The sequence below is a fragment of the Lemur catta genome, chromosome 6, assembly GCF_020740605.2.
Source record: "Lemur catta isolate mLemCat1 chromosome 6, mLemCat1.pri, whole genome shotgun sequence".
Classification (NCBI taxonomy): Eukaryota; Metazoa; Chordata; class Mammalia; order Primates; family Lemuridae; genus Lemur; species Lemur catta.
Window position 1 is genome coordinate 18,089,576 of NC_059133.1, and position 72,089 is coordinate 18,161,664.

The following is a 72,089-nucleotide window of genomic DNA, read 5'->3' on the forward strand; positions in this document are numbered from 1 at the left end:
CTCAGTCCACCAATTCAAGTGATAATCTCTTCTGGAAGCACCTTTACAGTTACATCCAGAAATAATGTTTAACAAGCTATCTGGGCATCCCATAGCCCAGTCAAGTTGACACATGATATGAATTATACTGAGTTTCTTTGAACTTTTGTGGACTTGGTTTCTCTGTTCCCTCAGTGCTGTCTCAGGACTTGGGGAGGTGTGGCCAATACATGTAACAAATTGAGGCAGATCGGGGAGGAAAGAGGAACAGGTCCAGACCTTCTGAAAGAGATGCAATGGAGAGACTCAGAGTGAGAGAGAAGGTTCAGTTTGGCAAGCCACACATGACATCCGAGGAAATACAGAAATCTTGTCAAGGTTCAGGCAAATTGGTAGCAATAAGGGGATAACATGAGGAGGTGAGTTCCAGGAGGTGGAGATTTCAATCTACTTCAACATGCTTAGCAGTGGGCAGCCCTGTTAGTGGTAACTGGGTTCCAGGGACTAGGCTAAAATTACAGATCAGGACTCCCAGTCTTCACGGGGAGGCTAGTAAGTACAAGGCAAGGTTATCATCCATTGAGTTATTTATTTATTCATTCTTTCATTCATTATTCGTCATTAGATATCTCCTGTGTGTTAAGCACTGTTCTTAACTGCAAATACAGCTCTTACCAAGAAACACACAGTTCCTGCCATCATATAAACACACAAAGAATATATTTTAAGAGAGTGATAAGGGGTTAGAGAGGATCTAGTGCAGACTACATGAGACAGCACTCAGGGCAGGCCTTTCTGAGAAAGAGACATTGCAGCAGAGATCTAAATGAAGTAATGTCTACCACCAGGTAAACAAATATAAGGGAAGAGAGTTCCACAGAGAGAAACAGAGAATGCTTAAAAATGAAGATATTCAATTGCAATTGGGAGGAGATGGATCACTTCAATTCATCTTGATTAATTTATGCACTCACCTGCCACATATAAGTCCCTCACTGTGTAAAGCACTGGGCTAGGACTTGGCAATATAATTATGAACAAGGTAGATGGGGCTCCTGCACTTATGAGGCTTATGTTCTATTTAGGGGAGAAAGAAATAATAAGCATAATAAACATCATGTGCAAAGGTCAAAGGCATGAGAGAGTTGCATGTTTGAGGAATGGAAAGAAGCCCACTGTAGTTGGTATCTTGTGGGGTGAGTCTGGGAGAGTGACACTAGAGCTCAGAGAGGTTGGTGGGAGCAGGGTCTTGCGGGATCTTATAAATCAGGACAAGGAGTTTCCATTAGTTCAAAACATAATGGCAAGACATTGAAAGCTTCAAGCAAAAGATGGGGACAGGGGACAACATGATTTAGCTGCACATTTTAAAAAATGTGACATTTGTTAAATATAAGAATGGATTGGAGGGAAGCAATATGGCAGCAGGAATATGAGTCAGGATGCTATTGGAATAATCTTGGCAAGAGATGATGGTATGTGGCCCACAGGGACAGCAGTGGAGAAAAAAGAAGACAGCATATTTAAGAGATATCTCAGATGGGAAATCCAAAGCCTTGTTGATGGATTAGAGTAAGAGATAAAAAAGAAAGAGAGGAAGATAGGTTGATGCCCAGGTGGATGCTGGCCAGATGAACTGGGGGAATGGTTGTTCCATACCTAAGATAAGAAAATGAGTCCCTGGGCGGGGTGGGGGGAACTCAATTGACTTGCATGTATCTCTTCTTTTCTTCTGAATTACACCTCCCCCCGCCTTTAGATAGTCCTTTTGCAACGGCTAAGTAGCATACTGCAGTCCCCTCACATATTTTTTAAATTAATTTTATTTTTTCAGGAGTAATACATTTACATGACTCAAAAAGCAAAATGGTGTGAGTCTCATTGAAAAAGATATGCATTGAGAAGTCTAGCTACTGCCTGTGTCCCCATCTACTCTGCTACCCACCCATCTCACCATTTTTAGATATCTGCCTGCATCAGGTTTGGATGTGCAACAAACTTGGTGGCTTAAAACAGCTGTTTACTTAGCTTGTGATTCTGTGATGGGCTGAACAGTTCTTCTGATCGAGATGATCTTGGCTGAACTTTGCTGAGTAGGCTCGTGTGTCTGGAGTAGGTTGGTCACTTGGCTGGAGGTTGGATGATTTAGATTGGTATGGTGATTATACCGCATATACTTAGCTTAACTTCAAGTACATTTCTTAGAACTCCCTTCCTTATGTAATTCTGGATTAGGGCAGACAACACCAGCTATTTGCAAGGTGCTTGGAGGGTAGAAGTGAAGCAGCAGCCATGGTGCTTTGAATGTTGGTGCAGGGCCCAGGCATTGTTGCAGTTCAACTATGCCATGGATCTGCTGTCTTGCCCTTTTCCATGGAGCAGTAGCAAGACCCGTAATTCCTCCAGCTCCCATGGATCTCCTCCTCTAGCTTTCCTGAGTCCTGGGCCACACACATGCATAGCTCCAGGGCAAAGGGATTACATGCATTTAAGACAGACATTGGTTCCAGTTTGTCCTCATTTTCTCTTGCTTTGTGCCCAACTTTTCTTTCTGACTACCTGCCTTGCTGATTTTACTGATGCAAAAGCAACAACCAACCATAGACCAGCTCTCCTTTGTGGTCTCCGGTTAATGACTTTCAATTGTGCAAGTTGTAAGTCTTATATAATAAATCCCTTATTCCATATCACTCTGCAGTTGATAGGCCACTGGCTAGGGTGGAGAGTATACGAGGTGGGGTACTGGATTTTATATCTTTCATCATCTATCAGGCTAGCCTGGGCTTCTTCACATGGTAGTCAGAAGGTTCCAAGAACAGCAAAAGAAGGCAATTCCTAAATTCTTCTTGTTTCACATTAGCCAAAACAAATCCCATGGCCAAGAGACTGTGTGACACAAAGACAGTGGATAAAGGGAGATGTGAACATATGAGGTCATTACTGCAAACAATATGTAACAGCAATGACACAGTAAAGGTTGCTGCCTAAACATTAGAATGCCACACCAAAATGGCCCAAGCTGGTGGCCAGAGATAGGAACTTAGAGGCATCTTTCCCCCTAGCATACTGGGCTCCCTGCTTTTCCTGCTCTTTCCTTTAAGTGAACCATTCAGGCAATTGCCTGGGAACTGAAAGTGATTCACATGCTATTCCCTTATATATACTGCTAGTTGCTGTGCTCTCTGTTTCTCTGCCTGACTCTTCATTCCTGCTTCACGTGACAAATAGAAGGTGAACATTACATTTGTGGGTTCATTTATCCTGTCTTTCCTGGTAATGATCTCCCGCACTATGTATTATGAGGTGGGAATTGTCATGGTGATGGGATAGGATGTGGAATTAGAAGGTGATTGTGAAAGATTGTTCAATTTGGAAAGAAGCCCAACCTATGTACAACGGGCTCTGAGATGCCAAGAGGCAACCTGAGTTAGATGAAGTCTTCTAAGATTCAAGGAAGACTGAACTCTCTCTTTGCTGTTTCCCAACCTACTCTGGGAAGACAGTACCATTAGCTAAGCAGAGTAGGTCACAGAACTTCTCTTCAGTAAAAGAGCCTGAGAACAAGGACTAAGCAGAAAACCCAACACAAAGTGCACAGTGGAGAATGAGACTCAGAAATATTTTATTTTAATCGAAGGCTTTAAGATGGAGTGAGCAAGGCTTCCTTTGACTCACAGCCACATTTCCTGGGCCTCTGTTTCATACTTACTCCATTATCCAATGTATTAATAAAGTAATACTGGTGAGATTTTCATCTTGTGTGCTCTTATAGAGCAATGCTCCTTTCTTCCAAAAATACTTATCTCATATGGTTTTGGTGATTATCACCTGTTTCTCCCTAGTAGACTGAGAGCTGCATGAAAGCAGGGCCATGTCTGAACTTTGCTTCTAATCTTACCTGGACAACTCACTGGTATCACCACAAAAAGGTCCAAACCAGAGTCCGTAGCTAGATATGAATATGTCCCCCAGTGCCTGGCTCCACAAGTATATGAGTAGTGTAGGAAAAGCCAGGTTTGAACTGCACAGAATCAGAAATTAGTCTGTTGAAACTTTTCCAATCGTCATACACATGAGACTGTGAGCAGAGGATTCAGTTCTCAAAGATGCTTACTTAAAACAAACTTGGAAATGTAGTCTGTACAATTGTGAATGCCAAGTGCCTTTATTTATTTTTCTTTTTTAAATGGGAAAGCAAACGAAATAAAATATATCATTATATTTGTGTTTGTAGGGCACAAATCTATATTGATATTATAAACAAAGTTTGATTGACAAAAAGACAATGTTTTTCTATTATCTTTGTAGAAAATGATATTATTAAACCATGGTCATATGATGAAGCAATCAAAGAATATGCAATCAAAACTGTAGTCAGAAAAAGTATTATATTAACATGCCAAACAATTAAAAATTTTATTTTGTGATATTTTCAGCCTATAAAAATTTATAATTTGTGATTTCTTTTTCTATAGTCACAATTTTTATTCTTTTTAAGTCTCCCCCAAAGCCAAGATATGCCTATGGGCATGCTACATGACCTTTCTGTGTATGTTTAGGTAGTAGACAGTTGTACAATTACTTTAAGAACATAGTCTCAGTTTAAAAAGTTTAATGACAGTCTAAACTAGTATTTTAAAAATCCCAAACTGATTTAGGGTTAATTCTTCCTTTCTCCTTAGTTTGAGTATATTTCAGGTTGGAAAACTGCAGTGAGAAAGGGGAACATTGGTTGACTTCTTCTATATATTTTCTACCTTATATTTCTCTTCTCCACTCCCTCCCTAGGTAGCCAGCAGTTCCTGACCTCTCCAAGGTCAGAAGGGAGTAGAAAAGAAAAGTCTTAAGGGAACCTCAAAGCCTGGCTCCCTGTTCTCTGGGTGTGGCCCATTCTGTCTCCATGGGGGTGTTTTGATGGGCTTTCAGGAGGTTCTGCATTGGTTCCTCCCTCCTAAGATCCCCTAATCTAGGAAGATGTAGGTACATCTATTTTTTGAGTGGCTCCTTCCTCACCTAAGGTGTTCACCTACAGATTCTTGGCATCCTTCTACCTCAAGAATCAGAAATGGCCTATCTCTGACTCTCTTTCCTGGTTAGCCCATATATGGACCTTAGAAAATCACTTTGCACCCCTTGGTCCCACATCCCCTGAGAATACAGTCCAATTCCAACGTAGGAATTTTCTCCTGACTCCAGCACCAAAGCATGGGACAGCTCTCCTTGTTTTACAGGTTTCCCACGCAGGGGTCAGACTATTTTCCCAACCACATAGTGGTTTCCTCAAAGTTTCCTCTCAATAGACTAGAAGTTAAGGAATAGAATGTCACCTGCCACCTCTCCCTTGTCACAGTCTTGACCTGGCTGAGGGTACAAAAATTTATCGACTAGTTCCTCAGGATCATTTCTTTTGTAAATATGCAATTGGCAATTTGGTACCTCTTTTTGGAATTTCTCATTGATTGCATTTTGGGGCCTGGTCACAACTTCAATTAACATCCCATTATAGCCTAAATTGCCTTTTATTCATTTCATGGTATGCGACTCCTTTGTTCTTTGGACCCTTAAATTGACTAGCTGTAAAGAGAGACACAGTCTCCATAAAATGCTAGATATCATGTGTTCAAATTAGCTCACTCTTCCTCCTATATTTGCTATTTTTAATGCCTTTGGAAGGAACAAAATTGCACTGAAATACCATATCAATGGATGAGCCTATACAAACATAAAATTAATTAGTTAATTCCTCTAACATGGAAGAGGTACTGAGCATTTCTTTTGTGTGAAGTACTCTGCTAGGGCTAAAAAAAACCAACCCACAACAAAGGTTGTGGTTGTGTGAATTATCCTATATCCATTTACCACCCCTTCTTTTTTGCCTAAACTCTTCCCAAAACCCAGAAAAGCTAAAGGCCAGACTGACAGGAGGGTGCTGCTAATAACACATCAATACCTTCCCTCAATGCAATATTAACCCTAAATAGATTGGAACTGAGAGGCTGTCCTCCGTATGTTCCCCAAAGAGTTAGCCCTCGTAGCAGTTTTGGTCATCTCTTGCAGGTACTAGATTCCATTGCGGTAGCCCTTCTGCCCAAGAATGGACTATCTTTATATATATATATATATATATATATATATATATATATATCCCACCAATGTGAATTCCCATTTTTCCTGATAACCTGAACCTTCTCCTCAATTTTCCACCTCCCTTCTCATTTTGAAATTGGTTATTTTCCTTTAAATTAGTCCCCACCAACTATATTATTTGGTAAAATTCTTCACAGCTCTTATTGCTAATGCAAGTTGATGAATAATTCTTAAGTCCTAGAAAAAGAACTTTTTCTCTGTGGGGTTGAGTTGGGCAAGGATCCTTTCAAGAGCCCTGTAAGAAGACAGAATCCTTTTCCTGAAGTGTTAACTTCCTCAATTAAGACAGGCTCTGTTGAGAGTTGGATCTCTCTCTCTCTTGCCAATGCTCTATGCTTTAGAAGGGTGGGGAGGAGTGGGGAGAGTAAATTACTTTCCTGGAACTTGGGAGAATATGAAGTGACCTTAGATGTCTCTTCCCAGACACTTCTGAGAAGAAGTTGCAGCTGCCATTTTAGTTTTCTTACAGGCAGTATCCTGTGTCTTAGTTGTTGTTGTTGTTTTAATGGCTTCAAAGAGTAAAATCAAATATATCGTCCTTTATGACCATGCCAGGTTCTACATTCTGCTAAGCACTAAAGTTTTTCTTAGGTCTTAAAACAAGTGTCAGGGGTTTTAATTCTATAAAAAAGAAAGAACTGGATGTTCCAAAGGCAGACCACACGGTCACCACTTAAAAGTACAAGTTTATAGCAAATGGCTGAATCTTTCTAGTAATGCTGAAATGATTTTGTATAAGTGTACTGTTTCCAAATATTTTTCAGGATTCATTTGGGAATGATTAAGCTAATGTTACATCTTTTCAGTGTTATGAAAAAGATGACTTTCAATCTGAGAGAGATTTCAGCAGATCGCTAAGGAAATAAAACCAACCTGGTCCTCTTTTCCCCCTGGTATGCAGAGGGAATGGGCTTTTGTTATTAGGGCACCTCAGGACACGTTAGGTGTCTGCTATAGATCCGAAAGAATAAAGAACATTCACCCTCTGAAATGTTCAGAACTGACTTTTAGTTAGAGCAGGGTATTGCTATCATGCCCACAACAACCTTGGAATTCTCAGAAGGCATCCCACCAATTTGCTCTGCAGTCCCAGCAAGGATATGCTCCACTGCATTACCCAAATATACAAATGAACTGAAAAGGACTGGTCAGGAGCATCTGGGAATAGGTCAGGAGAGGAATCTGCAAGGCATAGCTGGCCAACAGCTGAATGGGTATTGTGAGGACAGTGCGCCTATTGGGGGGAACTCTGCATGCATTTGGACAACCCCATGCTGACAGGGAGGTCTCCTGAATATTTACTGGATACATTCCCTTGAATGCTAGCCTGAAGCCGTTGATACATGATGGAGAAAGACACAGTTCAACCAAGGTGGGTTGTAAGAGGAAAAAGCAAAACAGATGCAGATAGAATATGATTTGTAAGTTTCTGGGTTGGTGCCCTTATTGGTTCAAGGAGGGAGGGGGCAGAGCTAAAGGTCCAGGATTGCTAGAAGACATTTATGGACTGGTCTCGTTGACTATGTTAATGCAATCCCAAATTAATATGGCTATATAAATCCTAAGGACATGCTACTGTATGGACTCATATAAACTGTGTGTGTGTAAAAGACAGGGAGAGCAAGAGCAAGAGTTGGGGGGGGGGAAGATTATGAGATTATGTTTAGTAGTGAAGCATGTAGGCAAATGGGTGAGATTATGTGTTTCTAGAAGCCAAAAACTCTGAAGTCAAAATGCCTGGTTTCAGGCCGGGCGTGGTGGCTCACGCCTGTAATCCTAGCACTCTGGGAGCCTGAGGCGGGTGGACTGTTAGAGCTCAGGAGTTTGAGATAAGCCTGAGCAAGAGCAAGACCCTGTCTCTACTAAAAAAAATAGAAGAAATTATATGGACAACTAAAAATATATACACAAAAAATTAGCTGGGCATGGTGGCGCATGCCTGTAGTCCCAGCTACTTGGGAGGCTGAGGCAGGAAGATTACTTGAGCCCAGGAGTTTGAGGTTGCTGTGAGCAAGGCTGATGCCACGGCACTCTAGCCTGGGCAACAGAGTGAAACTCTTTCTCCAAAAAAAAAAATGCCTGGTTTCAAATCCTGGCTCTGCCTTTTTTCAGCTATAAAACCTTGAGCAAGTCACATGATATCTCTATGCCTGTTTCCTCATAGTAGTGGTGTATTAAATTAGTTAATCTTTGTAAAGCATTCAGAATGTCCCCAGCACATAATAAGTGCTCAATTAATATTACTTATCCTTCTAATTTGTATCATCATCATCATTATTCTAAACATGAATTCTTTTAAACTCTGAAAACACATTATATTAGTCATGGTTGTTCAGAGAACCAGACCAATAGGGTCAACAGGATGCACATATATAAAACATACCATATATACTTTATGTGTGTGTGTGTTTGAGAGAGAGAGAGAGAGAGAGAGAGAGAGATTTATTATAAGGAATTGGCTCATGTGCTGATGGTTAGTTCCAGTCTGAATCCAAAGGTCTGAGAACTGGAAGAGCCGATGATGCAGTTCCCATCCCAATTCTGCCAGGCCAGAGATCCAGGAAGAACCAATGCTTCAGTTCAAGTCAAAAAGCCAGGGACAAATCCAATGTCCCAGTTTGAGGGCAATGATCCAGGAAGAATTTTCTCTTACTCGGGGAAAGATCAGTCTTCTTGTTCCATGTAGTCCTTCAAACTGATTGGATGGGGCCCACCCACATTAGGGAGGGCTATCTGCTTTACTCAGTCTACCAATTTAAATGTTAATCTCATCCAAAACCAGCCTCACAGAAACACCCAGAATAATGTTTGACCAAATGTCTGGGTGTCTCATGGCCCAGTCAAGTTGACACATAAAATTGGCCATCACAAGTTAACCTTTTGTCAACTTGGCACTCATCCACAACTCCTTAATCCATACTTAATTTCCAAATAAAGATAATATTATGGTGATAATTCAAACTTGACACAACTATCCTATGTACAAATGCACTAACCCCTTCCCCAGAAGAGGTAAAGTCCTTGTGCCTTGAGTAATGTTTACATTTCTTCCTGACATCCCATAACTGAAACACTATGATGTAAATTTAACAATACTTAGAAATCATGATATGGGGTTACTACATCTTATATTACATGACAAGGGGATAAAAGAAGAAGGAAAAGGAAGATATTTGTGACACACACACATACTCATGACAAAATAAGAAGGAAATACTCATGACTATTCCAGTCCTAATTTCTGGAGCTGGTCATGTGGTTGTAAGTGGTATTTTTTAACTACCTTCTTTCACTACCTATTCCTGCGTTCCCTTTACTTTAAGAAAGTACCTCAGCTGGAGGTGGTTTTCACCTGGTGGTCTGATGCAAACCTTCATTCCGGAAGGTTCTAGGTTATTAGTAGTCCTGCTTGGATTGGGCTGTTGTATTTTCCATTGACCTTAATTGTAGGCATGGTAATACTGAGAGATGTCCTAGGGATCTCTTGTATTCCAGACATACTCTCTCACCTCCACTGTGGAGTAGTACTCCGATTTCCCCTTGGCAGTAAGGATCAATGACCCCAGCAAACACCTCCCTTCTTTGCCTGTTGGCTCAGAGGCATGAGGAGTCCAAAGTGGCTGGGTGACAGTTCAATGGAATTCTAACTATATCTCCTGGTGGAAGAATTCCTCCCTTTGGAACTAGACCTCTAGGCCAGCAAAGCATAAGGAAGGAAAATTTTGCTAGTGCATCACTAGGGGTAACAGTGAGTATTGCTACTTCCATTTCCATCCACTGATTCCTGGCCTCATGAATCTGGGCTGTGGGAGAAACAGCACCATATATTGAACACTGATTCAGAGCATACACAACCTTCCAGAGAACCTTGTACCAGCCCTGCATGTTATTACCACCTACCTGGCACTATAATTGAGTCTTCAAAGGGCCATTCTACTATTCTATCAAGACATCTGCTTCAGGATGGGAAAGAACATAGTACAACCAGTGAATTTCATGTGCATGACTTCACTTCCATGTTTTTTTCGCCTGTGAGGTGAGTTCCTTGATCAGAAGCAATGCTATGTAGAATACCATGACTGTGGATAAGGTATTCTGTAAGTCCACAGATGGTAGTATTGGCAGAAGCATTACACGTGGGGAAGGCAAATCTGTATCCAGAGTAAGTATCTATTCTAGTATGAACAAAACGCTGCCCCTTCCATGATGGAAGTGGTCCAGGGTAATCAACTTGCCAACAGACAGCTGGCTGATCACCCCAGGGAACGGTGCCCATATTGAAGACTCAGGGTTGGTCTCTGCTGCTGGCAGATTGAGCACTCAGCAGTGACTGCAGCCAGGTTGGCCTGGAAGGGTGGAAGTCCATGTTGCTGAGCCCATGCATAACCTCCATCCCGGCCACCATGACCACTTTCTTCATGAGCTCAACGAGCAATGACAGGGGGGCTGGAGAAAGAGGCTTACTGGTATCACAGAACAGTCATTCTATCCATTTGATTATTAAAATTCTCCTCTGCTGACATCACCCTTTGGTGAGCATTTACATGAAATACAAATATCTTCACATTTTTTGCCCATTCAGAGAGGTTCATTCATATACTTCTTCCCCAAATTTCCCTGCCACCAATTTTCCAATGTTCCTTCCAAGTCCCTAAACCTCTAGCAAAATCATTTTCCCCAGAACATGAATAGGTATATAATCATGTCTGGACATTTCTCCTTCCAAGAAAAGTGACCAACCTTAAAGTTCTGCCCACTGGAAGAATTTTCCTTCAGTGCTGTTCCTCAGGGATGTCCCAGAAAGGGGGTGTAGTGCCACAGCTGTCTGCTTTTGGGTGGTGGCTGCATATTATAAACAAGCATCTGTAAACCAGCCCCAAGTCCTTTTTTTCTTTGTCAATGATTTTAGGGAACTCCCCATAAGGTCATGGGTGCAGGCTGGGAGAGAAAATTCATTTGTGACCTATCTTCTGCCATTGTGTCCACCATTCCCTACCTACATGAAACATCCCAAACTATTTACAATTCCTGTAACATACCACGCTATCTTCGCCTGTGTATCCTTTGTACACACTAGTTCTTCTGCCCAGAATTTCATCCTTTGTTCACTTGAAAACTCTTGAGCATCCTTCAAGTCTCAGCTCAGGTACCACCTCTTTAATGAAGTCTTTATGACTCTCTCCTGCTGACTAAGCTCTTCCTTCTCCTTTTCTTCCATTTTTCTCATAATTATTTGTATATCTACAACCTCTGAGGGCAGGGATCTGGCTGTACAAGGCTCTCATTTATGGATTCAAAAAAAATGTCTTGAGCCAGACACTGTTCAAGGAATTGGGAACACAGCAATGAACCAACCATATGAACCCTGCCCTCAGGATTCTTCCATTGTAGCAGTCCAGGTGGATCGACATTTTAATAACTGTTTGCTAAAAGAGTGACCATATGGAACCATTCTCATCTCACTTTTGAAGCCTCCCATCAGGGGAGGCTGCTGGATCCCAGAAGTTTATCTAAGCACTTTAGTTTCCCTCAGTCACAAGAAGAAACCCCACAAATCCTCAAGAGCATTTTCAATTTGGAAATCTCCTGGCCTAGTCAGGAGCTGAGATACTTTCTTATCACTGAATGTGATAAGGGGTGATGACCCTAGTGGAGAGACTCATCAAATACAGATGCTCCTCGACTTACAATGGGGTCATGTCCTGATAAAACCACTGTAAGTTGAAAATGAATTTAATACTGGGGAATGGACACGCTTGAGGCTCTGACTCAGGGGGATGGGCGGGACATGGGCAATATATATAACCTGAGCTTTTGTACCCCCATAATAAGCTGAAATAAAAAAAAAAAAGATGGCAAAACTGTAGCAATAGTTTAGGTGTATACTTTGATTCACTGTAGTGCTTCTTATTTAAGATATAATAAAGTTTTGATTTCAAAAAAAAAAAATACCTAAGGAACATTGTAGCTTAGCTTAGCTTACCTTACACGTGCTCAGAACACTTACGTTAGCCTACAGTTGGGCAAAATCATCTAACACAGAAAGCCTGCTCTATGCTAAAGTGCTGAATATCTCATGTAATTTACTGAATACAATGCACTGTAAATACAGTATCGGTTGTGCAGTAGCCTGGTGATTGGGTGGCTGACTGGGAGCTGTGCTCACTGCCGCTGCCCAGCGTCAGCAGAGTGTATTATGCCACATATCGCTAGCCTGGAAAAAGACCAAAATTCAAAATTCGAAGCATAGTTTCTACTGAATGTGTATAACTTTTGCACCATCATGAAGTGGGAAAAGCAGTAAGTTGAACCATCATAAATCGGGGACTGTTGCAGTTGTTAATGTAGTAATATGCACTCAAAGCCGCTCTGCCCCAGGCAACTATGAATTTCTGGAGATTAATCCTTGACCAGAGTCCCTTGTTTATTTAATTCACCCAATGTGCATTCAATTGTGTTATAAAAAATTTGAACGTACAAAGGCTTTTGACAACAATAACAACAACAAAAAAATTCTCCAGCCCACACTTAGACTTAGCAGCTTCAGTCCTGGCCTGAGGCAGGATGTGATAAAAAATATATATGTATATAATTAGCATCCACTCATCCATAGACTCTCAGGCCACAATTTCTTACCCTGGTATTAATCGACGCACATTTAGTCCTAGCCAAAGTCCACAACTCTGGGGTTCACAGCCTCTCCCTCTTCTCCTCCCAGCCCCCCCGGCTCAGACACACAATGGAGCTAAAAAGCTTTCAGGTAGAGCCCTTGTCCCATTAGCTCACTTTGTGGCAAAGGCCGGGGAAAGTGTTTGGGATGGCAGGTTTTCTAACCCTTCGGGAATCCAAATCCAGACAGACACCCAGCAAGCGGCCAAGCATTCTTTGGTGGGGAGGGTTCCAGCAGGCAGCTTCTTAGCTTGGTAATTGCTCATGCACCATGCGGGGCTCCCTAGCTGTGGCTGTACCGTGATCTCCTCCAGTCTAGACAGATTGACACAGTCCCTCCCAGGAGCACTCCAGGAACGCCAGCACCCACAGACGGAGCCAGGCACAGGCAGAGGTCCTTAACTGTTTTGTGCCCTTTGGCCACCTGATGAAGTTCATGGACCACTTTTCAGAAAAACATTTTTAAATGCTTAAAATAAAGTATATAAGATTACAAAGACAGTCAGTTATATTAAAATAATTGATTTGAAAAATCAAATTTGTCATGTAGTGCTATATGTGCTTGTGTAATAGGGAACGAAATAAAAAAATCTTCCACTGCCTTTTCTTTATTTAAACCAGGATTGAGTTTCAAGATCATGAAAAATAATCTTACTAAGCATAATTACACCCAGCATCTTCTCCTGGTGGTGAAATTTTAAGCAGTTCCTCCCTCAGCAGTGTACATTTTTGTTCTCCCACACTTATTCATTCATGCTATTCAAAAACATGTACTGAGCAAGACATTATAATCATTTCTGACCTGGAGTCAGAAAAGGATGCCATTAGCCAATGCTAGCCATGCCCACTCATTTACATATGGTCTGTGACTGCTTTCATGCTCCGCTTAACAGTGTTAAATAGCTGTGTTTGAGGACTTCAAGGCTGTTAAAGTCAACAATATTTATGATCTAGCCCTTTACAGAAAAAGTTTGCCAACCCCTGAACTAGGTATAGCCCCTACTCGCAAGGATTTTTCACAGCGTATAGCAAAATAAAAAGAAAAAACAAATTTCAGTACAATGTTATATAAATGCACCAACAAAAATCTGTCTGCGGTGTAGAAATGACTATGAGAGGAATGAAGGGAGGGGATCATGGAAGGTTTCCTAGAAGAGGTAACATTTTGAGTTGATTTTGAACAAATAAAGGTTGCCGGTGGGGGCGGGCTTTCTGGGCAGAGGCTATTGCATGCACAGAGGTCTGATGGCATATGTGACATTGTGTTTCTGGAAATTATAAGCACTTTACCATCACTAAAATATAGAGCTCTAGAAGGGAATGACAAGAGATGACTGAAGAACAAATTAGGGGCCAGACAGTAATACACTTCATGGGCCGTGGTAAAGGGCTCAGACGTTCTTCCATAGGTGTTGGCTGCATGGCCCAGTGGAACTTTTTGCACTAATGGAAATTTTCTGTAGCTGTGCTGCCAATGTGATGCTTTCTTGCCACTGTGGCTGTTAAGCACTTGAAGTGTGGTTACTCTGACTGAGGCACTGAACTGTTAATTCTCTTTCATTTTAATTAATTTAAATTTACATAGCTATATCTGTTTTGGGACGTTTTCATAAAAGCCATTCTCACTGGAGTTAAGTAATATCTCATTGTGGTTTTGATTTGCATTTCCCTAATGATTAGGGAAATGTTGAGCACTTTTTCATATGTTTGTTGGCCATTAGTCTGTCTTCTTTTGAAAAGTTTCTGTTCATACCCTTTGACTGCTTTTTGATAGGATTGTTTGGTTTTTTTTTGATGATTTTCCTGAGTTCTATATAGATTCTAGTTATCACCCCATTATTGGATGTGTAGCATGCAAATATTTTCTCCCATTCTGTAGGTTATCTGTTTGCTGTCATGATAGTTTCCCCGGCTGTGCAGAAGCTTTTTAATTTGATCAGGTCCCATTTATTTATTTTTCTTGTTGCTGTGATTGCCTTTGGGGTCTTCTTTATAAATTCTTTGCCTAGGCCAATGTCTATAGGAGTTTTCCCAACATTTCTTCTAGAATTCTTATAGTTTCATGCCTTAGGTTTAAGTCTGTTATTCACCGTGAGTTGATTTTTGTGAGAGGTGAGAAGTGCGGATCCTGTTTCAGTCTTCTACATGTGGCTATCCAGTTTTCCCAGCACCATTTATTGAACAGCGATTCTTTTCCCCAGTGTATGTTTTTGTCTGCTTTGTCAAAGATCAGATGGCTATATGAGGATGGTTTTATATCTGGGTTCTCAGTCCTGTTCCATTGGTCTATGGCTTTGTTCTTGTGCCAGTACCATGCAGTTTTAGTTACTATAACTTTGTAGTATAGCTTGAAGTCTGGTAAATTGATGCCTCCCAATTTGTTCTTTTTGCTTAAGATTGCTTTTGCTATACTTGGTCTTCTCTGGTTGCATAGGAAGTGTAGAACTATTTTTTCTAGATCTGTGAAAAATGATGTTGGTATTTTAATAGGGATTGCACTGAATCTGTAGATCACTTTGGGTAGTACGGACATTTTAACATTGTTGATTCTGTGGACCCATGAGCATGGTATGGTTTTCCACTCATTTACATCCTCTGCTATTTCCTTCGTCTGTGTTTTGTAGTTTTCCCTGTACAGGTCTTTCACCTCCTTAGTTAAATATATTCCTAGGTGTTTTATTTCCTTTGTTGCTATTGTGAAGAGTATTGAGTCTTTGATTTGGTTCTCAGTTTGACTGTTGTTGGCATATATGAATGTTACTGATTTCTGTACATTGATTTTGTAACCTGAGATGTTGGTGTGGTTGCAGAGAGATAGGAACACTCATATACTGCTGGTGGGACTGTAAACTCGTACAACCTCTGTGGAAGGCAATACGGAGATACCTCAAAGAGCTACAAGTAGAACTACCATTTGATCCAACAATCCCATTACTGGGCATCCACCCAGAGGAAAAAAAGACATTCTATAAAAAAGACATCTGCACTCAAATGTTTACAGCAGCATAATTCACAATTGCAAAGATGTGGAAACAACCCAAGTGCCCATCAATACCTGAGTGCCCATCAATACATGACATCTTTTTAAATTTTTCACTTTCCAGTTTGTTTCTAGAATGCAGAAATATAATTAATTCTTATATGTTGATCTTGTATCTAGTGACCTTGCTGAATTCACTTATTAATTCTAATCTTGGTCATTTTTAAAACCACTGTCAGCACAATGGTTTGGCCTCTGAATGAACCACAGCTGGATTCCAAGGATTCATCCAGCCCTTAGATGTTCTCAGTGCCACTTATGTTGTGTCAGCAACTGGGACGCCTACTGTAATGATGAAATACCTCTTATCTTAGTGTGACCTCAAATTATTTATAAATATGTCTATGTCTGCAGATATACATAATTTCAAGGGCAAACATCACTTTGCATAATCACAAAATTTAATGGTCAATAAGGCAAAGAATGAGTATGTTGTTATTGCTATTTGTCTTTGTTATTTTTATATCCTTATGGAATTTCTTTAGTGGAGAACACCATAAAGTAAATGGTGACAGCTACTGGTGAAATTTCATTTAGCTGGCCAGCTCTATTGGACACTGTAGAGACACTGATCATAAAAGTAGAAAGTTGTTAAGATCAAAGAGGCCTTAGAGATCAGCTATGCCAATGCACTTCTTTTTACAAATAAGGGGATACACCTGAATTGGTTTGGAGCTGGTTAGCAGTAGATCCAGGACTACCAGCCAAGTGCCTCAATTCCTAGCCTGGTGCCTTTCCACTTAACCACACTGTCTCCCATGCTCAGGAAGAAGCTGTGAGTACTCAGGGATGCTCACATTTCAGGGCAGGAGTGGGTGGTGTGTGGAGATTAATGTGATATGAAGTGACGGGAGCAAGGCGAGGAGGCTCACCTTCATTAGGTGTCTTCCACATGTGGCACAATAGTCAAGGCATTTTCCATACTTTATTTCATTTAATACTCTCACAGATTTATAAAGTTGGCTTTACTATTCTTACTTTACAGATGAAGAAATGAGTCTCAGAGATATGAAGTGGTTTGCACAAGATCACCTGTTTAGAGGACAACTCTAACCCAGAACGGCTTGACTTCAACTCTTGAATTCTTTCTACTGTTTGGAAGTAGAGACATGGGAGTTTTATATTCCGAAATATTTTATTTTTTTATGATGTCAAGAATAATAAGAATTACAACAAACCATGAAATTGACCAGCATCCCTATTTTTAAAAATAATTCAGTCAGTTAGAGACATTAAAGAGTTTTTGAGAACTGTAGGGTTGAGTCTAACCCACCTCCATCCACAGTGTCACTGGACTGTCTGTTCACTTGAGAGCCCACAGCAGCACAGCTGGCATGTTTCCTCACAGTGACTGATGGCAGCAGGATAGTAGCCAGTTAGATGAGTAGGTTCTGCTTTGATTATTTATAACTTTATATTTCATAAAACCGAGAGATTCAAAATTCAGCTTGACAAATGATCCCTCAGACACAATTGTATCTTCAGAAAACATGCATACCCATCTACCTGCATTAGCCACCTTCTCATTCTGCATGTATTAAATTAATGAGCTAATACAAGACTTCCCTAAATAATCTGGGACTATCTACAAAGTATGTGAATTAAAAGCAGCTATAGGGTCATAACTGTAGAATATATTAATAGTAACTGAGCATGGTGCCACTTCATTCATTCATTCACACATTTATTACTTCCAGAAATTTATAGAGCACTTATTATGAATGAGAGCCATTACTTAGTGCTGGGGAGACCCAGACAGATAAAACACAACCTTTGTTTTGTGACAACTTGTGCATTTGCGTGGACACATGCAAGTAAACATATTGCTAATCATGCCCCCACTGATAAGTTCCCAAGAGAGGCATGTGGGAAGTGCCAAGGGAATACGGAGAAAGGACTGGCTATATCTGCTTGTGGAGAGGGGCAGTGTTAGGAAAGGTTTCACAGAGGAAAGAACTTTCAAATTGGGCCTTGAAGAGGGAGAATGATTCCACCACTTATTTCTTACCTGGAAACCTTTGCTCACCTTCTCCCTGGCCGCCCTGGCCTGCCGGTGCAACCCCACCCACCCACATAGCCACAGTGTGACTTTTGCAAAGCAATTCTGACTGTGTCTTCTTCCATCAAGCCCTCCAATGGCTGCCTAGTGAAATTAAAATGAAATCCAATTTTTTAAAGACAACTTTCAAGATCCCACATGATGCAGCTCTTGGCTGCCCCCTCCTCATTTTACTGCAGTCCTTCTTCAACCCCCGTCACTAGACTCCAGCTACTCTGGTCTTTATGTTCATGTGTGTGTGCTTTCTGAATATCACATTTATACCAGAATAAATCTTTAGGCCTTCAAAATATTTATTGTCGAAAAAAATCCAGCACCATAAAATTCAATGTCAAGCGATGCTGTCCTGCTTCTTGCCTCAAGGTCTTTGTACTTGTTCCTTCTACTTAGACTACTCTGCCCCCATCTCTGCAAAGTTGTGGCCTTCTCATTATGATCTCAGTTCCTGAGAGGTCTTCCCTGATCATCCTAGCTAAAACACCACCCGCTCCCACCTGCTGCATACACATAGATACAAACTTACTTTCTAGTTCATTATCGTGTTTTGCCTTCTTCCTTACTTTACTAAGTACTAGAATCATTTTATTTATTTTGCACACCCACTTGTCTTCAAAATTAGAACATAAGCTCTCTGAAGTCAGGGATTCTATCTATTTTTCTTCACTATTTTCTCAGGGTCCGGAACAATGTTTGGCAGATAATAAATCCTCAATAACAAGTGATCAAATAAAAAAATATGTAGAAAGCTGACAGCAAGATTAATATTTTGATTTTATTCTCTAATTACATAATAAACTTGTTTTATTGGTATGAAAAGTTTTAGGGAGAGAAGCACTAAAAATATACAAACTGTTATGTAGCAACCTCTGAGCCTTTCTTGGTTCAGATGACATCAGTTCACCGGAATGACTGAGGCTACAGGGAACACATTTTCCCCATGTGGATCAGTAAAAATTTCAAAGTAAATCTTGGCTTTTTGATTCTGGTTTCATTGAAGTTCTTTGATTTTAACAGCCAATCGCCCAGCCTTCCTATAAAGCATTTTAGGACATGGGTATGATGTATTTAGGGAACTGTCAAAATATAAATTGATGTTGTCATAGGTTTTCAGCAGTCAGTACCTATGAAGCAGTGAAAGGCCATGTTCATGGCTTAGCTGTCAGAAACCCCAACCAATACTCTGGTGTGTGCCTTTTAAACCTTAAACAGCCTTTCACCAGCTTTAAATATGAACTTCTGGTCTTATAACGCTCCTGTATAATCCCCAAAGAAATAAACGTGGCAAGTTTTATTTCCATCTGCTAAGATTATCACAGAGCTTTCCCCTTGAACTAGTCCTTGTAAAGTTTCCAGAGATGCTTATTCCTCCCTTACACCTCCCTAATCACACTTGGAGCAGGGTCTAGTGATCACCCACAATGTGGGTGGTGGATATCTTCAGATTTGAGATAAAGGGCAATGACCTAAACATGAACTTTTGTTTGAAGAAATTGTCTCAATGTATACTTCCAGTTTTATTCACTGCTTGGAGTTGGAAAGGAATTAATAGACAAAGCAGTTCATGAGAATGTTAAATGAACTAAGCTATACAAAGAAGTGATCGACAGAATGTTCTGTAAGTTCACAGCACATGGTGGGAATTAGCTATGATTATGTTATATTTGTATCACGCCACTTAATTCATGGTGCTAGAATCTGATTTTGTGTCTGTGTTCCATCAGACAGAAAACTAAAGGCCAGGGGATTGATTTCTGCAGCACTGGAAATTAGCAAATTTCCTGAAATATATTAGTCATTCAACTTGTGCTTTCTGGCTTGACCTTGTTTAAAAGACAGAGCACTGGCTCTGGGTTCTGCTCTATCACTGATTAGTTGTGAAACACTGGGTAACTTAGCATAGCTCTACCAGGTTTTGCTATCCTCATTTGTAAGAGGAAGAGTTTGGATTTTATGGTCTCTAAGGCCCCTTCCAGTTCTAGCATTCCATGGCCCTGGTAAAGCAGTGCTGTTAAAGACAATTGTTAGTAAATGTTGGAGCCAAATTCCATTTCTCTTTGCTGTCCTGACTGTGTCCTCTACAAAGATAAATTATCCAAGCTGATTTCCAAGCAATCCAAGTGATTGTCATGCTATTATTAAGATTCAACCCTAGGCTTTCAGAGTTTATTTCAACCCAGAAAACATGGTAGAAGGTAAGGATGGATATGACCCAAATGCTACCCTAGTTACTTAACCCCACTTACTTCCTAACAGCCTATGTATGGGTTAGGAGGTCCATGGTTTAAGTTAGAAAATAATTATTTAATAGCTTAATTTAAAAATGGTTTAATTCAATTCAGCAACAAATTGTTGCATGCCTACTGTGTGCCAGGTACTGATTAGATTCTATAGAGACAGAGATAAATGAGGAAAGTCAAAATCTGTTATAACCACAAAGTGCTATCTATAAGACTGATGCTTATTCACAGCCAAGTTGAGCTTTTTTTCACAAATAAAGACAACTAGATGTAGAGATTCAAGGCTATTTTGGTCTGTTCTGTATGGCTATCACAGAATCTCTGAGATGGGGTAATTTATAATGAACATAAGTTTATTGTTCTGTTCTGGAGGCTGGGAAGTCTAAGATCAAGGGGCCAGTATCTGGCGGGGGCCTTCTTGCTGGGTCATGCCATGGCAGAAGTCAAGAGAGGGAGAGGAAGGGAGGGAGGAAGGAAGGATGGAAGGGAAAAAAAGAGAGACAAAAGGAGAGAAAGTTAAAAGGGACTTAACTCTCCCTTTTATTAATATAAGGAACTCACTCCCATGATAGTGGCATTAATCCATTAATCCATTCACTCCACCCTCATGGCCTAATCACCCTCCTTAGGCTCCACCACGGAACACTGTTGCACTGGGGATTAAATTTCTAATACATGCTTTGTGGGGGACACATTCAAACCACAGCAAAGGTCAAATCAGTCAAGTCCTAAAATGAATGAAACATAAGAAATACAGGTCTTCTGCGTCCCAGATAATCACATGTGTAAATAATTAACACAGAGCCTACAATTTATTAATAATAATGTTATTTTTCTTCTCTACCTTGTTCAAGTTGCCACCTAGAAGTCATTTTGCATTTCTCTGCCACTCCCAAGTTTTCAAATCTGCCTCATTAAAATTGCTGGAATTTATCCACTTCTCTACATTCCAGTCTAAAGCAACCCTCAAGCTTCTATTACCTATCTCTTTGCATTATCCTCCTAAAATTTTCCTAATGCCAATCACGCCTCCATCAACTCATTCTCCACGCTGAGACTGAAGTGATTTTTCTGAAATTTAGATTTTATTATTCCTATTTCCACTGCTTAAGCCAGTGATGATGAAGAGGGGACAGAGTCTAGAACTATTTAGAGATGGAGCAATCAGCAATTGGTGACTGAATGCATTTAGGATGGAGGAGTAAAAGTTGGTTCAACAATATGTGTTCAGATCTACATATGCCAGATACTGTAATATACACTGGGACTTTCAGTAGTGATTTTAGAGGATATGGAAAAAGTAAGAAAGAATAAAATTTCATAATTCCTTAAAAATGAAGAAAATAAGACAGGGAAATGGAACACAGAACAAGTTCAAAGTGAATGGGGAGTTCAGGGAAGGCTTCTCTGAAGAGATGACATTTAGACTAACCCCTGTATAAGAAGTCAGATATGTGCATATTTAGGGAAGGAATATTCTAGGCCAAGAGAAAATAGTAAATGTGAAGTCCCTGAAGCAGGAATGAGGTTGGAGTATTTGTGTGACAGAGGGGACAACATGGCTGGGAGCTGCTAGCAAAGAGAAGGGTGGCAGAGATGGGTGGGAGAGCTAGACTGGAGCCAGCTCAACTAGAGCTAGTTGGCTGCAGTAAAGCCCGTGAGAAAGTGCACCGTGGAAGCCAAGTGCTCGGAAGCCACAGGCCAAGCACAAGAATAAATCATGCTGAACATGATAGAAAAGTAGATAGCACTTGTCTCACTTAAAGAAGGGAGTTGCTGGCCAGCATCCCCTACTCAGCTCCACTTAAGAATGTAGATCCCAATTTCAAGAAAAGTAGAAATCAGGATTCTTAAATGAAATCTTCCAACTTCTAAATGGTGTCATTCAACTCCCATCTTGATTTTTAAGTAATATGGTTCAAAATACTGTGCCAATCAAACAGCGAATTTGAGGGTGGACTTCACCAGCAGGTTTCTGGTTTGCAACTCCTGGTTCTCAACATTGCTCTTCCAAAGTTAGAGGAGAAGAGGAGACGGAGGATGGGAAGCAGCTAAAAGAACAATATGGTGCCGTATTAGTCAGGGTTCTCCAGAGAAACAGAACCTTTAGGATATATATATAGATCTATCTATTTAGAGGGGTAGAGAGAGAGAGAGCGCGCGCACGCTCATGAGAGAGAGAGAGAGAGAGAGAGGGAGAGAGAGAGAGAGAGAGATTGAATTGTCTCATGGGATTATGGGGGCTGACAAGTCTGAAATCCGTAGGGCAGGCCAGCAGCCTGAAAATTCAGGCGAGAGTTGATGTTGTAGTTTGAGTCGGAATCCCACAAGGCATCAAAATGGAAATATAGGCAGGGTTTCTGTGTTGCAGACTTCTGGAGAATTAATTCTTTTGGGGGAAGCCTCAGTCTTTGCTTTTTAGGCCTTCAACTAATTGGATAAGGCCCACCCACCTAATGGAGGATAATCTCCTTTACTTGAAGTCAATTGATTTAAATGTTAATGACATCTGAATAATACCTTCACAGCAACATCTAGACTGGTATTTGATCAAACAACTGGGCACCATAGCTTAGCCAAGCTGGTACATAAAACTAACTAGTGCAGGGGTCGATGAAGCCTTCATTTGCAATGAGACAGGTTTGAGCATGTTTATACTCCAAGAAGCCAGTAGTAAGGAGAACAGGAAGGAACAGAAAAAAATTATAGAGAGATTGAGTGAAGGTGCGGAAGGAGCAAGAAGAAATAGGGTCATAGGACAGAGTGGAAGGATTGGCCTTGAATTGGAGGATGATTCTCATATCCTCCCTCTAGAATAGGAACTGACAAACTGTCTCCCAAAGGCCAAATCAGTTCATTGCCTATTATCATACAGACCGTGGGGTCTGTAAGAATGGTCATTACATTTTTAATTGATTGAAAAATAGTCAAAAAGAATATTTTGTGGCATGTGATAAAGTTTTATGAAGTTCAGATTTCAGTATCCACAAAGTTTTATTGGCACACAGCCATGCCTGTTCACTTACATATTGTCAAAGGCTGCTTTGTTTTCTGGTGTTTTTTTTTTTTGGTACATAATAATCATACCTATTTATGGGGTACATGTGATATTTTGATACATGTGTACAACATGCATACAATGATCAAATCAGAGTAATTAGGATATCCATCTCATCAAACATTTATCATTTCTTTGTGTTGGGAAAATCCCAAATCTTTTTTTCTAGCCATTTTGAAATATACAATAAATGATTGTTAACTATAGTCACCCTATTGTGCTATCGAACACTGGAACTTATTCCTTCTAACTATTTTTGTACCCATAAACCAACCCCTCTTCATCCCCCTCTCTGTCCTACCCTTCCCAGTTTCTGGTAACCACCATTCTATGCTCTATCTCCACAAGATCAATGTTTTAGCTCCCACATGTGAGTGAGAACACGATATTTGTCTTCCTGTGCCTGGTTTATTTCACTTAACACAATGACCTCCAGTCCCATCCATGTTGCTGCAAATGACAAAATTTCATTCTTTTTATGGCTGAATAATGTTCCACATCAATGGCTGCTTTCTTAACAACGTGGCAGAGTATAAAGCCCCACATAGCATAAAAGACTTGCCATCTGGTACTTTACAGGAAAACATTGCCAATCATGAAGGGTGGTCACAGGCATGCTGACAACATGTAGAATACAGGTGAAAAGGCAGCATAAGCACCCAGTTAGGCTGCAGAGCTAGGCTTGCTGGGAATCTCACAAAGCTTGGTTAGGAAGGGGGCTCGCACGGGGGCTGCAGGGCAGCAGGGCGTCTCCCATTAGACGATGGCAACAGTAACGGTAGAGGCCTCCTATGCAGGGAGATGTGGGACGCTGGTGATATGGTCCCAAATTAGGTGCAATCCCTTGTGTGATTTTGCCCAAAAGAAGCCTTAAAAAAGAGAAGGGAAGAGAGTCAAGTTTTCATGCACTCTCTATAGTTGATTTTACGTCATACTGGGGAAAAAAAAAGTAAAAAAAAAAAAAAAAAGGGAAAGAAAAAACTATGATCTAATCTCTTAGTGGATATCATGAAAAGCAGTTTCTCAAAGTGCTACCTGCAGAGTATAGGCATCAGAGTCACTCAGGGATGCTTCCAGGTTTGCTGAATTAGAAATTTCAGGACTGGGGACAGGAATATACATTTTTAACAAGTGTCTTGGGTAATTCTGAGATATATTAAAATTTTAAATTTACTTGTAGATTAATAAAACAAAACAAATACACAATAATCAAATGATAATAGCAACATTCAATTAAAAAATAAACTCCAATTAAATCCATTTGAATATGTAATACAGGTTGAAAGTTAAACTTATGAAAAATTTATGAAATGGAGAATATAGCAGTCTGTAGCATCATTTTAAAAAACCTAGTCTATATGTGGATAATCACCATAAATTTTGGTGGGGGTGGGAATGAATGTTGGTAGAATGGGAGAGATGAAGTTTTCTGATCTGATTTAACCGGTGGAAATAATCAAAAGGATCAAATCCAGTCAGTAAGTAGAAACTACCACCAAAAATGTGAAACAGTTTTATTTCTTCATTGTGTGCCTAGCTAGAGTTTTTGTAATTCCAAAAATCAATTCAAACCCATTTCATATATCTCAATTGCTAAAAATTTAAATGCTCCTGGTATAGTATGCACGTGTGCTCCAAATCCATGTGTTAGAAACTTCATCCCCAATGCAACAGTGTTGGGAAGTGGGGCCTAATGGGAGGTGCTTAGGTCATGAGGACTCCATCCTCATGAATGGATTAATGTCATTATGAAAAGGGCTTGAAGGAGTGGGTTTGCTCTCTTCTGCTCTTCTATCGTGTGAGGACACAAAGTTCATCCCTTTTTGCCCCTCTGTCCTCCGTCATGTAAGGATACAGCAAGAAGGTCCTCACTAGATGCTGGCACCTTGATCTTAGACTCCCAGCCTCACAAGAACTGTGAGAAATAAAGTTCTGTTCCTTATAAATTACCCAGTCTCAGGTATAGCAGCACAAATGGACTCTAACAGCTCCCCAAAATGATTCATTTTGATTGCCTACTCAATCTTCACACATGACAGAAATAACTTTACATTTACCCCATAACTACTGTAATTCTTTGGCAACAGCTACTAAGATGGAGAGAAAAAAATAGAATGGTTATTTCTGTTTCTGAGTAAATTGTTACTGTGATATCTAAGAAGAAAATCATGTGATGATGCTCTTTGAAGTTGCTTAAGATTACAGTGGGATTTCAGAATTGAATAAAGTCCTGTGGTCTACTGTATATCTTTGGGTCAAAGTGTATGAAGCTATTGTTGAGGGTTTTGAACTCTCTAAAGAGAGAAAATGCTAATTTTAATGAAGACCAAAATATTGCTTCCATATTTTGCTTCCCCTCTCCATTTGTTTTCTTGTGCACTTAATCTTCAAAGTACATTTGTGAGATTATTAAAGGGAGACATAATGTGCTTCTATATTCCCCAAGAGGCTTGATAGAAGCTCAATACTAAACTGTAAAGACCCTCTATAGCTGCACGGAGATACCAATCATTAGATTTCTGGATAATAGGATATTTGGCATATGAGATTTTCCTGTATATATATTGAGAGGGAAATTGGAGGACAGGATTTAAGGATCTACTCAATAAAGGCTTATTTCGTTCTATTAGGCAGACAGTAGTTTTTATGGGATGACACAGAATAGGAGGTGGTAGACATCAGAGAGCTGGCAAAGATGGGTTAGGGGGAGGAGCAAGCAAAACTGTTGGCAGACTAAGAGAAATTAAAACTGACCTTCCTAATTTGATGAGCATAGATAAGTAGGACTTCTTAATTGCACAACAGTGGTTAGGATTTGGCCTTAGCTGGACATCAGTTCTCAGAAAATCCCAGGACAAAGTCAATAGTCAAAGGTACAAAGAACGCGTGCTGTGCACTGAGATTACAAAGCAACAATTAAAGGTTGGCTGATTGGTTAATTTGAGTTAGCCGTGCTTACCTTGGTGATACTGAATCTCAATTCCTGAAAATAAAAAGAAAATTTTGCCTTTTCATGCATGTCCAGAAAATTAATAAATGATAATAACAGGTATCCTCTACAATAGGTTTGCTGCATGCCAGATACTGTGCAAAGAGCTTTACATGTATTATCTCATTTATTTTTCACAATTCTATGAGGTTGGTATTATCATTATTATTCTTATCATTATCATTATATATTTTTTTCCAGGTAGGGGATCAGAGGTTTAGAGAATTTAAGTGATTTGACCAAGTTCATACTGGCTAATAATAACAAAACTAGACTTTAAAGTCAGGTCTGTCTGATTCTAGTGTTTCTTCTTTAAATCAATAGGCCAGGTAATTATTGAAATATCTTAGAAATCCTCTGAAATCCTCAACAGAGTTAACAAGAATCTTTGGATCCTTAAATCCTGTCCTCCAATTTCCCTCTCAATATATATACAGGAAAATCTCATATGCCAAATATCCTATTATCCAGAAATCTAATGATTGGTATCTCCGTGCAGCTATAGAGGGTCTTTACAGTTTAGTATTGAGCTTCTATCAAGCCTCTTGGGGAATATAGAAGCACATTATGTCTCCCTTTAATAATCTCACAAATGTACTTTGAAGATTAAGTGCACAAGAAAACAAATGGAGAACAATACAAAAGAGTTGTGCACTCAAGAACTGAGTTAAAGTCATACATGGCTTAATTAGTTCATGCATTGACATATTGCTCTGTTTCAAACACATAGACACACGAGTCCAATTATAAGAAGACAAAGCCAAAAAGAAATAGCTGAACTATTAAAAAAAAGACAAATATTTCAGTGAACTTGAAATGGAACAGAAACACCTAAGTAATGAACAGGCATGCTGGGCTCTGGATCTAGAAACTGGTAACAGTGGCCAGAAGTTTGGCACCTGCAGGTTAATGAGGAGAAAAAGGCTCCGTGTGAGAGGAGAGACTATAATTAGTCTTACACTCATAAGAATTGTCTGAAAAAAATTGCTAGCAACTCCAGCCCATTGCTCTAAGCTTATAGGGTATTGAGGTCCAAGGGAAAGAAGTGGACACAGATATAGCTTTACTACTAGAAATTTAAAAAGCAATGCAAACTTGGTGACCAGACAGGTGAAGACCCCAAGAACACCACAAACACAAAAACCTGCACCATCACTAGCAGACCTGCTTCTTCAAATTGGGAGCTATAGGACAGATTGAGGCCATTGATTGATAAGGAGGGATGAATACATAGAGAGAAAGAGAAAGACAAAACACTCCCCACAAATCAGTATTTCAAAACACTTAAAGAAATCTAATAATGTGCAAGAGCACTGTGGAAAATATGGTAGACTTAATGTCTATTCCCAATTTCCCTTTCACTCATCCTCCTCTATTATAGAGGCCAGAAAAAGCAATAGTCACTATCCCAGCATAACTGGCAGCTAAGGAAGGCCATGTGATACAGTCCCCACAATGAAATAAAAGCAGAAATGCCTGGGAGGACATTTTTTCCTGAAAAAAAGATAAAGCCTCAATGCGAGAAAGCCCTTTTGACCTTCACCCTTTTTTTCATGTCTGGAATGCACGTAAAATACCTGAAGACAAATCACCAACTTGTGAAACTGAAGACAAAATATGATGGAATAGAAAGATATAAAGGAACTAAATCATTGGTGACGTTCTTGAATAGTTGTACAGCTCTGTACCATCTACTTTGAAATATCCTGTGTGAAACAGAAATTCCTACTGGTGAAAGCTAGACTGAATTGGATTTTTTGTTTATCCACCATTAGAGTATCATACATTGTAGTTTCGCTGCCTGAAAAATTCTTTGTGCTTTGCCTATTAATTTTCCCTTACCTCCCTAACCCCTGGAAACACATCCTGTCATTGTCTCCATAGCTTTGCCTTTTCCAGAATGTTATGGAGTTGGAATCATATGGTATTTAGTCTTTTCAGATTGGCTTCTTTCACTTCATAATATGCATTTAAGATTCCTCCATAGCTTTTTATAACTTTATAGCTCATTTCTTTTTAGTACTGAATAATATTCCATTGTTGGGTTGTGCCACAGTTTATTTATTTATTTATCTATTATAGGATGTCTTGGTTGCTTTTAAGTTTTGGCAATTACAAATAAAGATTCTATAAACATCGATGTGCAAGTTTTTGTGTGGATGTAAGTTTTAACTTACTTGGGTAAATACCAAAAAATACAATTGATGGGTTATAATAGTGAGTGTATGTTTAGTTTTGTAAAAAAATTACCAAGTGTCTTACAAAGTGGCTGCATATACCATTTTGCATTCCCATCACTGATGAATGAGAGTTCCTGTTGTTTTACAACCCCCTCAGCATTTGATGTTCTCTGTGTTCTGAATTTTGGCCATTCTACATGCAGTGTCTCATTATTATTTTAATTTGCATTTTCTAATGACATATAATGTTGTGCATCTTTTCATATGCTTATTTGTTTTCTGTATATTTTCTTTGATGATGTACCTGTCCAGGTCTTTTGCTCATTTTAAAATCAGGTTGTTAATTTTCTTATTATTGTGTCTTAGAGTTCTTTGTATATTTGTATATACAATAAACTGGTATCTGCTACGTCTTTCACAAATGTTTCCTCCCAATCTGTGGCTTGTCTTCTCATTCTCTTGAAAGACAGAAAATTTAAAATAGAAAATGTCATTGGAATTTTAAAAATGCACAAAGACACATGAATGGTTAAACGATACTCAGTAGACACAGCTCAAAACAGTGCTAGCAAATTGCAAGACAGGTATGAGCAATCACCCAGAGTTAGAAAACATGTAAATGCTATTAAAATATATGAAACAAAGGGTGAGAAGCTCAAACAAATGTCTAACAGGAGCTCCATAAAGAGAGAACTAGGGAAATGAGCAAGAAGTGACCATCAAAGTAATAATGGTTAAGAATTTTCTAGAATTGGAGAAAAATATTTAAAAAATGCCCATCTCAATACACCATGAGAACCTTCAGAGTATCAAAGACAAAGAAAATATATTAAAAGATACAAAAATTGAAAGATAGATTTTCTACAGATGAATGAGTTCTATTATTAGGCCTATAGAAAACTACTTCTCACCACTAAAATGTGTCAGAAGACAATGAAATAATGTCTTTGAAGTGAAGAGGGAAATGATCTGTGAGGGTGGAACTCTATATTTAGCTAAACTATCATTCAAGAGTATAGGTAAAATAATGACATTTTACATGCAAAAGCAGAAAATTTACTATTCACATACCTTAAAAAAAAAGATTTACTAAAGGCTATAATGCAGCAATAAAAATTGAACCCAGAAAGAAAGAGTGAGAAATAAGAAAAAATGGTAAAGAAAGAAAGAATATTGAGAAAGGGGTGCAAGATGGCTAACTAGAAATATTTTAGGCTTTCATCCCCCACCTAGAAAAACCAGAATAGTTTATAGATAGTCACTCTTTGAGTACATTATCAAAGAGATAGTGTTGAATTAAACAGAAAAGTGACAGGGGACCCAAAAAGTGGGGAAGGAGAGGAGAAGAGGCAGTCTCCTTGCTAGAATCAGCTGAGAGCTGAGAATGACTCCCCAGTGCAGGGAAGGGGTGAGTAACAGACTTCCAGTGGTCCACATCCCCACCATGAAATCACACAATCCTGGTCCCGGGAGAACCCCTCAACCCTCCCAACCCCTGGAACTAATGTGGGAGGCTTCCAGCAGTCTGTAGGATGGAATTGCTCCAGGGAGAAAGCTTATACTGGGACCTACACCCTTGCTGAGACCTAAACAGCTACAGTAAGGCACCATTTTCAAAACTGGCTTCTGGAAAACTGCATGCTGTCCTAGGACCCAGCAGCACCAGGACTAGGGTGTTATGGAAACTTAAACTGTCACTCCTGGGAGAGTGGTACTATCCAGGAGTGCTCCTGCAGCTGAGAGTAGGAAATGAGTGAGGCCTGGGCGGCAGTGGCTGGTGCCAGGAAGCGAGCACTGCTGGTCTGTGAGGGGGACGTGTGCGGGGCATGAGTTGCCTCTAGGAATGGGTCGTGAGCTGAGTGTGGGCTCCTGCATCTAGGGCAGGGTTATAAAATGAGAACTGCTGGGACTGGGGCATGACAGAGAAAGGAATACCCTACCCACCAGCCCAGGCTGTGGCCATCAAGGGAGACGATCCTTTCCAGAGACGATCATTAGCACAGCTGTTACTGCCTCTCATCCAAGCACTCTGCTTGGGCCTAAGGATAACCCTGTCCTCCCTCACCACCACAGCTGGTGCCTACTGTCACCACTGGGGGGCCTGGGCACAAGCCTGCCCAGTTTAACTTCAAACTTCCCCCTCCCCTCAAGACAGAGGACATAGCCCAGGCTCCTGGGAATTGCCCAACCCAGTCCACCACCATGGGCAGCTGAGCACTCCTCCTTGGGGCCTGAGATTGTGCCAGAACTCACAGCTGCTACCACCTCAGCTGGCACCTACCTACAACCATCACTTCTGGGTCTGGAGACTGGCCTGCCTAGCCCATCACAGTCATTGCCAACATAACACATACCACATAGAACCCAGAGAATCATTTCATCATTGCTTGCCCCATTGCCTGTGCCATGCCAGTTCCCCAGGGGCCTATGGACCTGCCCACCTGTAGGTCCACCACTACCACTGCTAGCATCTGAACAAGCCACCTAGAAGCCCAAGAATCAATCTGCCAGTAACCACCAACACAGCTTACAGCATGCACCAACCTTGGGCATAAAGACAGGCATGCTCAGCAAACTGCTGCCATTACTGAAGCCTAAAGACTGGCCCACCTGGCATCCCAGTCCCCAGCACAACTTCACCACAGCCTCCACTAATAACTGCTCTGTAACCCACTGAAGAAATCACAGATACCACTAATGCTGCTTACAGCCAAAAAAATCATACAGAGACTACAATATGGCATGCACCCAGAATCAAAGCCAAAATACCCTGCCCAATCAACACCATAGATACATCTTTAGGAAAAAGTCCTCCCCTATGAAAGTAAATTTAAAAATAGGAAGAGGTGTCTGTCACATCAGATATGCAGAGACCAACGTAAGGACACAGAAAAAATGAAAAAGCAAGGAAATATGACACCTTCAAATGAATACAATAATTCTCCAGCAATACATCTTAATCAAAAATAAATTTTCAAAATTCTTAATGAAGAATTCAAAAAATTAATTTCAAAAGACCTCATTGAGATATAAGAGAATTCTTAAAAACAGTACAAAGGAAATCAGAAAAATAATTCAGGATATGAACCAGAAAGACATTTGCCAAAGAGATAAACATTTTTAAAAAGAACCAATAGAAATTCTGGAACTAAAGAATCCATTGAAGGAAATACAAAATATGTTTGAAAGCTTCAACAATAGACTAGATCAGGCAGAAGAAAAATCTCAGAAGAAAAGTCTTTTGAAATAATCCAGTTAGGCAAAAATAAAGGAAAAAGAACAAAAAGGAATGAGCAAAGTCTTCCTGATACTTGAGACAACATAAATCCATTGAATTTATAAATTTTCAGTATCCCAGAGGGCAAAGGCATAAAGAAATGATTAGAAAATTCATTTAACAAAATAATAGATGAAAACTCCCCATATCTAGCAAGAGATTTAGGCATTCAGATGCAGGAGGCTCAAAGATACCCAGGCAAATATAATGCAAAAAATCTTTCCTGCTGCACATTATAATCAGGATGTTTAAAGTTGAAGTTAAAGAGAAAATCCTAAAAACAGCAAGAAAAAAAGCATCTAGTCACCTATAAAGGAAACCCCATCCTACTAACATGAATTTCTCAGCAAAAACCTTAAACCCAGAGGAGAATGGATGATATTTTCAAAATGCTAAAAGGAAAAAAGTGTTACCCAACAATACTATATCCAACAAAATTATCCTTCATAAATCAAGGAGAAATAAAGTCATTCCCAGGGAAACAAATGCTGAGGAAATTTATTACCATTAGAGCAGCCCTACAAGAAAGGCCCAAAGGAGTCCTAAACCTAGAAGAGAAAGGATGACATTTATCGTCAATGAAAACACATGAAAGTAAAAAAACTTAATGGTAAAGCAATCATACAAAGAAGGAAGAGAAAGGACTCAAATGGTACCATTACAGAAATCTACCAAAACATAACAACAAACTATAAGAAATAAAGAAACAAATAGTATATAAATAACCAAAGAACAATTAACAATATGACAAGAACAAAGCCTCACAAATAAATAATAACCTTGAATATAAATGGATACATTCTCCTCTTAAAAGGTACTGAATGGCTTTAAGTAACTCAGGAAAAGAAAAATAAATGCCACATGTTCTCACTTATAACTGGGAGCTAAACTATGGCTATACAATGGCACACCGAGTGGTATAATGGACATTGAAGACTCAAAAGGGGAGATGGTGGAAGAGGATGAGGCATGAAAAATTACCTGTGGGGTACAATGTACCCTACTCAGGTGATGGGTACACCAAAAGCCCAGATTTCACCACTATACAACATGCACATATAACACAATTCAAATTGTACCCTCTAATACTTTTTTTTAAAGATACAAAATGGCTGAATAGAAAAAAAAAAACATGATTCAACTCTATGCTGCTTACAAGAAACTGAACTTACCAATAAATATACATATAGACTAAAAGTAAAGGGATGGAAAAAGACATTCCACACAAACAGAAACCAAAAGGAAGCAGGAGTATAGTAAAAAAAGACAAGGAAGGGATCAATCCAGCTACAGGATATAACAATTCTAAATATGCATGCACCCAAAACTGGAACACCCAGATTCATAAAGCAAAAATTACTAGATCTAAAAAGAGATATTGACTACAATACAATAATAGTGGGGAAACCCACTCTCACCATTAGACAGATTATCTAGACAAAAAAATCAATAAAGAAACATTAGATTTAAACTGGATTTTAGACCAAATGAACCTAATGGCTATTTACAGAAAATTTTATCCAACAACTGCAGAATATACATCCTTTTCATCAGCACATGGAGTATTCTCCAGGATAGACCATATGTTAGGCCACAAAACAAATCTGAACAAATTTAACAAAATTGAGAACATATCAAGTATAATATCTTCTCAGACTACAATAGAATAAAACTAGAAATCAATACCAAGAGGAACTCTGGAAACTATACAAATACATGGAAATTAAACAACATATTCTGTAATGACCATTGGGTCAATGAAGAAATTAAGATGAAAATCTAAAAAATTACTTGAAACAAATTAAAATGGAAACACAGTACACCAAAATCTGTGTGATACAACAACAGCAGTGCTAGGAAGGAAGTTTATATCAATAAATGCCTACTTCAAAAAAGTAGAAAGATTATAAACTAACTATCTAACAATATACCTCAAGGAACTAGAAAGAGCAGGAACAAACCAAGTCCAAAGTTAGCAGGAAAAAAGAAATAAAGATCAGAGCCTAAACCATTTACTTTCAATTTATTTTCAGTACTAACCTGGCTCTGCCATAATCCCTCTGGTTTCTGCCTTCAAGGTTGGCTACTTTAATTGCCCAAGTGTCAGTTTTCCATGTCATTTTGGATATCATACCACTGTAATACCATCATACTACTTTGAAAGCCTGTGTATGGAACTTAACCTAGTCAAGGACAGGAGTAATCCCACCCTCATTTTTATGACTCCAAGATCTAGAGTGTTTAGCATGGAGTAGATGCTCAACGAACACTGTCAGAAGAAGGTGGGCAGCTAGGAAGCTGGAATCTATTCTAACACTCTTGCTTGATACTGAGAAAACATATTTGCTCAGATTTTAAAATTAAATTAATGACAAATGGAGAAACAAGTAAAAAGATAATTATAATACAGAGAAATAAGGGTTGGGTTGGAGTTAATATAAACTTTATGGGAGGTTATAATTGGCAGGTGGAGTTCAGAGAGGAAGGCATGCTTAGACAAAGATTACAAGGACCAGCAGGAACTATACAGGGAAAGGGAAAAAGGAGAAAGGAGCATTCCAGAAAAAAGGGAAGGCACACACACAGCCTTAGACATGAGAAAGAACATGGCTGGAACTGCAACAGAGTGGATGGGCTGGAGCTGGGGTGAGAGGTGGGGTGGGAAGGGAAGCAGAGGAAAGATAAAATAATAGACTCAAGTGAGGGAAATGTAGGGAGCAGCTTGTAACTTAAGTCCAGGTTTAGAGGCACACTCCATCTAACAGATTTTTCAGGCTGAGCAAGCAAAGCCTTGGATGAAGTAAAGAAGATGGTTGTATCTAGGCAAAGAAAAATACCAGAGTCTTGGGCACATTGTGATTAGTGTGAAGCAGGGGAGTGGTAAGAAGCCTTGGTATAAGGGCCCAGAGAAAGAGTAGCCAGTTGGCCAGTTGAGAACATCTGTGCAAAACTGTAATGAGAACAGGGACGGGGGAAGCACATTCACACCCAGGTGCTCGCCTGCCAAACAGTCTTCAGTGTGGGATTCTCTTGTTCCTGCTTGTACTCTCCTGATCAAACACATAGCAGCAACACAATGTGCTCTCTGGGGCAGAGAAAGGTTTTGGCAAATGGGGACTAGGGAGGGGAAAGAGGTGGATGGGAACATCTGCTCTGTGAAGCCACTTGAAAAGTAATCTTCTAGTCACTTGGGGAAAACATCTGGGCTGCACACCCCAGACCACCAGTGGTGTAGTAAGTGGAGAAAGATTGGGGGAACTAATAAGGAAGGAGACAGAATGGATGCAGAGTGAGCTGTAAGCTAGAGAGGAAGGATGTGGGCTTGGGGAGGGTGGTGTGGCCCTTCTGTAGAGGTCAATCACTTGGGGACTCTCTCATGCAAGGACCAAAGGCAGATGAGGTTTTCACCCATGGAGTTCACTGAAAACTTGGTTCATATCCCTTGGAAAGCCATCCCTAACCCCTCAGTTTGCAAGGTGCAAAAAATGCCAAGTGTTGAGCAGTTACCATGAAAAGAGAACAAAACTTCTAAAGGCTTCCCTCATTTGTACAAAGGACAGGGAAAAAGGGGGCCAGAACAATTTTTTGAGTTGAATAGAAGCATTCCTCTAATTGTTTCTCATGCCTTATCGTTCATCTCCCATTAACCCATTAATTTAGAAAATTCAACTTGACTTACCTAAGGTGGATTAGAACATCATAGGTTTTCTTCAATTCATCTACCAATAATATTTGAGTTTCTATCCTTTTCCTAGGACCTTGTAAGACTCTGAAGAAAAAAGAATATCTCTTAGTAATCAGTAGTTGTAGTGAGTTTTTCAACTCTTGAAGATCAGGGAGTTGAGGAAAATGGCATATAATAAAGAAAATTTCCTTTCAAGGACTGGTAAGGGGTAGATCCTGGGCTGGACTGATTTTCTGACTTTACTTCTGATATTCTATCTATAAGCCCATGATTTCTTTCCTATGTATAAGGGCAAGAAAATAAAAAAATAAAGTTTTCTTGTTGGGCAGGTAAAACGGCCAAGCAGGAGATAGTTAGGAAAACATTGCAAAGCTAAGTCTAGGACAAAGTGCCCATTTAATGCTGGGGCAAGAGAGGAGCCAGTAGGAAGAAGATGAGGGAGGAAAGATTCTTCTTGGGTAAAAGGACCTGGATGAAGTGGGACATGGATAGTCTTCCCTACATATGAAAAAGCTTTATTTAGTTCATATATATTTTTGTGCTCCAAAGTCTCATTTCTGGAACTCCAAGGTAGAATAACAGGGCACCTCTATACTCCTAGATCCTGATGTAGTTGTAGGAAGTAATGGCTGCAAAAGAAAATTCTGGGGCCAGGGAAAGGCACTGACAGTTACTTGGTATTGTGCAATCATTGGGTCCAGACACCATGTTAGGTTCTTTACATAATCATAACAACCTTCTAAGGTGGGTATTATCTCCCTCACTTTATGGAAGAAGACACTGAGGTTCAGAGGGGTCACACACCTAATGAGTAGAAAAAGGATCTCCAGCCTCTTATGCCACAGATGCTTTGTATGATTGGGCTCTGTGACAAGAGTCAGCCCTGTTGGAGTTCACTGCATATTGCTTATTTTTACAGAAATGCAGGTCCAAGTCACATGTCATCATGTTACCCACATGCTACCCTTTTTTCTCAATCCAACATTTTATATTGGGCAGATCAGGTTAAAATGAACCAACAAAGGGCTACAGAAGAAACGAGTCCCCAGAGGGCAGCCTGGTATGTATCTGAACCTGATTAGGCATTGCTCTATTCATTGCAACTGGTGGTATAGACCAGCTGGGAATGGAGGGGTCTGGAATCAGAACCATCACCTGGGAGGAATGAAGGTAGGAGGACAGGCCCAGCTGCTGGAGCTATAAGGGAGTTCAGTCCCATGTGCAGAACAGCATCCTGAAGGGATGGCAACTGATGGCAGGTGGTGGGTCAGTAAAGCAATGGGCATCAGAGAGGTCCAAGGCAAAGCACAGCATGTCCTGACCCATGGAAGGGCCATATTGAAAGGGAATGTTGGGAACAGGCAGCATACTTACTTAACTTGCTTAACTAAAGAATGGGACTTCTGCCTAGGCATGCAGAGCTTCAAAGGAGATTCACTTGGAGCAGGAAGGGAGAAGAATCAACAAAATAGAAGAACAGGCTATGCCAGGAAACCCAGGCAAACAAGCAGAGGCAGCTGGCACCTGGGGAACTGTCACCCATCAGAGATGAGAATTCTGGTTTTTGTGAGGTGACTGGCAGAGTAAAGCAAGGCCTGCAGCAGGGGGCAGATGAGCTATGGGGAGGCTCACGCACAGCAACAAGGTAGGAATCCTATCCCAAGAGGACAGTACAGGTGTGCCTCTTGACCTGAATTGAACCCATTCCTAAAAACTTGTCAGATGGCAGATGTTCAGATAGTGGGAGCCTATACTCTCTTATTTTAAAAGAGAGTAATAATAATACATTTGCAGCCCTTTCTCAAACTCCAAATAATTTTCTGATGTGATACTAAACAGTAATACTGCAATCCATTAAGGATGTCCACATAACATAAACCAACAATATTTTATTTTTTATTTTCTCATGCATAGAAAAAATTCTATGAATGGTAGATAAGGACAAAATTATGGTAAATATGTATTGTTTACATGGTTGCTTCTCTCAATATGCTTTATACCTTCCAAACTTTCTTCCAATTAATGGACTTTCCAAAGCATCTCAGGCTCACTAACTTTCTTTCTCTATGGCCTTTTTTTACCTTCTTAGGAGACATAATGACTTAACATGGAGGAAATGATCATGACAATGCATAACATATTTATCTTTGCAGCTTGAAGCAACCATAGACAATACACAAACAAATGGGTGTGGTTGTGCGCCAATTAAAGGCTATTTACAAAAGGAAGTGGAGAATTGAATTTGGCCTCTGGGCCATAATTTGCAGATTTTTCTTTTAAGGAAAAAAATTCTTTCTGATACCCATGCACTTGTTTCAGAATCTTCAGAATCTATGGATTTGAGCTTTAAAAATTATGACTTAAGAACTCTTATCTCCAGAACATACTCTTTATTTGTCACTGATAAAATGGTATTTTTCTTCATAACTGGTAAAATGGGGTTTTTTCCAAGGTTATCCTTGAATAAAGAGAATAATTAAAAGTTTGAAAAGTGTGTGTGTGTGTGTGTGTGTGTGTGTGTGTGTGTGTGTGTTTAGATATCTGGCTTTGAAGGTCAAAACAGAAAGATGAAATTTCCGTACCCTAAGTACTTCAACCATTGCTCAAGTGTTCTTCACTCTTACCTCTTTCCCCCCAAAACATAAAACAAACAAGCAAGCAAACACATTACTTCATTCTTTAGTTTTAAAATGTTTCTAACTCTTGGCCAACCTAGCCTACTTCTTCTCTAACTTGGCATTTATGAGGTGCCTAGCACCTAGTATACAGGCACTCAGACAAATCTATTACATTCCTTCTCTTTCCTGCCAAAGAAACTGTAAACTTTATCTCCTACTAGTTTGGCAGCACATATCCACAGCCATGAACTTTTTACATACAGGCATAGGCTTGCATATGATTTCTGATCTGCATTTTCAAAGCTGCTCCCACAGAACCAGCAAAAACATATGAAGAAGACAAAGAGATGATAATGAAACACAGACAAGGACAGTTCTTACCTTTTCTAAAATCGCATGGTTAGAGTTAATTCCAAATCTTGAAATTCCTGGTCAAAAAGAAATTCATTAGAATGTTAGATTCATCAGTTTTTTCAATGCATATCTATTGGGCACCCCTTTTGTGTCATGCATGGTATAGGCATTGAAGATGTAAAAATAAATAGGACATAGCCAAAATCCTTGGGGAATTTCCAGTCCAGTGAGAATAATGACCAAGAAAAGTGGCAATTTTTTGTGAGTTTTGACAGTTTGTATTTTTCAAGGAATCTATTTTATTAACATAAGTTGTCAAATTTATGAGCATCATATTATTATTATCCTCTTAATTCCTGAAGGATCTGTAGTGATATCTCCCTTTAGTCATACTATTGGTCATTTGTGTCTCTTTATTTTAAATTTTCTTGGTCATTCTAGATAGAGGTTTACTAATGTTATTGATCTTTCTTAAAACCTACATTTTGTTTCATTTTTTAAAATTATTTTTATTTTTATTTCATTATAATATGTGCTCTTTATCATTTCCTTTGCTTTCTTTGAGTTTAATTTGTTCCTCTGTTTCTAGTTGCTTAAGGTAGAAGCTTAGATTATTCCTTGTTCTTTTCTAATGTAAGATTTAATACTATGCTAATACTAACTAAATACTAAAGTAAGCATTTAATACTATAAATTTCCGTTTAAGCACTGCTTTAGTTGCATCCTACAAATTTTAATATGTTGTATTTTCATTTTAATGAAGTTCATTCCATTAAGTTTTTGTTTTCATTAAGTTCATTTTCATTAAGTTTTCTAATTTCTCTTTAGACTTCCTCTTCACCCACAGGTTATTTAGAAGAATGTTGTTTAATTTTCAGATATTTGTAGATTTTCTGTATATCTTTGTGTTTTGATTTTCAGTTTATTTTATGGTCAGAGAACATACACTGTATAATTTAATTTTTTTAATTTGATAAATGGTTGTTGATTGTTTCCAGAACATAGTCTATTTTGGCAAATGCTCCTGTGCACTTGAAAAGAATGTGTTTTCTATTCTTATTGGGTAGATTGTTCTATAAATGTCAATTGGATAAAGTTGATTGAAGATGTTCAAGTCTACTAAATTCAAACCCACAGCCAACATCACACTGAATGGGGAAAAACTGAAAGCATTCCCACTTCGAACTGGAACCAGACAAGGCTGCCCACTGTCCCCATTATTTTCCAACATAGTATTGGAAGTCCTTGCGAGAGCTATCAGGCAAGAGAGCAGAATCAAGGGAATCCAAATAGGGAAAGAAGAGATCAAACTCTCACTCTTTGCTGATGATATGATGTTATATCTAGAAAACCCCAAGGATTCAACCAAGAGACTACTGTAATTGATCAATGAATTCAGTAAAGTCTCAGGATACAAAATCAATTCACACAAATCAGAGGCATTCATATATGCCAATAACAGTAAAACGGAGAGCCAAATTAAGGACTCAATACCCTTCAAAATAGCAAAAAAGAAAATAAAATACCTAGGAATATATTTAACTAAGGAGGTAAAGGACCTCTATAGCAAGAACTATGAAACACTGAGGAAGGAAATCGCAGAGCATGTAAATAGGTGGAAAACCATACCATGCTCGTGGATCGGAAGAATCAACATTGTTAAAATGTCTATACTGCCCAAAGTTATCTACAGATTCAATGCAATCCCTATTAAATTACCAACATCATTTTTCACAGATATAGAAAAAATAATTTTATGCTTTGCATGGAACCAGAGAAGACCCCATTTAGCAAAAGCAATTTTAAGCAACAAAAACAAAATGGGAGGTATTAATTTGCCAGACTTCAAACTATACTACAAAGCTGTGATTATTAAAACTGCTTGGTATTGCCACAAGTGCAGGGACACAGACCAGTGGAACAGGACAGAAAATCCAAATATAAAACCATCCTCATATAGCTATCTAATCTTTGACAAAGCAAACAAAAACATACTCTAGGGAAAAGATTCCTTATTTAATAAATGGTGCTGGGAAAACTGGATAGCCACATGTAGAAGACTAAAACAGGACCCACAGCTTTCACCTCTCACAAAAATCAAATCACAGTGGATAACAGACTTAAACCTTAGGTGGGAAACTATTAGAATTCTAGAAGAAAATGTAGGAAAGACTCTTACAGACATTGGCCTAGGCAAAGAATTTATGAAGAAGACCCCTAAGGCAATCACAGCAACAACAAAAATAAATAAATGGGACTTGATCAAATTAAAAAGCCTCTGCACAGCCAAAGAAACAGTCATGAGAGTAAACAGACAACCTACAGAATGGGAAAAAATTTTCGCATACTACACATCAGATAAAGGGCTGATAACAAGAATCTATTTAGAACTCAGGAAAATCAGTAAGAAAAAATCAAACAACCCTATCAAAAAGTGAGCAAAGGACATGAATAGAAATTTTTCAAAAGAAGATATAAAAATGGCTAACAAACATATGAAAAGATGTTCAACATCTCTAATCATCAGGGAAATGCAAATCAAAACCACAGTGAGATATCACTTAACTCCAGTGAGAATGGCCTTTATCAAAAAGTCCCAAAACAACACATGTTGGCGTGGATGCGGAGAGACAGGAACACTCATACACTGCTGGTGGGACTGTACACTAGTGCAACCCCTATGGAAAACAATATCGAGATACCTTAAACAGATTCAAGTAGACCTACCATTCGATACAGCAATTTCATTATTGGGCATCTACCCAGAAGAACAAAAGTCATTCTATAAAAAAGACACCTGCACCCGAATGTTTATAGCAGCACAATTCACAATTGCAAAGATGTGGAAACAACCCAAATGCTCATCAATTCATGAATGGATTAGCAAAATGTGGTATGTGTATACCATGGAATATTACTCAGCTATAAGAAATAATGGTGATATGGCATCTCTTTGGTTCTCCTGGAGAGAGTTGGAACCTATTCTATTAAGTGAAGTATCCCAAGAATGGAAAAATAAGCACCACATGTACTCACCAGCAAACTGGTTTCCCTGATAATCACCTAAGTGCACATTTGGGAATAACACCAATTGGGTATCAGACAGAGGTGGGGGCTGGGGGGAAGGGATGGGTGTATACCTACTTGATGAGTGCGATGCGTACTTTCTGGGGAATGAACACGCTTGAAGTTCTGACTGGGGGGGATGGGGGGAGGGGATGGGTACATACCTATGTGATGAGTGCGATGAACACTGTCTAGGGAATGGACACGCTTGAAGCTCAGACTCAGGGGATGGGGGGGCATGGGCAATACATATAACCTGAACTTTTGTACCCCCATAATGAGCTGAAATAAAAAAAATAAAAAATAAATAAATTAAAAAAAAATCTACTAAATTCTTCCTGATTTTCTTTCTAATTCTTCATCAATTACTGAGAAAGGAGTGTTGAAACTGCCTATAATTGTGGATTTGTCTATTTCTCCATTTAGTTCTATCAGTTTTTGCTTCATGTATTTTGTAGCTGTGTTTTTTGCTGTATACACATTTAAAATTATGTCTTATTGGTGAATTAACTTTTTTCATTATGTAATTTTCCTCTTTAGCCCTGGTAATTTTTTTGTTGTTACAAAGTCTAATTTGTCTAATATTAATATATTTACTCCAGCTCTCTTTTTATTAGTGCTTATGTAGACTATATTTTATATCCTTTTACTTTTAATTTATCTGTATACAATTATGTTTAAAGTGGGTTTCTTATAGATAGCATATAGTGGTGTCTTTTTTTTAACCAAAAACAAATCCATCTCTGTGCTTTAATTGATGTGTTTAGACCATCTACATTTAATGCAATTATTGCTATGGTGGGATTTAAGCCTACTATTTTATTATTTGTATTCTCTTTGTCCTCTCTGTTGTTTGTTCTTCTGTCTTCCTTTCCTACTTTTTGTAATTATTTGAATACTTTCTATTATTTAATTTTAATTTCTTTTTTGACTTTCTGGATATCTCTTTTTGTATTATTGTTTTAGGTGCTGCTCTAGAGATCACAATATGTATGCCTAACCTTTCACAATATGCTTAGAGTTAATATTTTACCACTTTAAGAAATATATGGAAGACTTGCAACCAAATAGATTCCTTTACTCTCCCCCTTCATGTTATTGTTGTCATGTGTATTACGTCTACATATATTGAAAATCCCATCAGACAATCTTATAAATTTTCCTTTCAATAGTCATATAAATTTTAAGAATTTTAAGATAAGAAAAAATCTATTGTATATACCCAGCTACAAACCATTTCTGTTTTCTCTTTCTTCATTCCTGAAGTTTTTAGTGTCTGTTACAATTTTCCTGCAGCCTGAAGACTTCTCTTAGCATTTATTTTATCATAAGTCAGCTGGTAAGAAATTCTCTCAATTTTCCTTCATCCGAGAAAGCTTTCATTTTGTTTTCATTCCTGAAGGATATTTTTGCTGGATATCGAATTCTGGATTGATATTTCTTTTCTTTCAAAACTTTCTCCTAGTCTCTGTGATTTCTGATGAAAAATCCTCAGTTATTTGAATTGTTGTTCTCCAACTCTTTGTATTTCAAAGCCACAGAATTTTGAGGTGGGTAATGTTATACAGCAATAGATTCTCAAACTCTATATTCCAGTCATACCGAACTTCTTTTAGTTCTTTGAAAGCCATTCAGTCTTTCACCTGGGACTTTGCCCATGCTGTTCCATCTGCATGGGAGCTGCACCCTCACACATGTACTCAACATTTGTTGCACTCTCCCAAATGTGCCATATCACCACCTCACCTTTCAGGTTTCAGGCTATTTCTTCCTCCTTTAGGAGCTTCCTTGACACACACTGCCCCCGCCCCCACTCTATAAGTCTAAATCAAGTACTCCTTTTATATACTCTAATAACATAAAGTATCTTTTCCATATCATTGTTCTTAAAATAGAATCAAATATGTGTGAGCACTCACTATATGCTAGGCCTTGTTCTAACTGCTTTTCATGAATCTATGAAACAGCCCTATTATTGCCTCTATTTTCCTAGTGAGGAAACTGAAGGACAGAATGGCTAATTTACCTGCCCATAATCACAGAGTATAGCTAACTAGTGGTTGAACCAGGATTTGACCCAGATGCTGTGGCTTCAGAGCCATGTCCTCAGACACTATTTTAAGCTGCTTCTGACTTACCCTTCCGTATTATAATAACCTCTATACTGTTCTATATAGTCAACAACAGTCTGAGCTTTGTGGAAAAAAAAACTATGTCTATCTTCTTCATTTTTGGTATCTTTAATGCTTAGCATAATCTATGGTACATAGATGTCAATCAGTAAATAGTTATTGACTGTGTGGCATCAAACACTATGTATCATTTCCCATATTCTCTGTGTGTGTGTTGCCTCTACACTATGAGAGTCTATAAGTCAAAGACCTCCAATTTCTATTCATTCATCTCTAGATTCAGCAACCTGAAATATTGTAGATTCCCAATAAATACTGGATGATGGAATTATGAGTGATTTTAATTTTCATTTTTATGCTGCACTATATTTTTCAATTTTTCAACCATTGGCATGCATTTTTCTTTAATCAGATGAAAACAATAAATGTTACCAAAAAACTGCAAACTGAGTTTGCAGCTGACCACAAGGCCCATCATAAATAAACAAGCTGGAGTGAGCCATTTCAAGAAAACAGACATAATAACTGACAGGGTGGTGGGAAATCATGCAAGCCAAAGGGCCTTCTCCTTCAGCAAAGTAAAGATTATGTTGCTAAAGACACCCTGGGAAAAGAGTGCAAACATCAAGGAACACAAGGATCCAAGACTTGTTGGAAGGAGAATATATAGGTTTACATTTGCCTTTTAAATATGACTTGGAGGAAACTTTAAAGCAAACAAATCTCAGCTCTCCAGTGGCCTAAGTGAACTGCCAATCCACAGTCAGAGCCAATTCAAGCTTTGGATCCTTAACTTGAAGGCTCTTAGTGAGAAGGGAATTGGAGACCTAAAATCTTAACTCATAGCCCACACCTCTTCATATGCACTTTGCCTGGCCAGCACTCTACAGGGGATCTATTTGGTTGATCATTTTAGTCTGTTGACCTCCCTTCCCACAGCCATGATCATGTCTGGTCACCAGGACATTTGAGAGATGACACAAGAGCTATCTCTCCATCCTTGTCTTTGAATTCTCCATATATATGTATATATTTCCATACATAAAAGCCTGGTTCCACACATGTATATATTTCCATATATATATTCCACACATGTATATATTTCCATACATAAAAGCCTGGTTCATAAAGAAAAGTCAAGATTGCATTTCTTCTTGAGTCTGACTATGCTATGGGTATACTGTACTTCTGTCCAGTTATATTATAAGAAATATAACATGTAATATTTCTCTTTATTTTCTCAAGGTGCCAAGCTCAATTCTGGGCAATATTTAATCCAAATGACAGATGATGACCTGTAAATATTGATTGATTGACCGATTGATGGTTTTCCATTTTGCACAGACAGGGTGGCACATGCATTCATTGCACTGGAGTTGCCATTCCTCCTCCAACACTGTTGGTAGACATCAAAAATCATTCACAGCACTTTTTCTGAAGTGCAGAAGGGATTTCATAAAGCTCCCCTAATAGTGCTTCAAGAGGACACAACCACTGTATTGGCACAAGGAAGACTGTTAAGCCATCCATTTTACAGGATAAAGCCCAAACTTCTTAGGCCCCAGCAGTCTGACCAAAGTGTGTCTCCCACTACAGGACCACATGCCTCCTCCCCATATGTGCATCCCCAAGCAACTGATGCACTTTCATGCCTCTCAAGTGTAATCACTTCTTCTTCTTTTCTGTACATAGAAGTTGGCTTTTAGTTCAGTTGTGGCATTTATTTAACTCCACCTTGGAGTCTTAGTATTGTCCACAATAGTATTAATCTTCGAGAATCAGAATTTGTTTCTTTAACACTAAAAATGTTCATGGATTCCCTCATTGTAGAAGGGCAGGGAATATATCTGTCTTAACCACACCTGTTTATCCCATACCAACATGGTATCTCCCCACATGGTAGGTGCTTGATAAATACTTATTAAATGAGCAAATGATATTCATTAATTGAAAATATCTAATAACCAAAAGCTATAATGAATTGGTATTTTTTCATGAATTTGCATTTCATAAATTACATCAACACCTACATATCTTTAAAGAAAAATGGCCAAGTTTGAAATTATCATAAACTTTGTCTTTAGGGGAGTTTTATAATTATTAAAATATTTAATATAGTTAAGTATATATAAGTTATTCAGAGATTACTGACATCCAAAGACTTTGAAGTCAATAAAACAAACTCAATACTAAACTAGACTGAATATAATTTCAATTTTCTTTGATGATTCAGAAGGCACTTTATGACCAAGAAATACCCTAGGGCCATCATTATGCATCAATGACTCTTCCCAGCAATAATCGTTAATAGAAATTTCTTGTAGTTAAATGCCAGATTAACAAGCTGTTCCTGTCTTTGGAGCCCATGTGTACACAGACTCTGCCAGCCCTAGACTGAATGAAATATTTTTTGATTCTACTGCTTTTAGCGTTTTCCCAGTAGAGCAATTCAAAGTCTAATTGCATTTGGGGGGATTTCAACTGGTCTCCAACATGGCCAGTTTCTACACCTGCCTCCAAATAATAAGACATCATTGACTAGGCGCATTACACTGGCATTAGTTTGCAATCTCATGCTCTATTTTTTGAGATTCTGTGTGGCTTTAAGAAAATTACTTAGCATAGCTTCTCTCTTTTGAAGTTCCCTTATTTTAAATTTTAAACTCTTTATTGATAATTATCATAATTCCCATCAAAAGCATTCCCTTTTTAACAGGGATAATCATAGTATCTATCTCACATTGTGTTGTTGCAAGGGTTACACATACTGAAAACACTAGTCGGGGAATACCTGCTCAGATAAAACATAACTATTATTATTATTGTGATGTGATTTATTCTCTGCTCACCATTGAACTACTGAACGAAACGCATCACCCCCTACCCACCCTGAAACCTTTATCTATCATTCAATTTATTCAGCATTTATTTTGAGCGTCTACTGTGCTCCAGCCTCTAAGTTAAGCATCAGAAAAAATAAAGATAAAAGAGACTCAGTATCTACCCTAAAGGAGCTCACAGTTTAATGGAGGAGATAGACACAAAACCATACGGTCGTAAAACGATGTAGTATGTGCACATGCACTATCAGGGACAAGACTGGATTGCCCAGAATTGAGGAGGACTTTCTGGGGGAAATGATACCAATGCAGTGTCTTAGCGGTAACATGGAGGGCAGAGGAAGGCAAAGGAGGGAAATGATAAGAAGTTACTAGCAAGAAGGTATTCCAGATAGAAGAAACACCTAAACAAAAACAGAGTGGCAAGAAGGAACACGGGTTTGCTTGAGGAGCATGAAGACTTCAAATGGTTTAGAACTGTTGTAATATAAAATATGAGGCAAGAAGTGACAAGAGGTAGGATAGGAGTGGCTGGTGGGGCCTAGATTACAGAGGAACATTTAGATCATGAGCCACTGAAGGCTTTAAAGCAGGGACCTGAGTCATAGAAGGGGCACCTCCCCCTGCATCATTATCAGAGTTCTCCTGTCCTTTAGCAGGGTTCTCTGGACAGGGTAAGGCTGACCTAGGGCAGTTGCCCAAGACAGCGGGCATAGAAAATAGTTTGCTTTTGAACTAATTAGTGCCCTGCAGGAAGTCTTTGGGAATGGATTGGGTTTGGGTCAAAACTCCCAAGAATGAGGAATTCCAGAAATGTCCACTTGGTCTGGACTGCCTCTGTCTTTTTCAAGTTAAGCCCAAAAGCTTAACTTGTATAGATGGTCAGTCTTTAGATAGCTGAAAAAGTCCAGAAGAGACCCCTTACTTCATGGACCTTGTATGCCCTGGCCTTAGTCTACCCGTCTCGGTTATACTTAAAGGCCCCCGGAGCCTTCCCTGGGTTTAGGACATGATCAGTGGGAACCAAGAATTAGCAAGACACCCATACAGACCTCAAGGGTGCTCTTCTTACAGGTGCCTTGCAGGCTGACGACCCATGGCTTGTAGGTTTGTATTCCAAGAAGTTCAGCATACCCCACAGCTCAGCCAACTTTGGACATAAATGTCCCAAAATCAGCAAATAAATGCTGTATTGTGGCCAAGGCAACAGCAGCTGCTTCTGAGAATATAATGGGGTAAAGAAGGGACACAGAATGCTTTGTTAAATTCTCTGTCTAGAGGAAACTGGAATCAAAATGAATTAAATATCTAATGCTGGCTTTTTCGTGATTAGTAACCCTTTAAAAAGATATATACACCCTATGCTTATGCAAAGTAATGTAGAGAATTGAGGTTTTGATCTAGATGATCTTAAACCAAATTTTTAAAAACACATTTACCTAAAATATTTGAATAATTGAGGGGAAACATTATTTATCATGTTTTTTGAATTATCTTAAATTCTCTACTTCACTGGATTGTATAGAGACAGTTCTGAATTACATTCATCCCAAAAGAAAATAACAGAAATGCTGATTTGAGAAAAAAAGCTTGACACTTGAGGGGAGGAATGGGCCTCCTCAAAGCAGTCCAAGATATATTTTTTAAACAGCTTCAAAAAAAATCAACAAAAAAGAAAAGAGTGATATGAAATGCTTTTAACTTTTCTCTCAGTCTTGAGTATATACAGATTCCCCCATCTCCATGGAGTAGAAACATGCTCCTTCAAACTCAAAGCAGACTACCTGCTTGATCACATTTAAATCCCTTTTTATCCAGAAGAATGTGAGCGATACACCTGCCAACACATCAATAACGAATCTGGTCACTTGGGCCTGGAGGAAGCGAGTCGTCCAAAATCGAACAAGGATGCGGGCTTTGAAGGTGGCCGTGCCGGAGTCGGTCACAGTGTGTTAAGGATGTCAGATGCATTTCTCTGGAAGAAGCCAGAGCACAAATGGATTTGAATTTTTAGAGAACAGATAATCCAACAACTGAGTGACATCAGCTCAAGGATTGTAAGAATAAAAGCCAGGATATTAATCATTCTTCTCCTTCTCCTCAGTGCCCTGGGTCAACATTCATCTCTTTCAAAATTTAAGTAAAATGTCAAAGCATTAACAACACGCATCATCTGTGGACAGTTGCCCAGGCACTGGAGAGTTATCATGATGGTCCAAATTAGCCAGTTTCTTATGTCTTTTCCACGCCTAACCCGTCCCAGTAACATACTCACCCATGTGCAGATATACACACACCCAACAATATAATTCATCTGAAGTTTGTTTATGAATTATACCGAAGTACAATCTATTTTTTTTTTCATCCACCGTCTGTAGGGACAGCCAGATTGGTCCTTCAGATGCTTGGCAGTTACACAGTTCTCTTCACACTAAACCTCAGTACTATTAATTGATAATGTATTTGTCTCCTGTGATTAAGTTTCTCTAACCAAACTAGAAGTTTCTGGAAGGCAAAGATTGGGATTCTCCCCTACTTGTCTATTCCATAACAAAGTACTGGTTATGGGATGCGCTCAGTGAAAATTGCTCATGAGCTTACTGGTACCTAAAGAAACATGTTTGTTGGTCTATGACTGGTCCAACCAGACACAGTAAAAGTTCCATAAAGGCCTCTGTAACTAAGAAGTTGGTGGTAATTACAAGACACTTGGCTGGGGGTCATTGTAACTCTGAGCCCTCAATACAACTCATGCTATACTCCTAGATCACTACAGAAAGACCTGAAGCTCAGAGCTTAACTTCTAGGAAGTAAGTACAGGAGCCTCAGTTATAAGACCAATTTATATTTTCTATCTTTCAGTTTTGGCTCATTTCACCATGAGAACACAAGTTCTGAAATCCCAAGAGAGGTCCAGAAGATCACCAAGCTAATCAACAAAGCAGAGCTGGCTTTGGTACAGGGGACACATCCTGAGGAATTTTGCAAAACTTGAATATATGGAGTAAGCAGCTCTGGTGATTTCAAAAAGGCCAAGGGAAACAAATGAGGCTTTATTTGGGGTGATATAAAATGAGACCATGTCAGAGATATAAATCACAGGGGGAAACATTTCAAATCCAAGGTAAACCATAGCTAAATGTTCTCTGTCTGTACAGCTTGCCCTCCAGGAGATCTGAATTTACCCAAGGTCAAATGGAGATCAAGCTTAGAAGCAGGACCTGGAATAAAACCCTTAATTCCCAGTTTGCTCCAAACCCAGGCTGAGTATTACACCCAATGCTAAAACAAGCATTATACCAGAAATCTGTCAGCCTTGAGTAAAACAAAACAAGTTCTGTGAAATCATAGAAATCCCATCTTTAAACAATTTGGTTTTAGGCTACATGGAACCCCTCACTTTGAAATTTGTAGAAGATCCTGCATAGTAACAGCTTGCCAACCCAACAGTGATACTGAGAAATGCTCGAATGCCCTTGGGTACCACTCTGGAATATACAAAGTGCTTTCACATGCACCATCTCATTTGATCTTCATAGTTACTCTGTGATGCACACAGGGCAGGAAACATCACTGCCTTATATGGAGAATAATGGGGTCACAAAAGATTAGGGAATTTCTAAAATCTAATGCTAACAAGGGGCAGTGCTAAGACTCTGACTCTATTATTCCTTATACCACCACGTTCCTTTCAATAAGCAAATGCATGTTCAATGCTCTTACTGATTGGTGTGGACCGCAGCATGCAAGATGGATTGGATATAGAGGAAGAACTCCTGGCCTCAAGGATCTGATTAAGAAGACAGGGCTGGTGACAAATGCTGTTTTTCATCAAATGTGAGAAGCTCTTTAGTTCTCAAAAGGATGCATTTTTTCAATGATGTTAAAAATGTAACAAAAAAACATGGCTGATCGTAAATTGTAGGATATCAAGAATTAAAGATGCATTCTAATTTATTAAATGTTGAAACGTGAAAAATTGTACTTCTCGGAATCTATGAACTAGAGACAATATATTATATATATTAATGCTAACCTGAGAGGCATCAACATCTCCTTATTCTTTTGGATACAGAAACAGTCTAAAGTGGAACAAGGTGAAATAGTTAATAAGTGGCCAGGTTGGGGTTCCAATCCAACTCCATTGACTTACAGGGTTTGATGAGCTAGAGGGGTATGAATGAGACCATGTTCTGTGGGTGACATGTGTGACACCTTTTGTGGTATCTCTGGTGGGATTTCGTAAGGAAAAGGCAGGCCACATTGGGTATGGTGTAAACCACGTGGATCTTCATGTTGCTATGAAGCATGAACACTGAACAGATCAAACATAGATTTCTGAGTAACTGAGAAGGAACTGGATTTAATGCTGTACCCAACCATTTTATAGCTACTGCCCAAAGCTGAAAATGATATATACCACTAAACAATAAATAGAATTTTTAAAAAATACTTTGGAAATTGCCCACATCAAATAAACCCTGCTGATCTTGAAAGAGACTATCTCAACCCTATGACCCTCCGTACTATTCAAAAGAATCTGTCCTCTTAATAGCCACTTTGCTAAGGAGTAGAAAAAAAGGGGAATATCCTTTGCAAAGAAAGGGAGCTTAGAGATAGTGGGAATACGAAAAACACAACAGTCTGATTAAATAAGAAAGGAGGTGAAGGGAGATCTTTTCCAGCCTGAAGACAGTTGATCATTCAAGTTAACCCTTATATACATATTATCTGTAAAAGCAGCTTTTACCAGAATTTGTCCTGAGGAACTCTCATTCCATGTGCAAATAAGTTAGGGAAATACTGAATATCATATTCTCATCCTAAAGGCTCACAACATACATCAGCATTGTAAAGGCACTGAGAAGTCCTGCAGTATGGAGACCTATTTCACTTTAAAAGCATTTATATTTGGCAGAATTAGAATTCAAATTTGGTCTATTTTTGAGGCTCATGCTCTTAACCACTCTTCTGTACTGCTCCATTCTAAATTAATATTTTTTCCTCTTCTTCTTAGTTTTTAAAAACTTAAATTATACATAAAAGAGAAAATAATAATAGAAACATATCCACATGCCCAACACCAGAAATTAACAAGTTTTAACATTTTGTTGTGTTGTTTCTTATTTTTACATAAAAAAGAGAATAAGAACTTCATAGATAAAAAGAAGTCCCTTTTGCTCCTCTTCTCAGTATCATCCCTCCCTTCCCAGAAGGAAATAGCATACTGAATTGGTATGCATTCTTGCAGATGACATTTTTCTATTTTATAACAAATGCATGTTTTTGTTACAATATATAGAACATAGAAATGACATGTAGGTTAGTAAACAGTATCTAGCATTCTACTTTTTAAAAATGTTGTATAAATTCTGTCATACTATATATATATATCATTCTAAAATTTCTTTTTTCATTCAATATCACATTTCTAAGAGCTAACCTATTATTTTAACTGTTGTACGACATTTCATCACATGAAGAGAAAGAGTTTATTTATTCATTCTCCTACAGATGGATGTTAAATTGCTTCCAACTTTGCTATTACCAAACAATCCTGCAATAAACATTCTTGTTCTTGTGTCCTTGTGCACTTGTAGAGAGAGTCCCAAGGGCATATACCTAAAAGCAGAGTTGCTGGGTCATGGAGTTTGCATATTTTCAATCTTATAGGAGATTGCCAAATTACTCTCATATGACCTTCTTGTCCTTATTCTATTTAGCCCCCACACTCTCCCCAAAACACAAGAGAAAAGAAACAGGGTTTTGCAAAAAGATTTAGCAAACTTGACCTCTAAGTTTTAACCGTGGTCTTAAGACAGTTACTGAAAATTTTTCAGTCTTAGTTTCCTCAACTATGAAATGGGGATGATAATTTTTGGCTGAATTTATTCCCTGGGCTTTGAGGAAAACACAAATAAAATTGTGACAGTGAATGTGCTTTATAAATTAAAAGTGCTAAATCATGTCAATTATTTTTGTTAATACTTACACACATGTAAATTAATCCCTTTCATTTTTCAAATATCTGAGTGTTTACTTTTTAGCAGGCATTAAACATTTAGCTCCTACCCAAAAGAACATGTAGGTTAATAACTATATTTAATTTTTTTTCAATTTCTTATGTGCCATGATGTTAAGTACTTTATGGGCAACTTCTGGTTATTTACAATTCTAAAATTCATTTGTCAATTGGCTGCTTGAAATTCAAAACAAATGTTTCAAAAGGACGCTATGATCAACTGATCTGGGTCCAAGCTTTTCCACAAACTGTTTAAGGGTAAGGGAAATAATAGCATAAATAGAGTACCAGCTATATATAACAGAAGGCTGTGCTAAATAATTTTGTATATATTATGTATTATATTCTCCATAACAACCCTGTGTTGTGAAATTATAATAATCCTATTTCACAAACAGGGAACCTGAGGTACAGAGAAGTTAATTAACCTGTCTGAAATCACACAACTAGAAAACAATGAAATCAGGATTTGAACCCAGGACTGGTGATATATGTTCTTTATACTACCTTACATGGATATGCAGTGCTACTTCACCACTTGCAACATTGAGTCTAGAGGAAAGTAAATGCTGTTAAGTGGCAAGAAAAGGTGGTGGTAGCTCTGAGAATGTGTGTGCCCCTGGCCAGAGACACCTCAGTCTCTGACTAACTTATATGCAGTAGATGTGGCAACTCCAGTGTTAGTTCTCTTTCTAGAAATGGTCCCAGAAAGAATTGGTAGAGAGAAGGAACTACAAAAAGAAAACATGTTTCAGTGAGATTAGAGACAAAATTGTTTCCCGAGCCATTTACAGCAGAGTGACCATGTCTGTAATGACTAACATCTGTATAGCTCTCCATAGCTTAAATATAGAAGGTATCTGTAAAATGTAGAGAGATGAAAGGGAATTTTGATGTATGATGGTTGAGACTTTAGAGACTGTTTTCCCATCCTTTTCTTTTTTCCAAATAAATGCTCATAAATCAGAGTATGTCTACACTATATAAATTACTATAAAAATGAAGTTATGAAAGAACTATTGAAATCAAGCATGAAGCTGAATAAATCCCTTCAAGGACAAAGTCCCTTTCCATAAAACCCCATTAAAATGATTTCAGAATCATTTTAAACAGTTAGAATTATATTTGAAGCTGCAATAACCAATTAGCACAAGCAATAGAAAGACTGTTCCTATTCACATCAGGAACAGAAACTATAAATTACCTCTAAATAATATTAATGTAAAGAGAAAATTATAGACCAAATCTTACTTATGGACACAGTCTGGTTTTGATACCATTGTTAAGCTAGCCTTACAAAATATGTTGGCTGCTTCCCCACCTTTTTATATTATTTGGAATAGTTTGCATAAGACGGGAATTATCTGTTCCTTGAAAGTTTGCTGGAACTCACCCATAAAGTCATCTAGGCCTGGTGCTTTTTCTTAGGAAATATTTCTGGCTTCTTTTTCCATTTCTTCTATGTTTATTGGCCTATGGTGTTGAGCTCATGCAGATAATTCATATTTTCCCTAAGATATTCTGATTAAGTTTCAAATTCCTTGGTACAAAGTTGTTCATGAAATTTTCATAATTTCTTTCATTGTTTTCAGCATTTTTGTCTATGGCTCTATTTTCATTTCAGATTCTGTTTGTTTGTGCTTGCTTTTTCTTTCTTGTTGTTTTTGTTTTTCCAGAGTATTATTTCTTTTCTAGGACTTTTCAAAGAACCAGCTCTTGGTTTTGTTAATCAACTTTACTGTTTGGTATTTATGCATTTTTCTAATTTAAATTTTGCTTCTCTCTTTGTAATTTCTTCCCTTCTACTTTCTTTGGGATTTTTTTCTAGCTTCCTGATGGGAAGACTAATTTACTTTTATACTTTTTGTTTTCTAATAAACCATTTAAGGATATAAATTTCCCTCTAAGCACCAATTTGGTTAATATACTACAATTTTTATTTAATTCAATTCTAATCAGTTGTTATTTCCATTATATTTATGAATTAAATTGATGTGTTTTTGTTTTGTTTTAATTTCCAGCTATCTTGCCTTTTGGAAAGCTGTATTTTATGGCTAACTTTTAGTTTTATGTTATTGCAGTCAGTGAACATGGTTTATACAATGTTAGTCTTGACAGCAGAGTGACCATGTCTGTAATGACTAACATCTGTATATCTCTCCATAGCTTAAATATAGAAGGTATCTGTAAAATGTAGAGAGATTTCATTTTGTGGCATGGTTTATAACCATCTTTTGCATCCATTCCTTGTCTCTTTGAATAAAAACTATATTATTCCTGTTTATTGAATTCAGAGTCCTTTACTTGGTATTTGATCACTTTTGTTAAATGTGTAATTCAAACTACTATATACTTTAGTACTGACAGTTTTACATGTATTCCTGTAATCTTAATTTATGTTTTCCCCCTACCATGTCATTGCTTCACCTCTCTTGAGCATTTGGATAGATTGTACATATTTTTTGTTCCATTTTCCCTCTACCAAATTAAAGTTATACATTCAATTTATCTTCAACAAGTGTTTATTCTTATTCATTTAGCCCTTAAATTGTGTTTTTCCAACATAATGTAGAATTAATCAGTATTAATATTCTCCCCCATCCCAAATATGACAAGAAGCTTAGCATATAATTTTTTCTCTTAGCTACCCCACATGCTTCTAAACTCTCAAATGTGGCCTTAGTTACAACTTAATAATTTTTTAAAAAACAGTTTTTTCATGCAGTAAGTATTTAGATTGTTTTCTTTGTTCATCATTTATTCTGGCTGGACTATATTATCTAGTGGTTTTCCCCCTACCTACCCCTGAGAGGATCTTTGGTTGGTAAACTTTCTGTGACCTTGCTTGTTTGAAAATGTCTTTATTTTATCCTTATAATTTCAGAAAATTTGCCTACATATCAAGTTCCAGATTCAATGGGAGATTTTCCCTCAAACATTTTAAAAATAGTTTCCATTGTCTTATTGTTTCTAACATTGTTGATGAAAAACTATTTTAAACAGATATTCATCCCTTTCGGGATAATCTGACCATTCTCCCTCAAACCTTCTAGGAATTTTTTTTCTACTTTTGTCTTCTAAAGTTTTACAACAATGTAACTGTTGTTTTTTATTTTTTCCTTTTTCTTTTATTTCAACATATTACAGGGGGTACAAATGTTGAGGTTACATATATTGCCTTTGTCCCACCTGAGTCAGAGCTTCAAACGTGTCCATCCCCCAGATGGTGCACACCCATTAGGTGTGAATATACCCATCCCTTCCTCCCCCTCCACCTGCCAAACACCCGATGAATGTTACTACTATATGTGCACATAAGTCTTGATCAATTAATACCAATTTGATGGGGAGTATATGTAGTGCTTGTTTTTCCATTCTTGTGATAGTAGAATGGGCTCTAGCTCTATCCAGGATAATACAAGAGGTGCTAGATCGCCATTGTTTTTTGTGGCTGAGTAGAACTCCATGGTATACATATACTACACTTTATTAATCCACTCATGTACTTATGGGCACTTGGGTTGTTTCCACATCTTTGCAATTGTGAATTGTGTTGCTATAAACATTCTAGTGCAGATGTCTTTTTTATAGGCGTTTTTTTTTCCTTTGAGTAGATGCCCAGTAAAGGGATTGCTGAATCAAATGGTAGTTCTACTTGTAGTTCTTTGAGGTATCTCCATATTACTTTCCACAGAGGTTGTACTAGTTTGCAGTCCTACCAGCAGTGTATGAGTGTTCCTATCTCTCTGCATCCATGCCAACATTTATTGTTTTGGGACTTTTTGATAAAGGCCATTCTCACTGGAGATAAGTGGTATCTCATCGTGGTTTGGATTTGCATTTCCCTGATGATTAGAGATGTTGAGCATTTTTTCATATGTTTCTTGGCCATTAGTCTCTCTTCCTTTGAAAAGTTTCTGTTCATGTCCTTTGCTCACTTTTTGATAGGGTTGTTAGATTTTTTTCTTGCTGATTTTCCTATATAGATTCTAATCATCAGCCCTTTATCGGATGTGTAGCAAGTGAATATTTTCTCCCATTCTGTAGGTTGTCTGTTTGCTCTGATGATAGTTTCCTTGGCTGTGGAGAAGCTTTTTAATTTGATCAGGTCCCATTTACTTATTTGTGTTGTTGCTGTGATTGCCTTTGGGGTCTTCGTCATAAATTCTTTGCCTAGGCCAATGTCTATAGGAGTTTTCCCAACATTTCTTCTAGAATTCTTATAGTTTCATGCCTTAGGTTTAAGTCTATTATCCACTGTGAATTGGATATTTTAGTTATTTTTATCTTGGTTACGAATCAGAAATTATCTTCTTAATCCTCTAATTTTCTCCCACCTTTTCCTCATTTCATGGTCTTTGTTGATATAATCTTGGATTTTAAATCCAAATAATTTATGGTAATACTATTTATTTTATATTTTTAATTTGAGAAAAAATGAAATGTACATTGAATTCTATAACCATATTTATAGTAATTTGGTCTTACTTACTTTCTATTTTACTTTTACTGGTTTCAATTCTCATGCCCCAAACTTTTATACTGTTGCTTTACCAGCCTTGATCATTTTGTTTTCCTTCATGTTTCAGTAGGTTAGAAAATGACTTCAGATAAAAATTTTCAAAAAGGGTACATGAATAATCTATTTTCTCAGTTTATATGTATCCATCTTATTTACCATCATATCTAAAGTACCTGACATCTAATAAGTACAGATATAGTTGTAGAACAAATTAATTCAATGACATTTCAGTACTTTCCCAAATGAAAGAGTGAGATAACTTGATTTTATATAAAATTCTTCATTCATAGTTATGTTTTCCTCCCTCAAAACTCTGTAATCATTGGATTTATTGCTATGAAGGAGAGTGAGCCTAGATTTTTCTTGTTATTGCTTTTTCTGTCTGGATTTTCATTGGATTTTCCCTTATCCTCCCAGTCCAGAAATTTTGCCTGGATGAATGTAAGTTTAATTCTCTTTTCATTGATTTTCTCCTGGAATGGCGTGAGCCCTTTAAATCTTTACATATTCTTCACTTCTGTGGTCTCCAACCCCCGGGCTGCAGACCAGTACTGATCTGGCCTGTTAGGGACTGGGCCTCAGAGCTATGTCCCTGCACCCCTTACACACACCGTGGAAAAACTGTCTTCCATGAAACTGGTCCCTGGTACCAAAAATGTTGGGGACCAGGGCTACACTTCATCTCAGCTAAAGTTGTTTTGTCTTATATTTTTAATCAATCATTTGATTCTATTTGTGTTATTTTCCTTTTAATTTTTCAGAAGAATAAATTGTTTTGTTCTCTGTTTTTGTCCTCCATATCTGTTATCTTCTATTTCAATTTTTACATTTCTGCGAGATCCCCCCCCCACATTCTATAACAGCTTGGATTTATCTTTTATACCACTTATTGCATTTTGTTCAGCATTGATTATGCTAAGTCCTCCAATGTGGATTTCAAAGTTGTTAAATTTTAAGCATCTTTATCTCATCATTTCCTTTTTTTATGTCATCCTCTTCTCTTTTTTATATTTTTTTATCATACCCTATTACATTTCATTCTATCTTGTTAATTTCATATTGGTATATTTTAATTGCTGCCTGCTTTTCCTGAAGGATTTCCTATGATTTCTCTTTGTATATAGCATGGTTCTAGTGAGCCAGTTTAAAGCACAAATATGAAGGTGGCCCACTAATACAGTGCTACTCAAAGCGTGTTCCACAGACAGGTACAGTCTGCAAACTATTACTGGTCACTGAAAAGCACTATATCAGAGCACAATGAGGTACTATATATGCAGAAAGATACTTTCTGTACTTGGCTTTCTGCTGACTTATGGCAAGGAGTTCCAAGACCAGCACAAATCTGAACCACACTTGAGTAGCATTGTTCAATTATAGAATAACAAGACAGAAGGGAAACACATCCCTCAAAGCTGCTTTCCCACCCTGACTACCCTCTCTCTAGACAACTATACAAAAGAGGAATAAACTTATTGAAGCACTTTATTTTGGACCATCTTTTTTATAGCAACTTTGCCTGTACCTTAACTAATACACTGCAATAGATCATTTCCAGAAATAGATTCTTCCTTTGAATTTCCCAACACTTATTTCTTTCCCTTATTCTACAGTATTTTTTTCATAAAATCCATATCGATTTTTTTCCATCTTTAATCATTTTTAAACATGGAAAAGCATTTCCCGCAGAGTTTGTCCCCAGAAAAAGCATGTATGGTTGGGTTTTTGCTATGTCATGTGATGGAAACATTCATTTTTCAGCTATAAAACTGGTGGAGGGAGGTGCTGGGGTGCATGGGTCAGTGCACTTCATTCCAGCCCAATCCTCAGGTTCCATCACAATTTCACCTAACAATACTTCTTCTCCTATGTTGTTCTCTGATACTCTAAGATCAGGGCATTTATTTAAAACTCAATTCCTATCAACTACTATTATTAGAGTTCTTTATTTCAGCATCTGCCTCTCCCCACTGTACGTGTATGAGCACACACACACACACACACATGCTCATACACATATGCACACACACATGCAAAAAACGGTTTTATGTTTTTCCAGGACCTAGTGTTTGGTGATGGAGGAGTATGAACCTGTCAGGATTGTGCAGAAAGTGTGGGACACGGGAGGGAGGTTTCTGGCACTAAATCAAACATCAGTGGGAGTCCTAGAGTTTTTTTTTCTTTGTGAAGTCTTCAAAACAGGACGTGGTGACTGATTGGGTACTAAGGAGAAGGGAGAGGGAGCATTCTAGGAGAATTCCCAAGTTTCTAGTTTGAATGACTGAGCAGATATTTTTTGAAGGAAGGGCAGATTTATCTGGAAAGAGGATGATTTTGGTTTTATGTGAGCTACTGTTGCAACATCCCAATAGAAATTTCTAGTAAAAGAATGTTTGTGCAGTCAGGACCTATGGGCTGAGCATATAGATTTAAAAATCACTGGCACAGGAGAATTCATGGGCTTGAGTGGAACCACCTGAGTGGAGTGAGAGAGAAGGCTGGGAAGAATGCTAAGAAAACCAACCATTAAAGGGTCAAGTGAGAAAGGAGGAACAAGACAAAGCTAGAGAGGAATGAAAACTATCAGAAGAATACAGTCGTGGGCGCCAAAGAAAGTGCTTCAAGAAAGAGAGAATATCCCACAGGGACAAATACCATTTAGAGGTTAAGCCAAATAAGTAACGAAAATCAACTCTCTTGGTTCTGGACTTAGGTTGAGTACCAGCCTCAATTTTCAATGTTATTGTTAGTTGTTTCTAAATCCTTTAATTTATATGTATTTTTGTGGGAAATCAAGAAATGCTGCAGTAGAAGCTGTTTTCCAGCTGACTTTCAAAACAGAAGTCTACACTACTACTGGGTTTTTTGTTTTGTTTTGTTTTGTTTTTAGTATTCTTGCAATCCTTCTTTTTTGGTCAAGGACCATTTAGTTGCAAATAATAGTATCCCATTCAAAAGCCAAAAGTGGAATGTTTTTAAATAATACAAGTATAATTCATAGAACCCAAAGTCAGGAAGTCTAGTGAGGCCTCTTGGGAGACTGGAATGAGGAACTGGAAAGTTGTCAGGGACCAGGATAGCTACTTTCTCTATCTCCCATCCTGTGGTCTCTTGTCTCTGCTTTTCTTTGTTCATTTTCTTAATCTATTCCTCCATGCAATCCAGATCTCTGTTTCTCCATGGACAGGAAAGAAAATGGCCCCAAAGGCATTTCTGCCTATCCTTTCTCTTTCAGCCCCACCCGAGTCTGCAAGACACTCTTGTGTCTCTATTCCAATTTTCTAGAAGAAAGAAATTCATTGGCCAAGTTTGGAACATTTGTTCATCCTGGGCCCAATCGCCTGTGAGCAGAGCAAATCACGTGTCATTCCCTCATTCTGAAAAGGCGAAATGAAGAAAGAAGCATGGGCAGATAAATTCTTCAAACTGGCTACTGTATCTTCCTTATTCCATACAGTTCCTTCTTCCGCTCAGCTTACTGTCTTCACATTTCATGCCATTAGGTTTTCATTTCAGAATGTCCTCTTCTCACGATCCTCTGCTCTAATATTTAAAAAGCCCATGTCTACTTGCAACTTATTAAAAGTTCCTCTGTTCCCCATTAAACAATCATTTTTGAAGATAATAGCCTCAGAAAATTGTACCTTTTTTTTAGAGAGAGACGAGGTCTTGCTATGTTGCCCAGGCTGGTCTTGAACTCCTGGCCTCAAGCCATCCTCCTACCTTGGCCTCCCAAAGTGCTGAGATTGCAGGCATGAGCCACCTTACCAGGCCTCTTTTCTTCTTTTGAAAGGAGGAGAGATTCATAATGTTTGCTAATAATAGGATATGTCACTTCATTCATCCCCAGCCATGAAAAGTCCCCCCATCAAAATACTGGAGGAGAGGGGTGAGTTGATGTGAACAAGTTCTTGCCCAAACACCATCATCTACCAGGTCTTTATCTAGTGTTGCTGTAATGGGTTGAGATATAAATTCCCCCTCCCTGCTTCCTTTTCCTCTTATTCTGTAAACCAAATCAAGGATAAAAATCTACAGTTCCCAACATCCTCTCTTTCACATATTCCATAATATCTGGATCCTTAAGATATTTTATCTTTAACTTATCAGAGCTTCACACACAGTATATATTAATAGTAGATGTTTAATAATGGTTTGGATTTTATTTTTTCTAAAATGCACATTTTATCATGTCATTTACCTGCCTGTAATTCTTTTAATATCTCTGGGAGTGCAAGAAAGAATCCAAATGTCTTAGTCTAGAATTTCAAGTCCTTAATAAATTGGCCACTATTTCTCCCACCCTGAGGAAAGAAGCTCTAGTTTTTTCCTCATGTGTATCCTAGCTGGTCATATCAGTCTACTTGGAATTCTACTATGTACAATGTACTGTCACATTTTCACATCTGTATTATCTGTGTCCGTCCCTTTGCCTTGGATCTCTCTCCCCTTCCCCTTCTGTCTGCATGGTAAACTCTCACTGAGCCTGCCAGCCTTAGCTAAATCATAATTACAACATCTGGGACAAAATTCCCTGACATTTAGACAGAGTTAGACTCTCGGTCCTCTCTGTCCCCACAGTACCAACACCTGTATACGCCTCTATTAATCCACCTAATGCACCTTGTTGTAATCACTTCTTTTAATCCTCTGTTTCCTAACTAGGGTAAATGCTATTTGAAGACAGGAGCCATATATTTTTCATCTCCATATATCTACCTTCTACCTGGAACCAGGTAAGAACTCCATAAACATTTGATGAATGAATCAATTAATGTCTAGATATTAAGCTTCTGGATATAAAACCAAAAACACCCAGGTTGATAACACAACCCACAGTCATTACTCAAATATTAATTAATTAACTAGCCAACTGTTCTGTATTGTGTGATCAATTAATTTCCAAGATGCATGATTAGTTATAGAGCCTCTTAATCCCAATTCACAACAACACATCTGGATCCACGAACACCAGTCACTTTTAATTCTGTCCTCAGAGACAAAGAGATAATTAAAATGTATATTTATTGGCAAAGTTCTTCAGCCTTCCCTTTTGTCACAGGAAGCAAGACAAAAATAGATCATTCTAGTAGCTCACAAGAGAAATACTAATAAATAAGCTTACAAAGTACTCTCACATCCCATGTACTCCTTAAAACAATCCTGTGAGTCAACTAGAGTATTATAAACCTATTTTACAGATATGGACACTTTTAAGGCTCTAAAGGTAAAATGATATGCCTACAGATTATTCTGCCAAAAGGTGATAAAAGTAGCCATTGGGATTGCTTGAGCTCAGGAGTTTGAGACTTCAGTGAGCTATGACTGCGCCACTACACTCCAGCCAGAGCGACAGAGCAAGACCCCCATCTCCTTAAAAAAAAAAACAAAAAAAGGAGCTCTAAAACTAAAATCTTCCAGCTCTTGTGCTTAAGTGCTCATTTTATTTAACCAGTTAGTAGAAAAACCCAAGTAACATATACATTCAATGGCTTAGTTCCCAGACAACAACAACATCAATAACAATTTATTTTGGTTTACAATTTCTGTGCTATTCAGAAGGTCTCACATCATTTCACTTGCTTCAGACAACAGCTTTGGAAAGTAGATTGGACAAACATTCTTATATTGGTTTAGTAGATGAGAAGTCTGAAATCCAGTGAGACTAGGTGAATTTCCCCAGGTGACCCAGTTAATCCATGACAGACCCAATTCCTGATTCTTTGCTCTCTCTCCATTCTCCTAGTTAACCAATACCTTGATATAATTAAAAAGCTCAATGATTATTAGGGAGTTAGCTGATTCTGGAGGAAGCAGGAAAGAAATACAATAAAAGTAATTTTCTCATATCTAGATAGCTCTAGAGTTGTCTCAATGGCAGTCATGCCCTATGAGGCCATCCCTTTTGTCCTGATTCCTTAAGGTAGTGTGCAAATGGATCTGCCATATCCCCAGTTGTGTTTTGTTCAGATTAGCTTAATGTTGAATATGAGGTGAGTTTCTAACTTGAATGGGAAGTCATATACTATTAGTCTAGGGTAAATTTAAACTGTTCATCTATTAGGGGATGTATTTTGAGCTCTTTGAATTCATATATTTTCCTTGGTTGAACTTTAAGCCTGCGATTTGGATATTTCTTTCCTTCCACTGAACACATTCACTCCCTCAATATATGTTCACTTTTGTGTTTGCACACACACACAGGCCACACACAAATATGCACACAACATTGCATAATCACCCCTTATACATACAAACTTTATTGAGAAACACACACATCTTTTGATTTTACTCCCATTCCCCAACAGGAAGACAAATGGACACAGACATACACCTATATCTTTGGATAATGTATTTCTTCCTGCCCACATGCTACCCCACACTCCTTTAACTAAACATAGACACATACATATACTCATGCACAAAGTGTTAAGTTTCACAATGATCAAGAGTCATGTCAACTTTCAGGTCCTGAATATGCCAGGTGAATTATTTGACTTTCAAACTAGGGGCTGAGATTGCTGAAGGAAAATTTTCAGACTCTGGAGTAAGGAGAAGAGGGCAGCACAAGAGGAATATAAGACGGGAAATTTCCCTATCAACAAAGTCAAAGGCCAGAAAATGGTCCCAATCAAAGGCACCTATCCACAAATGTCTCCCCGACTCAGATTTCATAATACTTCAGAAAATTTTCCCAATGAGCTGAGCTTGGATATCTTCAGGGTCCTCTTTCAGCCCAGGTAAAGTCCACATGGAGTAACGGAAAGACCACTGGACAATGGGGACAGAGACTTACACTTGAAATTCAGCTCTGTCTCTGTCTTAGTCCATTTTGTGTTGCTATAACCTGAGACTGGGTAACTTATAAAGCAAAGAAGTTTATTTGGCTCACAATTCTGGAGGCTGGGAAGTTCAAGATTGAGCAGCCAATCTGGTGATGGTCTTGTGCTGCTTCAACTCATGGCACAAAGTGGAAGAGGAAGTAGGCAAATGTAAAAAGGGACCAGATAGGAGGAAGAACCTCACTTTATAATAAGCTGCTATCTTGAGAAGTAATCCATTCTCGAGGGAGCAAGAGCTTACTCGCTCCTGTGAAATAGCATTAATCTACTCATGAGGGATCTGTCCCCATGACCCAAACACCTCCCACTAGGTCCAATCTTCCAACACTGCTGCACTTGCAGTTAAACTTCAACGTGAGTTTCAGTGGGGACAAACCATATGCAAACCATAGCAGCCTCCTTCTGAGCTTCATTTCCTCATGTGTAAAAATGAGTGATAATACTCACCACTTAGTGTAGTGAGGATTAAAGGAAATATGATAACATATATAATATGCTCATCACAGTCTTTGACATACATTAAGCTCTCAATTAATGATAGGGCGAATGTTATGTTATACTGTAAACACATGAGATGTTACACAAAGCCAAATTGTCTAAGGCATATATTTGGGGGACTTTTACAAAAATAAAAAGTCATGTCAGCTGAATTCCTCATTACAACATTAACAATATTAGGAGGAAAAAACAAAATTTGAATTATTGATAAAACCTGGCCAAAGTTTTAGGAATCTTTTCCATGTTCCATGAGGCTTTGATTTCCAAATAACTAGAAGAAAGGAATTTTGGTTTGTATGCTTTTATTATACTTAGCCAGGTAAGTTTTGTGGGGAAAAAAAAAAGCAAAAATCACCTGATCTCCCAGGAAAGCTGATGAGAACTGAGAATCTGGATATCTGAGCTATTTTCTAAAAAGATAGTGACTTGAAGTAAGACACAGGTGGAAAGAGTATTAACAAGGCAAGTTTGAGAGTGCCAGCAAATAGCGTGTGACTATAAATTCCGAATGCATACCCTCAATATTTTTTAAGCTGCCTGTAGAAAAATAAAAAAAAAGGTGTCTCAAAGATCAATTGATAACTTGAACGACCTCCATGTCAGACAACCAGGCAGTGAGATCTCTGTGATAGAATGAGAAATAAATTGGACTTGGAGTCAGAAGCCTCAGAAGTCTTATATGTAAAATGGAATTAATATTAGTACTCATTTAGTAGTCTTAGTAGAAGGAGTAAATGAGATATTATATATAAAGTGCTTAGAACAAGGCTTAGAACAATTAGTCGTGGTAGTTATTTTTACCTACCTCATAGGCTTATTGTAAGGGTGAAATAAATACACTACAAAATATTATTTTTAGTTTTATAATATATATCTAAGATGTATTTTGAGGGTGGGAGGGTTCCTAACTCAAATGTTCACTTTCATCTAAATGGAACCTCTATAAAATTTCATATCTAATCTTACTTCTTTCATCTAAAAAATCAGAACGTTAGATATGTTCCATTCGTCTCCTCTTTCCCCTTCCCTCCTAAACCAGGCAGCCCTGCTGTGCTTCACTAAAGAGAACCCCTCCCAGCCACCCCCACAAATTGTCAAAATGAAATGATTTTACCCAGAAACTGCTTACCAGCAATATTTGCAAAACATTTATGCTCATCTGTCAGGCTTCTTGGCCAAATGTGGCCGTCCTAAAAAGCTGTAATAAAACATGAAATAAACCTTTCCATAAAGCATTTAATAAAGCTGTAAAAGTTAAATAGCTCGTAATAAGTGACCATCTAGAAACATGTAGCCCAGCTCTCGATCATTAACTTTCATTAGAGCGTGGAGGAAAACGCTTGCCATTCTTCTAAACTGCCCAACTTACAGTGTGGAATTGAATCAAGGGTATTGTTCCCAGCACTCTCCACTTTGCAGCCAAAGAATTTCACAATTGCTTCATTGAATTGAATCTAAGATGATTGGATTCCTCTCATTGAGGTAAAAATTAATTTGAAAAGATACTGAAACTCGTGGAATTCTTGCATTAGGTTTGAGAAGAAAATGGAATTTTTTGCTTGATGTTAAGCAGAGTGGACATTTGGTTTTGGCTGCCCAGCATCCAGTCCTCCTTCTTCACAGTGTCTTATTTCTTTTTAGAGAGACTCCATTATATGGATTGTTGGGGGTTTGTGGGTGTCTTGAAAAACCACCCTCATGTTCTGCTGGGCATAGTGCATGTGACCAAACTATGCTAATCAGACTTTGCTTTCTGGGATCACTGAAAATCTTGATCAGAGTGAGAGCAGCAGTAGTGAGTGGGGTCCACACCTGGTGTTCACTGGTTTTTTCATCGCTCAGTAGCATGCTGTTGGGACAGTTCAATAGTTCTTGCTGCCCAGCGCCTAGACCTTCCAGAATCCTCCAGCCAACGGAGTCTGATTCTCTAGCTTTCTGTTTGATATTGTAAGTATGGTACATTCTTCTAATAAATTCCTTTTCTGTTCAAGTCTTCTAGAGTCGTATACTATTGCTGGTACTAAAGGATTCTAATTGCTACAGAGTATCAAGTAATAACTGGCATTGATTTCTAGAACATAAACACACAGTGCAGAAAAATACCACCAAAAACATGAATTACACAGTGATAATTTGTCCATCTCACCATTTCTCTCACCAAAATAATAATAATAACAACATCAAGCCAAGTGCAATGGCACATGCCTTTAGTCCCAGCTACTTAGGAGCCTGAGGTAGAAGCATTGCTTGCTTAAGCCCAGGAGTTCAAGATCAGATGGGGCAACATAGCAAGACCTCTGTATCTAAAAAATAAATAAATAAATAAATATAACATCTATCTAGGGATTGTCTAGTAAAATTATGACTAAAAGAAATTAAATCAAATGACTGTCAAAATTATAGAAAATATTCAACAAAAGGATAAGCATAAAAGCCATATCAAAAAATGTAACTAAGGAGGTATAGACTAGAAGTTTCTATTCCACACAAAATGATTTTCAATCTCTTAATAGCTGAGAACTTCATATAAATATTTGCCTAATGGCCTGAAAGGCACCAAGAAGAAATGAAATCCCTGTGAGTTGAAACCTTATAGATTACAGTTAGTGGCTCCAAATTGTTTGAGGTTAAGAGGATTTATGATTTATAAAAGACTAGCATTGTTAGCCCTTGCATAGAACAGCTACATCTCACAGGCTCATTTTTACAGGGAGCAGTTCACTGGAGCCAAAATGATATACAAAATGAAATGCCAGCCTCTATACTTTTGTTCAGGCCAAGTCATCTAAAGTGAAAAAAATGAGTTAGAAACTTGGGAAGTAAATTGGTATTTAATACAATTCCATCGGATCATTTTCTCTCTCCCTTAAGCCTTACTCACTGAAGAAATGTTAATTAAGAAGGTGGAGAACTTCGTCTAAATGCCTATGTGATGTATTAAATATCTGACAGACGGTTTGCATGCTGACTTCACACGTGAGCTGGGATGGAGCACAGGCCTGTAACTAGGCTTAAGGGCAGCCTGAAGCCATCACTGCCAAATAATGGCTGCTGTCTTTTTAAAACTCTCAGGGGTTCACATGGTAGGTTTCCTTCCAGTTTCCAGTGGTATGAGAGACACCGCCAGTATAAATCTTGTTGTCACAAAAGAAAAAGTTATAGTATATATTCAACCACACACATACAAAAACTTTCAAATAACATTAACTTAAACCCACAAAACCATGGAGAGTCAGAAGCAAAGCTGAAACTCTGTCCTTAAGTCACCCTCATTGTGTTGGGATCTTGAAGAATACCAAACTCCTCACAGAGTATCACCAGCGCTGTGTCTACACAATACTAAGACAATAAGTCAATTGGCTTTCAAAGAAGAAAAAAAGAAAAGAAAGGAAAGAAAAATCTCACAGTGCAAGTTTAGTTGACAAAGAAAATACAAACCAGTCTCCTTTTGTGATTTTTCTTCATTTCAGTATGTGGACCTAGACGCCCTGTCCAATCCCTACAGAATACCAAATGCTGAAAGAAACAGAAGGGGAGACCAAGCCTGGGGCAGCTTGGAGATTTCTTCCCAAGCATCGTGAATTCTAAACAAAGGTTTTTATTTTTATTTTTTTAAATGTTACTATTCCTTGGCTTAACAATGTATATTGTCTTTTGGTTCATTCATGAGTCAAGTCTTCGATTTTTCCAGAGTCACTTGATCTGAATAGTTAGAGACCTGGCTGTCCTAGGAAGCCGATCCTGAAGAACCACAGACATTGTCAGATTGGAGGCAGGAATGCTGTAAGGCAGTAAGGTGTAGGCAGTGAAGGGCCTGAGCCATAGAATCAGAGAGACCTGGGTTTCAAACCGGGTCCGGCAGTCACTTGCCAACTGTGTGACGTGGGGCAGGGAGCTCACCTCTCTGAGTGGAGGACATTGTACCTATAAAATGAATCAAGAAACACCCACTTCACAGGGCTGCCAGGAGGATTATATGAGATACTCGTGCAGCCCTTAGCGCTGTGCCTGGAGTGCAGTAGACCTTCAATAAATGGTCCCTCTATCTGTGAGCATCAGACATTTCCAAAGGGGAAAAATTAGACAGGACCTCTTTAAGATCAAGAAGGGAGGAGGTTGAAGGTTTCAAGATGCGAAAAGAATTTGCTTTCATTATACAGAAAGTAACTTTCACACAGGGAAGAGGCTGCTGAAGTGAATCGTTCATTCCACAAATATGCCAACTATGTGCTAGGCATTGGGGAATTTGAGGATGAACAAGATAGAAATGGTCCCTGTCCTCCAGAAAATAACAGTCTAGGGGGGTTGCAGACGTAGAAACAGGCAATTACAGCGAGGAGTGTGGTCAGGCTCCCATCTCTCTTACCAGAGCTCTGGTGCCCCACCCCCAAGCCTGCCAGAAACCACACGGAGGCCCCAGCCTGTGCTCACATCCCACTTCCTTCCAATCCAGTGAGAGGACTTGGGATCTTTGACCCTGGCCTTCCTGGGCTATGAGAGCTTCGTAAGATGAACAAACAGCTTCAAGCCAATGACTGAGCCTTAGAACTCCACCTGTCCTAAGCTGCTATTATCACCTGAATGTGATGGCCTAAGTTATATTTTCCCAAAATTCATACATTGAATCCCTAACCCCCAGGACCTCTGAACGTGACTGTATTTGGGTCTCAAAAGAAGTGATTAGGTTAAAATCAGGCCATTAGAATGGTCCCTAATCTCATCTGACTGGTGTCCTAAGAAGAGAAAATTTGGTACCAGGGACACATGGGCACACACACGCACATGGGGAAAAAGCCACGTAAAGACACAACAAGGAGATGCCCATCTTCAAGACAGAGAGGAGAAATCAAACCCTCTGACAGCTTGATCTTAGACTTCCAGCCTCTGGAACTGTGAGAAAATGCATTTCTGTTGTTTAAGCCACCCAGTTTGTGGTATTTTGTCAGGCAGCCCTAGCAAACTAATGCAGTTGCTTTCCTTAGTGAATCAGGGCTGCAGCAGAACAGGAGCCTTTGTGCCCAGGAGGGGACAGAAGTGTATTGAGCACATGGCAGACAGTACTGACGCTGACCTCCAAGGCACGTGGCACCCAGGGAAACGGACTACGTCTTTCCCAAAATGTGCTTGATAAGGATATTGCCCAACATCATTTTACCATCGCAAGCACCCACCTGCACGTAATTACCAACAATTGGTTCAATGGGATATTTTCCTAGTGGGCCCAGCCAAGGGACTGTGCAGTACAGTGGCCAGGCCCATTTTCATAATACTCTCTTGAGCACATACTATGTGGCAGCCACTGTTCTAAGCACTTCACGTGTCTTAAATTTAACACTAACCACAACCTTATGTATTATTTTCCTACAGCTGCCACAACAAATGACCACACACTGGGCAACTTAAGGCAACAGAATTTATTCTCTCACAGTTCTGAACTCCAGAGGCTAGACTGGAGGCTGGAAGTTCAAAATCTAGGTGTCAGCAGGGCCACGCTTGCTCTGAAACCTGAACAAGAGAATCTCTCTTTGTCTCTCCCAGCTTCTGGTGGCAGCCGGCACCCAGCTTACCTTGGCTTGCAGCCGCATGCCTCCAAGCTCTGCCTCTGTTGTCATGTGGTGCTTTCCCTGTGTGTCTCTGTTTTCTTATAAGAATATCAATCATTAGATTAAGGGCCACTCTGGCCCAGTATGACCTCATCTTAATTTAACTAATTACATCTGGACATATCCTATTTTCAAATAAGTTTACATTCACAGGTACTGGGTGAATGCTAATTCTGTGGGACATTATTCAAGTCAGTAGAAGTAGATACTGTCAGTATTAGGTCAGTTTTACAGGTAAAGATACCTGGGCATGAAGATAAAATAACTTTCCGAGGTTGCACAGATAATGGCAGAGCCAGGATGTGGCTCCAAGCCCATGTTCTTTATAGCTGCACTTCCTAAATGAATGAATTAAACAGTCATACATGGTTAAATGCCACCAAGCTCAATTTTGTTGCCCTAACTTCATTCCCCATCATCCCTTATGAAGACCCCTGCACCAGCCTCTCAAGAAACATCCCTGCTTCCCCGTTTTCCCTTCTCAGTCCACCTTCCATGTGACCTCCAAATGTGTCTTTTCATAACACCGATCTGATCATCTTACTACAGTTCTTAAAAATTCCAACTCCTAACTTAGCAGGACAGCCAATGTCCTCAATCATTGGAATAAAAGCTCCATGTGGGCAGGGATTGTGTCCATGTTGCTCGCCACTGTGTTCTTAACAATGAACACAGGTCTCTAGGACACAGCAGGCCCTCAAAAATAACTGTTAAGTGCATGGAGGGATAAACGAATGGCTGGATGATCTGGGCCAACCTACATTTCCAATCTCAGCTCTTGCTGATTCAACAACAACTGTCTCCTGCCTCTCACCCTCCTCACCACCTATTTGCATTTTCAGTGTTTTGGTCTCACTTGATAGTTCACTATCATGAGACAAACCAATGCACCACTGTGCTTTTGTCTACACTGTGACCTCTGCCACGTGCATCCTAATCAGCCCCAGGGCCCAGCTCAAACCTTACCACCTCATTAGATACAGTTAGACAACACACACACACACACAGACACAGACACACACACACCAAATACACACACACACACAAATTGCTTAGAGAGTACCAGAGAACTTTGTGATGTCACCAACGTTGCATTTAGTTTGTTCTATGCCATCTAGTTCAATTAGTTTTTTCCTGACCCCACTCTTAAAAGGTCCTTGGGAGCAGGAGGCTGTGTCTTCTTCATTCCATATCACCAGCGTCTAGCACAGTGGTTACACGAGAGAGTAGAAAATCAATAAATGCTTGCAAGATAAATGACTGAGTGACTGGTCTAATGTCAATGTGTATGTAAACACAGTTTTTATTTCTATTTTGACTAAGGCTTGACTGTTCATATACAGAATCCAATTCTCAAATGATGAGGCAACTTCTTAGCTTTCAAAACTACCCAAGCACAGATGTCACATAACTAAAAGAAGACTGAAGCCAAAATTTTGGTTCAAAAACAGACATCCTGGCAAAATTATTCAAATGCAGTGGAGATCCCTGCCTCTCTCTGAATTACCTACTTATCTCTGTGATGGGTAAGTGAGGTGAAGAGATGAAGACACTGACAGCACAATCCCAGCACTGAGGATGACTTTCACGTACTTTTACATTGGCACAGCTTTATAGTTTTTTAAAAAAAATCACAGCTGAAGTCCATTTCAAAATTAATAAGCCTATTTGCTCACTTCCTATTTAATGTAATAATGGGAGATGGTGTGGCATAGAGGTTAAGTGCACGGGCTTTGGAATCAGAGAAGCAAACATGCTCCAGCATCTGTCATCTTTAGTATGAATGGAGGTGTGCAGATATGTGCATCTGCATGTCTATCCCTCTGTTGACCACACCGCCTCCTCTTTTTACCCTGTCATTTCATTTCCATGATCTCCTTCACAGCAAGACGCTGAAGATTTATTTACACATAGGCCTCACTTCCTCATCTCACATTCTTTTCTGGTCCTGTTAGGTTTCTGTCCCCAAAAACTGAGGTTGCTCACACCAAGTTCAACATTGTCCTCTATGTTGTCACCTCCCTATTCTTACCCTATTTGACCTTTCACTGACAATCCACACATAGGACCACCCTCTTTTGTTTGCAGCATTCCTCTTCTCCATCGGCTATCGCCAACCCCACTGTCTCCAAGTTGCACCCCCTCCCCTGCCACCTCCCAGAATGTTCTTTCTCAACTTCCTTTGCTCCTCTTCCTCCACCTGGCCTCATAACCCTGGTGTACCCCAGGACTCAAGCTGGCTTTCTTCACCTTTCTATGTCTTGAGCATCAG

At 38.7% G+C, this 72,089-nt stretch overlaps 1 long non-coding RNA gene across 1 annotated transcript; it reads right to left on the bottom strand.

Annotated features, from left to right (window-relative positions):
• Positions 1 to 26,123: 26,123 nt before the first annotated feature.
• On the bottom strand, positions 26,124 to 47,422 carry LOC123639895. Its single transcript, XR_006735831.1, has 3 exons — positions 47,383 to 47,422; positions 38,320 to 38,366; positions 26,124 to 26,172 (listed from the first exon to the last, which is right to left on the bottom strand). It is a non-coding gene; the product is annotated as an uncharacterized LOC123639895 (long non-coding RNA).
• Between the last annotated feature and the right edge of the window lie 24,667 nt (positions 47,423 to 72,089).